Here is a 60,948-nt window from a genome sequence, read left to right as displayed (position 1 = left end):
TGGTAAGCAAAGTTGGAAACTCCTTTCAGATTCGTCTTCTCTACTTACTCGAATTCTCAAAGCTAAATATTTCCCGCGAAGGGATTTCTTGGATGCCCCTCTCGGCCACAATCCAAGCTACACCTGGAGAAGCCTTTGGAGTACACAACATTTACTTACCTTGGGACATAGATGGAAGATCGGTGATGGTTCAAGAATTAAAGTATGGAGCACGCCTTGGCTGCGAGACCTTCCGACCCTTAAACCGTCTACTCCTCCTTTACCAAATTTTGAGGATTTAACTGTTAACCACTTGATGCTACCGGACCTCTCTTCTTGGAATTATAACCTCGTCCAATCATTGTTTAATCCTAGTGATGCTGCTGCAATCTTATCTACTCCACTCTACAATAGACGTAAAGATGATACTTGCATTTGGAAGGCTACAGTTGACGGCTCCTACTCCGTTGAAACGGCATACCGCATCTGCACCGACATTCTTAGTGAAGCATTGCCACAACCGAACTCAACACAATGGCAGCTCCTTTGGCGCTTTCGTGTCCATCCTAGAGTACGAGCCTTCCTTTGGCGCGCAGCTCACCATTGTCTACCTACAAGAGACAATCTATCCAAGTGTGGTATCCCTTGCTCAGAAACTTGTGTATCTTGTGACCTTCTGGCTGAATCCCATATGCACTTATTCTTTATTTGTCATAAAGCAATTGCTTGCTGAGACCTACTTGGCATAGGTAGCATTATTCAAGATTTACTCTACATGGATTCGTTTCAACAAATGCTTTTTGACTTGTTGCATAAACTTCATGATCATCAAAGACCATTAACAGCTATGATCATTTGGAGCTTGTGGAAGAGTAGAAACTTGTTACTCTGGGAAGACAACGACACTACTCCAACTCTCACAGTCATTGTAACACCCCATTTTCCCAACATAAAAATTTCTTAATAAAATCAGAGTAATTCATCGTAAACAGAATGTCACATTTCATAAAAAATCATAAATGGACTAAATAAATATTTATCCTTCAAAATTCAACCAATAAATTACTTAATATCTCGCAGCGGAATTTAACAACTTCTAAAAGCAGTCCTTGGCACCAAGGCCTCATCATAAAAGTCTCATAAATAGTCTAAAACATAATAACTAGTTCAATCCGACAACTTCATTATAATTCTCATGAAACAATACGTAAGGAATAGAAAATAATGTCAAAACTCCCATCTCGTTACGTATCAGAGCACCTAAAGACAATCTTGATTACCTGCAAGTTACTCATACGAAGAGCAACATTTTCAAGCAGAAGGGGTGAGATTTCTCAAACAATAATATCAAGCATATAACTCATCAATTACATTTAACAACATGAACATCATATAATTCAACAATTATATTTAAATACATAGATAACATCATATAACAGTCATAATCATCGTCACATAACATCATACAAATATTTCATCACTAGATACTTCGTTAAAACATCACAACTTAACAACTTGACTCGACAATGCATCTAACTTGACTATGCAACTCTTATCATCTTATATCATCTTGACAATGCAAATGGATGTGGTACCATTTTAGGGCATAAGCTCTCGTCGCTTATGAGCATAAATATACTCCTAGGGCATGAGCCCTCGTCGCTATTGAGCAAAAGCTCCTAGGGCATGAACCCTCGTCTCTGTTGAGCATAAGCTCCTAGGGCATGAGCCCTCATCTTTAAATGAGTATGCATAGACTCAACATCTTATGTCTTAGAAACTTCATGAACATCTTATAACTTCGTGACTTAGACCGACATTTACATCTTAATGAAGATCAACAGTAACATATGCAGCACATATTAATTCATATCATATCAGCATCATAATACAACAACATCAAATGATAATCGACAACATCTTAAACATCGTAATATTCCACATAATGCAAACACGATTATATATCATTAGTAACATCATTCAAGCATCTTCTGACAATTTCACAGATCATTTTCACATTAAACCAAGATCATTGAAAGAATAACATAACTATCAACATATACATTCATATTCATATCTAAGTCCAAAACATTCTTCAAAGCAAATCAAGTTTGATTAAATAAGACATAGGCCAAATACTCATAAAACACCTCAACTAAATCCCTAATACCTAAGTTTGAAGTTTGGAAACCAACCATAAGTTTTTGGACTAACTTGAGATTAGTTATGCTAAGTTTTCTTAAAATTTTCTGAAGACCTACTTGGACTATTTTCATCATAACTCAAAATCTAAAAATCATCTTCAAGTCCAACCAATGCCATTAGAAAGCTAACTCAATTATCTACAACTTTCATGTTTACACCGAAAGCTAATTCAAAACAGGAACGGGTGAAAAATAGTGAACAATCGAGGAAAAAGTTTGCAGAAAACGTGCCACGTTTTTTCGACCAGAAAAACCCAACTTTCGACATTTTAAAATCGTGCCACGGTTGCCAAATCGTGCCACATTTTTGACAGTATCAGGTCAAAAAAACAGCTTTTCAAAAGTGCGATTTGTACCATTTTAAGCCCTTCTGAGGTTCATAATCGACCCTATATTGACTGAAACGATGTACTATGATTACTCTATGATCTGTAAACGTTTTTCTACATCAATTCTATGGTTTCTCATCATCTAATCATCAATTCACCACTTTTAACCTAACTCTCAAATCCTCACAAACTCAACTTAAAACATGTTAGATGCAATCTAATGATTCACAGACTTAATATTAGTGAAAGATAGTCCCACCCTTACCTTAAAGAAGTAGGAATCGCAGCTCTAGGTCTTCTCCTCTTCTCTTGTTCTCCTCTTCTCCAAAAGTCGTTTTAACGTAAATACGTTTTCTAACCTAGACTTCCTTATTTATAACCCCTCTTCTATTCTTTCCTATTTCCTCTTAAACCACTAAACTCTTTAAATTTATAAAACAGCCCCACATCTCAATAACTATTTTATTTTCGAATCTTATTTGATTTAATAATAAAATAAGTCACAACGTCCCATAACATCTCTAAAAAATCACATAATCACGTACATATTATAAATCATATAAAAATCATATAAATCATATAATATATCCTAAAACTCATTAAAATAATTAAATAATTAAAATGGGCGTTACAACTCGCGCCCAAGAAGTTCTTCATGAATGGAGTTGTGTTCAAAAAGAAAAACATCCAGAACACCACGTCGAGTAGCACCCTACCTGGGAAAAGCCTCCTCACGGCACAATCAAGTGCAATGTCGACGTAGCCCTTCTCAATGGTAACTCGGTAATGTGTTATGGTTTATGCTTCCGCGACTCTTCCGGAAACCTTCTCTTCGACAAGGCAGACTTCAAACTTTTGTCGGCCACTGTTTTGAAAGCTAAAACTATAGGTCTCTTGGAATCTCTCAAAATGGCCATCTCCAAAGACCTTCGCCACGTTGCATTCGAAACACATAGTAAACTCTTGGTTGATCTACTAGGAAACACCACTCTCCCCCTTAATGAAATTGGTGATTTAGTTTAAGAATGCAAAACTCTCTTGCTAAGTAATCCCGACTATGTAGTGTTGTTTATTAGAAGGCAAGCAAATAGTGTGGCTCATAATATTGTTAGAGCTTCTCTATCCAATCCTAGCCCCCATGTTTTTTATGATGTTCCTACTACCTTGTATCCTCTGTTTATGAATGAAAAGCAATACTTTTGCCTTTGCTAAAAAAAAAAATTAAAGTTATTGTTATTATTTTTTGGGAAAACAAGAGGGTCAAAGCCCAAAAAAAGAGTCAAACTACTGCTTAACATGACGCAGAGTCGAAATACTCATACAGTCAGCTAAATAAATATAACTAATCTGAGCATGACATTACTCATATACAATCAAAGAAAAACCTTCATCACAAGCCAATTTTGTTAATTCATTTGCACAACAATTTGCTTCTTTGTAAGGATGGCGAATTCCAACTTCCTAATCTCACGCCAATTGCCGCATGATGTTTTGAATTAAACTCCAATCTGCCACAATCCCTCCTTTATTACTCCCTCCGGTCCTATTTATAAGAAAAAGTTGACTTTTTAGATTCATTGAGTAATTTTTGTACTTGGTATAAAATATAGACCAAATACATCATTGGTCATGTTAACCGGTGCCCCCGGGGCACTAGTTAAGAAAACCATAAAGATAAAGTTACTCCCTCTGTCCCGCAGTAGATGACCCATTTGAAAATGTGTAATTTTGACCTAACTTACTTTGACCGTATTTTTCTACTAATATACAAAGATAAATAATACATCATATAAGATGTCGTTAGATTTGTCTCGATAAGTATTTTCAAAATATCAAATTTTCATAATTTTTTATAATATATTATTCAAGATATTTAAGCTCAAAGTTATGCATTGACATGCGTAATAAGGTCAACTGTGTCAAATATTATGGGACGGAGGGAGTAATTTAAAAAAGACACTTTATTGACTTTTAAAGGATTGAAAACACAATTTCCAATGCAATACATTACTATATTTGCTTCTTAACTACTCACTTCGGTCTCAAATATAAGAAACTTTTCACTTTTTAGGTTCATTCAATAATTGATGTATGTTGTCTATAATATGGACCACATACATCAATTATCGAATGAACCTAAAAAGTAAAAAGTTTCTTACATTTGAGACCGAAGGAAGTAGTGCCTTGGGGCACTGGTTAATATTATTCATACATCATTTATGCAATGAATCAAAAAAATTAACATGTTTGTTGTATATAAGACCAAATGAAGTATTTGAAAGTGTAGTAACTACTACTTCCGAATCCACATAAAGCACGATCTTCTAGAATACCATACGAAAAAAAATTGAAAACAAACAACGTGAACTTTATAAAAAAAAGTAGGTTAACTTATGCCCTTAAGACACATGTTAAGAAGCCTAAAAGAAGAAACTTTCTTTAAAATTTTGTGCATTTTGTGCATTTCTATATTTGAATCATTAACCTGTGACTTGAGGGCACAAGTTAACATTTCCCATAAAAAAAAACATTATTAAAATTGCTAACTTGAAATTTAAAGGACCAAAGTTTTTTTTTAAAAAAAAAAAGAGTATATTTAAAGAGAGAAAAAAAACAATCTGTATTTAACCCGCTTATTTTTTATAAGTATCATTCCATTCCATTCCATTCATTACACTCAACGATTTAATCTGTATTGAATTGAATTGTATTGAATTAAATTAAAACACGTTCATAAAACGGTTTCACATTTTGTCTTGCAAACAAGGAAGTTAACTGAGTTCAGTTGTCAACCCAACCATATCAAGAACATGTGTTTGACTGAAACAACACCCTGTCTTTCTTCTTAGTCAATAAAATCACCATCTATTTCCTTGTTCCTTCGTACCTAAATAAAAACAAATATAATAAATTTATATTTCCCTATTTTTTTATTTCCATTTTAATCACTACAAACTTAACTTATTATTGTGCCTCTTTGCAACTACACACTTTTTTTCTTTTCCTCCAAAAACTCACCTTCTTCTTCTCCACCATGAACCCACCGGAATTTCCCTCCGGCAGCGGAACATCAACGCCGTCACCTAGGAGAGAGCTTCAAATACAAGGCACACGTCCACCACCACTCAGAGTCAACAAAGAATCTCACACAATCCGCAAACCACCGCTTCCACCCACCGCCGCCCACCACCACCAACCAGCAGGAGCCTCCCAGCACCGACAACCACTCATCATCTACTCCGTATCTCCTAAAGTCCTCCACATCCCCGTCAGTGACTTCATGGACGTTGTTCAGCGTCTCACCGGACCTTCCGGCGGCGAAGATGCACCTCAACAATCCGGCGCGGTTTCTCCGGCAGCGAGACTTGCTTCCATCGAAAGAACAAGTCCAACAGAGAGAGAAAGGGTTCAACAAACTGTAGACGAAGATTTAACGTGGTTGTTAGAAGGAGTTGAAATGGGTCAGTTTCCGGGGATATTATCTCCGGCACCGGCGACTCTACCACCGATATCACAGGGATTCTTTTCACCTGGTATGAATGAACCACAAACTACGCCGTTTTGGCATGATACGAGTCCGTTATGGTATGGGAATAGCTTTGTGGCGAGTCCGTCGGGTTTACTTTCAGCCACCGTGGTTTCGCCGTTGCCGTCGCCAGATCTGTTCAGTATCTTCGACTAATTATTATTTTAATTTAGAGAAAATGTTTTTTTGACTTTTCATTGATGATGATGATTTTATTAGGAAGGTTGAAAATTCAACATTCACTGACTTTTGTGCCATATCAGCCATAAGTTTTGGTCTCTGTGTAAGTATATTGGTATGATTGGAAAAAAAATATCAACAAGCTTTGGTCCACTATTGTGTGTTAGAATTGGCTCCTTTTATTTGTCACAAACAACCACTTGAGTTTATTTGGATTGGTCTATAGTTTTTTATTTTATTTTATTAAGTGCAGCTTCCAAAAAGTAGTTTTCCTATTCTCTGATTGAATCAAAATTTTACACAGTTTTCTTCTCTCATTCAATCACATTGGTAACGGAAGTGTTGTATTTTTATACCGAGTTGGATATATTGCTAAATAAAATTACTTTAAAATTTTAAAGATAGAATTATAGTTCGATTGAAGCCTGGGAGTTGTTTTCATTTCATGAAAAAACAATTTTCAAACAAATTTTTTCAGTGATATCATAACAGTGGAAATTAACTCAAATTTGGATAGATTGACTGGAAATTCACTTTGGATAGATTGCAAAAGATCTATTTTAGCTTAACTGGAGCTTCTAGGTTTTTTGAGAATACAACATTGTTAACTCTTTTGAAGAAGAAACTACTTGTCATTCGTGGTTCTATAAAACTCTATCGAGAAGTCTATATTGTTGTGTTGTGCAAAGGATATATGATGATTTTGGTTACCAAAAGTAACAATGAAATTTTTGTCACGGTGCTAGCCTTGAAATTGAATACCGACTGTCAATTTCAAGAGCTACAATTCGATTTCAAGAGGCTAAATTGAGAGACGGTATTCAATTTTAAGAGCTAATTTATTATTTCATAAATTTATAAAACCAAGCTATCCAATTCATACAAGTTTATAGATCAAAATAGTGATTTACTAAAAAAAAAATTAGCGTGGGCTTGGAAAAAATATCTTGATGTTTGTCATTTCTCAAAAATATTTACTTTTACTTATTTTTGATGAAAACTAAACAAATAATTACATGAGTTACATCTAGTAAAATTCTAATTTCAAATACCTATGTGCTTTGTTTGTGGGATTGTGGGCACCGTTCGATCAAAGGTCCAAGCAAAAGTATCATGGCTAGCGTCGAAAAAGTCTTCCGAGGCAAAAGAAAAAACTTTTCCGAGAAGGATCCACTCCAACGTGGTTCCCTTGACCAATACTGTATAACAAGAACTTAGAAATATAGAATAGAAATGAAATTAATAAAGCTGGATGAAATGTCATCGGTGTTGACATGTGTGAAATGTTTATTCCTTCACTTCTCCGACTTTTTGCTTTGGATAATCATTTTAAAACTGTTCGGTGTTCTAGACCAAAATGGAAATGACATGATTAACATCACCCTATTCCTAATTTCCTAGGAATTACGATTAAAAATAAAGGGCGTGCTTGTTTACATGATTAACATCACCCTATTCCTAATTTCCTAGGAATTACGATTAAAAACAAAGGGCGTGCTTGTTTTGGGAAAAAGATGTACTCCAGTACAATGAATGAAACACACCATAACATGCATTGAAAAAAAGAACCGGAGTTGAGTGCTAATGTAATGGAGCCACTACCAGGGTTGAGAAGTCAAAAAATCTTTTTCAAAAAATATATAAAACCACACAAGATGGCAAGATAAAATTAGGCCAAACCACGTGGATGGCAAATAAAAAATAATGTAAAAAATAATACACCTAGTTATATTTACAGATTTTGACTTAAAACAGTGTCTTTAAAGTACATCAAAAGCACCAACTGCAAAATAATGCACCTCCATTTTGGCATCCTCAGCTGGAAGATTGCATAACAAAACCACGAGAAAGAATCACTTGTAATTGGTCTTCAAATATTTTCACGTTCTTGATATGGTAGAATTCCACGTTGCCCCAATCAAAGTGCCAACTCTCTCACCTTTAATGGCCTTCTCTATGTTACCTGGTTTGTTTAGATTGAAGACTACAACTGTTCCAAGGCAAGGACAGATACAGTTCATCAGGACAATAAATACAATAGGACCAATCTGAGTTGATTTCAATCAAAATAAATAATAAAAACTTATTTTAATGTTTGTCTGCTTTACTTACCAGGAATATTATTTTCTTGACACAAAGTTATGGCAGTAAGGTCCATCACTGACAGATCTTTTGTTATTACATCCTGATAGGTTAGTGTATCAAGAAGCCGCGCTTGAGGGTTACGCTTTGGATCATCATCAAATACTCCATCAACATTTGTAGCTTTGAGTACAACCTCTGCATTAACTGAAAAGAATAGAAGTAAATAGCAATAAATACCGGTTTGAAGCACATGATTAATTCATAAATTTAGCACAAAACTATAAACTAATGAACAGGATTTGCAATCTAGAAATATACACCCTTTATGAAGATGCGAGAATGAAAGCAATATGAACTAACGATCAACTATAACAGATAAAATTGCAGCAACGAAAAGTTAACTTACTTTCTGCACATCTAAGTGCTGCGGCAGTGTCTGTGGTAAAGAATGGATTTCCAGTGCCAGCAGCAAAAATGACAACCCTTCCTTTCTCCAAATGCCTCACAGCCCTTCTGCGTATATACGGTTCTGCAACCTCAGACATGCGAAATGCAGTTTGTACTCTAGTTGGAATGCCAATACTCTCCATTGTTGCTTGAAGAAATATAGCATTCATGACTGTTGCCAGCATCCTACACGATAAATCAAATACAATTACAAAAAAGCAGGACACAATTTACATTGTATTAAACATTTTTAGGCAACAGAGGATATTTGGATTCCCCAAAGTAAAAATTTAGCATTTTCTACACTTAGACAAAAGTTTACGGTACTTTTGTCTTTACAGCTATAAAGCCACATACACACCCAACGTTTTGTCTCTCGTGACAAACTTTTTACTAAATGCAGGAAATTGCAGGAAACTCAAAAGTAGAGAATCCAAATTTGTATATATACTGCTCTAGATAAAATTAAGACAGACTTCTGCATACATGCAAAAAGTTTTGAATGAAGATTAAAGGTATTCTTGGCTAAAAGAGATTAAGGGAATTATCACCCAATATAATCAGCAGATGAGCGGTCAAGACCACTACTTCCAGCCCACGAGGCTCCACGGAAGATGTTACCCCCACCAACAACTAGTGCAACCTGAAACATCGGCCCAATCATTATAAACCAAACTGTGAAAACCAGTAAAAAGCATTGAATCATTTCAAGTCAAAGGGTCTAACATGCAAAGATAATAAACTCCCCAAATAATACTGGTGACTACAGATTACAAAACAGGTACCGGCAGAGCTTCCCCTAAAGATTATATTGCAAAGTACATTAACAATAATAATTCCCCAAACCTACTTCAAACCATGCATTCAATTAACCAAGGGGTCTCAAACAAGTTGAAAATGCAGCAGACAAACTACAAAAAATAAAACCGAAGGAAACTAGTGAAAAAATAATACACTATAGTGTAGTCACCTCAATGCCATGGCGGGTTACAGCTGCCACTTCCCTTGCAATGGACATAGTTACCTGCATCCAAACCCACAAAAACAAAATCAAAATCTCAGAAACAAAGTCAAGAGCAACATCATATGGCAAGATATTTCATTTGGTTTCATTCATCGATTATGTCTCCCAAAATTGTTTATTACCAGTTTTATCTTTATATTTTCTTCTTTTTGTATGATAAAAAGTGAGATGAAATCTGGGGGATCCCAAAGGTCAATACAGTCTCCAAGTCTCGGAGAGCACTAACCTACGTATTTACAAATCACCCCCCCAACAAGGTCCTCATGCCAACAGCCGGAGTTGAATTTCGCACCCTTGTGGTTTACGTGTCAACTCCTGACCAACTGAACCAACTTCTGTTGGCACTTCTATATCTATCTTATCTATATTAGTTTATAATCAACAACAATTAAACAAATATCAAGTATATTTTTTTATATTTTTAAAACACGGTATCCGACCTAGGGACCGACTAATCCGGGAGGACCAATCCTACAGTCTACTTAGGGCCCTATTTAAAGTTAGAGCAAAGTTCTGTACGAAGTAGCCAACAAAAATTGGCATCAGGAGGATTCAAACTTGAACTTGAGACCTTGAGAGGAGCACAATCCAAGGTCCCAAGGCTACAACACCAGACTAACCCATGTGGGCCGAAAAATTAACTGTGTAATCATGAATACTAGACAATTTTTTATTAATACAGGCCAAAAAACTAATGCTGAAAGTAGTACGTAGTATTGTAATTGAAGAAAACATTGTTTCAGTATTTGACTGACACAGTGACACTCATAATATTTAATGAAAGACAATATTGTAACTGAAAGCTCGGAATATTTGACTGACTGACACACATAATATTAATTTAGTTAAGCAAATTGATACACAAAATAAAGATATAAATTGCAGGTAGACGACCTTAGGGTCAATATTCTGAGCTTGATCTCCAGCAAGTGCTTCTCCGCTAACTTTGAGCAAAACCCTTGTCCATTTTGGCTTACTAGATTCATTCATTGACAGTGCAAACGGAGACATGGATGGAATAATTTCAGAATTCCTGTCAACAATTCAATTAATCAACTAAACCATAGTAAATTAACAGAAACGAAGGCATAAAGGATAAATAAAAAGGTGAAAATTAGATGAAAAACCTGGAATTGAAGGCATCAGGGGAAGAACCATTTCCGGAATAAGAAGAGCGAATAGTGAAGGAAGTTGAATTACGACGAAATAATGAAGTGCGAGAAGGGGAGTGAAGTTTTGAAGATGAAGAAAGAGAAATAGAAGAAGAAGAAGAAGAAGATAAGGTGGAGGAGAATAGAGGAATTGAAACTGCCATTATGCTGCTGCCGCCAAACCCTCTTTCTCTTCTTCCCTTCCTATTACGCTTTCACTTCTACTTGTAGTTGCCGCTAAAGATAATTGTTTGTATTTTCCTCTTTTTTTACTTTCATATTTTGTCATGAAAAAAAAAAAAGGTTTAATTCGACGGTGTAAAATAAAGAAAAAGTTTAATTCAACAGTGTAAAATTATTTTTCATCTACTCTTAATAAATGTATTAACACGTCAATTAATAAATATAATTATTTATAGTTTTCGATCACATTAAATGATGTGGCTATACAACATTAAATACATATAAATACTCCCTCCGGTCCTTATTATAAGAAAAAGTTGACTTTTTAGGTTCATAGAATAATTAATGTATTTTATTGGAAATATAGACTAGATACATCACTTACACAATGAACCAAAAAAGTTAATTGTTTCTTATAATAAGGACCGGAGGGAGTATAATTTTACATAGAGAGTGTATGCTAATTAAATTTTATAAAAACTTGAGTATTTCTTTTAAAAAAAAAAAAAAAAGCTTGAGTGTTTAGAGTATGTAGTTGGTCCTAAAACTAATAATGTGTCATTTGGGTGCTGATGTGGCAAACTCTGTTAGCATTCTTCTTCTTCGGAACTCCTGCCATTCAAATATCTGATATGTTTTGTCAATTAAGTAAAAGGTCGTATTAACATGTGCTCTATAGACACATCATAAGATTTTCACAAATGTTAAATATTTGTTGAAAAAGTAATTATCAAAAGCTAGAGAAATAAATTGGTATAATTTTCAATATATAATTTCCATCTTTAGTATGTTAACATCTATCCTTAGTGTACATGTTAGCATTTCTCTTAAGTAAACCAGTTTCTCAAATTCATCTACCCATACGATGAAATTGTAATCATATTTAGAGAAATGATAATTGTATAACCATTTTTTGACAACTTTCTCTTTCATACTCACATTATGTTTTTACTTTCTCTCTCTATTGTTTTGGTTTTTGTGCTCATACCTCATTTTCTTTGTAAATTGATGGTTGTTCCAAAAGTTGACATTAAAATAGTTGTTCAAATAATACAACTCCTATATTTATGATCCTACAAATGTTTTATAAGCAAATCAAAAACACTTGAAAATACATAAGGAACCCATGAATCTAATAACGATTAACATTGAGGTAAATCCCTAAAATCGAAGAAAGGTGGAAACGAATTTGGAGGAAAGGGAAGGCCAAAATTATGATTAAATTACCTTTGAAAATGGATAAGAGAAGAATTCTTTACAAAAATTAGCATCCGTTTCAGCAACTATTCTTTTTTGAAGAAGCTAAATAGTCCACCGAAGATGATCGAACTTGAGACCTTAAAAAGAGCACACCACCAGACTTGACTGAAGTGAGTGCCCGAGATTTCTCCAGGTGGGGCATCATGAATCCGACTTCAAAGTTTCTTAAGTGGGTTCAGTTTCAGCAACTCTAATCACTACAATCCTTTTACATTGGTATTTCAGAATGTTAGGGTTTCTCCTATGAAAGAAGAGCTTCTAGATTCTTTCATTTTTCTTAAATTTTAATAACCAATTCCACCTATGAAAGGAAGATTTTGTAGGAAATGTGAAGGTGAGGAAGATAACATAAAGTTATATGGTGGGAGGAGAAAGAAGTTACTGTTGCAAAATTCAATCAAAAATAAAAATTCAAAACAAATGCAAATACCTTTTTATGACGTGACATAATCCTTCAGAGTACGTAGCGGTATCAGATGGACAGATAACAGCCACATTATGTTGACAGACCGAGTAACTAACATGACATACACTTAATAATTTGATGATTTTTTTTCTCCCCTTTCTTCAATTTCAAGGTTATTTAAAAGAATTTACAATTTTAGGGGTTTTTAACTATTTACTCTAAAAAAATTATGCGAGTTAGATTTTCACTTTCTGGAGCTCATCAAAAGATCAGACAAAGTCTTGAGAATTACATATTATTTACCAACAAAATCTTTACAATGCGCTTTGGAACTAGAGATTTTTAGTTGAGGTATAGGCGGCTGATAATTTTCAACTATGATTCCTTTTCTTCAAGCCCTCCGTTATAGTTTTTAATCAAGTATTTTAGTAGAGCCCTTCAAATAATAATAATAAAAACTACTGCAGTAGAGCGTTAAAGAATTCTATATAACAGAATGATCCTCGTTCATGGTTACTTTCTTGTTCATGATCGAAAAACGTTCGATTAAAAAAAAAAACACATGAGTAGAGTAGTTGCAATCAGTTTAGGTCTAGAGAGAGAAATATTGAAACCAGCAAAATCACTGATGTGTTGCAAAATCACTGATGTTTTGCAAATGTGCTCAAAGATCATGGAACAATCTCATTAAAACTCCCTACTTTGTGAGTAAAAGAAGCAAGTTGCACATCTCTCGTAGTCTTTTAATTGTTGAAAAATATCCAATATGAAACTTCTCTCATGTGATAGTGGTGACAATGAGAAACCAATGCTCGTCAAATCCCTATTTCCCAACAACGTATCAAGGATCGAATCATATGACAGTAATATCAACTGCATGATGCTAATTGCTAACAACAGGGAGTTAAACTATGAAATTATAATTTCATTCAAACGTATCTACATCACTCTCTTAAATAGACATGTACAAAACCAAACCAAAGTCACCAACATTTAAAAATTTCCAATTATAGGCATGAGAAAACAGTACATAAAAATGGGAATATCTACAGTGTACAGAGACATCTTGTGATTAAATTACTAGTGCAGAAGCAAATCATATCATCATATATAAAAAAACTAAAAGTTGAAAATGGGTTTCAAGTAAACAATGCACATCAAATTTTGTCAAAAAAAAAGTAAACAATGCATAATCAAGGATGCTAAACAAATCAAAACAGAAAATGAGATACAATACAACACAACACAATAAAATCACCTACCTAGTCAGAGGGACTATGACTATGAGAAGGCCCATCCAGTTGTTTAGTATTTTTTTCTTCTAATTTTTACTCTTCATTTGAACTAATATCTCTTGTTACATAACTAAATACTATAATATTAGAAATCAAAAGAAAAATTTAACTAAATAAAATATTATATTTTGAAGAAGCTTCATCATCTCAATAAAAAAAAACTAGGATCTGTGCCATAACAATAATTTAGCTATGCTGCAATCAAATCAAACCTAGAGTAAGTGGTTAATTAATTGGTAAGAAAAGCTCCATACAAATCACATATTTAATCAAAACATCAATTGCACTTTTCATTATGTACCTGGTATATAAATCAACTAACAAAATGTTAGAGGATAAAAAAAAAAAAGGATTCTTTGCATGGCCTGTGGCCTAAATTCACGACATTGAAGGCATACCTAAAGTGTAAATATACAAATCCTGGAATTTGTCAAGAACTTGACATCCATCATGGATTTGACAATGATTTTACCTGTACGCAGATGATATAACCACAAGCTTCAAATCCACCTTCCAAAATTCTAAGCAACTTATTATACTTAGAATCTAAGGCCACCACGTGAAAATTTACACCTTTACCGAGCCAAAACTTTTCATGAAAAATTGAAAACAATCAACATGGCATTGTCCTAAAGCCTAACAGGCAAGCCAAAATTGTGGAATGTCTTGATAGTTCCATCACTGCCAGCTGCTACTATCGTTAGACCCCATGTTTCTGATATATTCCTTCCATAGCTACTATCTTCGTGACATAAATTTTGATGATCACATTCATCTTCTACAAGAGGTAAATCCCATGTTGGAAGTTTCTCCTCAGGCCATGTCATAGAAGTAGAACCTCGACATGTACCATCAATGAAGAACCAATTACCAAGAGAAAATCGTTCTGTATCTCTAACCTCAGAAGTAACCTCTAGCTTGGTTTTTGCTTCCAGAGAATAGTGAGAAAAGTTAATTCTACAGCCACGTCTATCTGTTTTCATGCCACACCAAGGTATTGCAACAGTTACGCCCTTGAAGGAAAAGTACTCACAAGAATAGTCCGATTTCATTTTTTTCGAAGAACCACTTTTGAAGTCATTGAAGTTCCAAATATACACGCGCGAGTCCTCTCCAACTGAAATGATATGTTTCCCACTTGATGTAAATGAACCGGACATCTGACTTCCTGACCATGGAAGGCCTGATAGAACGAGAAAACTGACAGACTTAGAGTTTTTCTTGCAAACCAAACACTATCAATAGAAACATACTAAAATTTATCAATGTGTCAGTGAATACACATTATGTTTAAGATTTGATAATTTATCATACAATGCATATAAAATACCTAAACAAAGTTCTAAACAAGGTTTAAATTTGTGGTCCAGATTGTGACAACCATTAAGTGTTGTACCTTTGTATTTCTGAACAATCTCAGTTCGATCCAATATGCAGATTTTGGAATCTTCAGATGTGATCATAATTCTCTGACAGTTGTTTTGGAAGAACTGCAAACAACATGGATGTGATAAATACAACAATTGAAGTACAAAATAAGGTTTTTTTCTTTCTTTCCGGAATACAAATTAAAATGCTTTGATAGTAAAGAATTTCTAGATTCTAACCTGAATGCCAGTAATCTTGTTGCCTAATGCTTTCTTCTTTCCATGGATATTTATCTGCGCCTCAAGCTGGAAATATTTTCCTAAAATCATTAGAAATCTGATTTAGAAACTATTTTATCTTCGGTAAAGAAAACTCATGAATGTAGCAGCAATTGGTGATCCACATGTACATACCTGAAGCAACATAAAAACGGCATGTGCCTGTAAGAGAACCAACTACAAATCCCTGCACATGTAAAATGTAATAGATTCATCAATCTCATGGCCGCAAGATTTCTTTGTCAAAGTATGCATAAAGACGCAAAAAATCGTGAAAATCATTGGTCATGAGTATTGATAGCATACTTTTCCATCTTGTTGATAACTTATAGCACTTATGACATCCCGTATATCTGCCCAGTCAATAACTCGTTCTTCACGTATTCCCCATATTCGAACTTTACCATCAATGGATCCACTGATAAAGTAATTTTCATTGACAGGGTTGAATTGAATGCATGTCACTGTATCCAATTATAGAAGAGGGCACAATTATGATCATGTTCAATGTCTAAGAGCATGGCAATGTTATGAACAAAGCATATGGTCTAAATTTATTAACTAACTAAACATAGTTGTGGAAAATACAGGTATAAAAAGTGTGATTCTCTCATACTTACCAAAGCCTTTGTGAGGGAAAACACTTAGACATTGATCACAACTGATTTTCCAAGCGCGAACAGTTTTATCCATCGAAGACGAAAGAAGAATCTGCAACATGTATTTTTTTATCAGCTTTAAAATATATCAGATTAGCAAGCAGAATAAACATATAAAACAGATTGCAACATTGGTTCTGCAAGTTAAACTCACATCTGAATTAGACCAGGCCAAATCCAAGATATCACTGGAATGACCAAACAATTCTTGAAGTGGCGATTCCTCAATTTGAAAAATATCATTTGGAAGGGAAACAAAGGGAGGACGGCTTTTGTCACGTGACAAAACGCGCCATATGCGCACAACGCCATCTTCACCTCCACTAGCCAAATACTGACCATTGGGACTGAATTTCATAGTCCATATTAGTCCTTTGTGAGCTCTAATTTCTTGTCCAATGTATACCTCACTGAACTCCATCCACCTCTTTTTATTCTGCTTTACCTTCACTCTACGAGTTTTATTCGTTGCTGCATTCAGTTTTGATCTAAAATTTCCTTTGTCGCCTTTCCTGATGTTCACAAAACGCTTCAACCAGTTTTTCCTATTAGCTTTACCATTATCGAAATCCCAAAATTCTTCTTTTGCCTCACCTTCTCTCTGTCTGTGCTCTTGAAAACTAGCGTCCACTTCATACTCACGCCGCCTTTTAAGATCTTCCAACAAGACTTCAGCTTCAGAAGCTGCATTCCATCCAGAGAGAACCAACTTCCCAGATACTTTACCAGAAGGTGAAATGCTTGCATTTGAGACTGCTCCACTGCTTGCCACGATCCTCTCCGACCCCAATGTGACCGACCAGTCATCAAAACTCGTTGTTTTCTCTTGTGAACAAACCCTGGAAGAAGTGTAAGCTAAATCCATACCCTGCAGAAAACGTTCCCTTCTTTCCTTCACACTAATAGGCTCATTCACCCAAATTTCATCATAAACAAAACAACCTCTCCTTTCAGAACCAAACCCTTCTTCGGCTAAAACAGAATCTTCACCAGACAAAATATCCAATGAGTCATAGAATAGATCAATATCTCCATCATCATCATCATCACAGCTCAGCATATCTTAGACTTAGAGTAGAGACAAACCTTCCACATGAAAATCCCACTTTACCACTTCAATCCACTACTTTTCAACGCCTTGAAATTGTAAATCCAAATCAAAAGACCAAATATCTCTCTCACCAATTATGCAACAAAATCTAGTATAATATTAAAAGCTACATGTTAAAACCATATACTTAACATGAGAAAGGAGTCAACTAACAACCATTGACAATGATTTATTTGCACGTTCAAACCTCACAACACTAATAGAATAATAATTAACTCCACCAACCCCAATAGACTATAGATTATTATAGAATAATAATCATAAAAATCAAATCAAATTCAAACAATAAACTAAGACCATGCTTTTGAATTCAAAAGTGGAGACTATACTACTATTCCAGGAATACATGTCACTGTCAAGTCAAACAAAGTCAAAATTCAAAGCAAAGCTCTTCAACAAGTGTTTGTGAAAGCTCAAGATCTGAATTTTGTGTTGTTTACCTCTGCATATGCTTGGTAACCAAAAAGAAACGGTTTCCTTTTTCTAGAGAGGAATTTTAGTGATTCTGAATCAAGACAAAGTTGAATCATTAGATAGAAATAATTGAAATAAGAGAGAGTATATGGAGTATTAGTATGAGTTAATTAATATTAATATGAGTATAAATCATGGTTATTAGAAAAAGCACTCAAATTTAAGCTAGTTAGTGCTGTTTTGTAGGAATAGAAAAGGCAAGGAATTAAAAGCAGCATTAATTGATGATTACCAGTTACTCTACTACACTATTAGTTAGGCAGAGTAATGTTTGTTTTGATGAGAAGCATTGATGGCTAATGGAACAGTATAGTAGACACAACATAACTAGAGCTATGCATATTCATTCATGGCTTAAGGAAAATGAAAGCGATAACTCTTTACTCTATGGTCTGTTAGGTGGTCATAGGTGCCCACTTTGGACCCTCATAGCCCTTCCCTTATCACACATAACCTACATTACATTAGTACTAGTAGTATCTAAATTGGCGACCGAGATTCTTCGTAGTTCCTATTGTATAACAAGTGTGAGTTAAAAGTTCTACGTTAATTGAAAAAATAGATGTTGAACATCGAGATCCATAAGCTCAATATCTTAAAAAGTTATGTGTTAGGACATGATGTTCAACTCAATTGTGTGATTGTTTTTTATCAAATGTGGTTGATCTCTTGGTCTCCACAAGTACCTCCAACAATTTTTATATATCCTACTATTTTTCAAATTAAGATCCTACATTAATAATCTTAGTAATTGATTTAAGATCAGACTACTCAAATTGTGAGGGTTTGACCATTAATTTAGATCATAAGGTCCATATCATAAATTGTTTTCCTAACTTTCTTTGCATTGCATTAATATATACCTTAATTCATTCATTGGGATTTGTGGTATTCATTCTTGTACTTAACTTAGGTTCCAAAGCTCTAGCATTGCCTTTAGTTTAGCCACTATCTTAAATTTAAGGGCATTTTATAATCAAATTTCACATTCCTATGATATTGGTTACTGTAATGGGGATAACTAACTAAATTAAATAATAAAATAAATATAATAATATGGTTATGGATTATAACATGCATACCTTGTTATGAGATGGAAAGTTTGCTATTTTTAATCACTAGCAGCTATCAATTGAAGAAAAGTCAAAACCAAATTTCACTCTCTATAATATATTGAACGGTTTTTTTTTCAAAAAAAGAAATATAAATTGAAAAAAAGGAAGGTTTGTTTGTTCTTTTTTGGGGTTTAAAATTAAAATGAGAATGTACTTTTTAGTGAGTTATGGAGCAACAAGAAACTCAGATAGAGTTGAAGTGAAACGACACAGTGCAGTGTGGAGAGTGTGGGGGTGGGGTGGGGGGTGTGGTTGGTTGGGGACCGGTGAAAGGTACGGAAAGATAAATGGGGGTGCATGAGACATGTGTTTGTTGCATGAAGAAAAAGTAAAGGAGAGATAATGATCATGATAAGATAGATCATATCATATCATAGTCTGCATTATTATTAGCACTTACTACTATCCACCGTATCTTTCAAAACCTTCCATTGTTATGTTCTTAAATTCCATTAATTTGCACGACCTTAATTCTCATTTTTACGTTACTTATATCAATGCAAATCGGATATTAATTACCACCCTCCTTACGTGATTGCAATTTAAGCAATATGGTTTCATGATTACTTTGTTGACAAATGTTAACAACACTACATTTTATCATTTTCTCTAATACTCAACTTATTAAACGTTGGTTGTACATTTTGGACATAGACTCATATAAATGGTGAGACCTAGATTAATTTTACTTAGTAAGAAAATGAGTATTGAAAAATAATGTTATATTAGGACTTCTTCTTTTTTATTTCATCATATTAATTGCATTTTTGACCTTCTTATTTTCATCTTGTGAAATTGGTTTCATATTTTAAAACTTAAGAGCTTTGATTACTTCATCAAATATTTGGTATATAATATAGTTACAGGATATGTTTTAAACAAATTTTTTAAGATTTTTTGTTTTTACAATTTCATTGCTGTCTATATTACGCTAACATAAGATCATATACCACATCTTTATACTCTTGGATACGTTGTTACTAGGAATAAATTTTGAGTTTGTGAAACAAACGCCCTCATACCTCTTTAAAAACCATTCAACTTGATCTAGTCCATCGCATGATATTTACAAAAGCTAAAACAATTGAGGGGTGAATACAGCAAAAATTGTAGTTAACACTGGACTTTCATTAATCCCCTATCCATATTATTGATTTTCACATTGTGGGATGTAACCATTAAAACCGAACAAATGGGCTTTGAATTTTGCTCTCCACCCAGCACATTTTGCTCGCACCCTGCAGCCATGCCAAAATTGCTCTTGCGCATGTTAACTCACGCTGCGCAAGTTAACTCACGCCGCGCAAGTTAACTCATGCAATGTTCCTGTTTTCGAACAAAACCCATCAGTCCGAACTCCAACCACCATTTTCTTTCCCTCCACCTTCAAAAACCCAAAAAGTGTGATTTTTGGGTCAAAATCATCATCCCAAATCATTGCAAATTGTCAGGAAGCAAGTTTCTACGCTCATCAAGCATCAAATATCAGGTATTGTACCATCTAAACTCATCTCATTTTCCTGGTTTTTGAGCTTGGTTCGTCTGGTTTTCGTAGGCACTAGGGCTAGGTACGCAAGTTAACTTGCTGCGCGACTTAACTGTCGCAAATGTTAAAGCCATGCGTGACTTAAGTCACGCCACTGTGCAGTCATGTTTTTTGAATTTTTAGCGCCACTTTTGTTCTTGGTTAGCTTGTTCCGCAAGTAATTTATTTATTCTTCCTTTGTAAAAATTTTTATTCAATAGATATATATGGAGATGGTTGATAAAGTCGCGGATGATGACGTTGAACCGAAACCGGCCAAAAAAGAAGGTTCCGGTGAAGGTTCTGGCGTAGGTTCTGGCGATGTCAAACCAAACTTTAATTTGAAACCATTTAAAGTCCAAATTTCAATTCAAGCTCGAATTGGTAAAATTGAAGAACCTAAACCGGTACCTACCGGTGTTATTTGTGAAGCTCGTGACACCGCCTCATTTTTTTACAACAAATGCAAGATGGAGAGAGCGAGAAGAGTTACTTACTTGGGTTCGCGGACAAGGGGTAAAGGCTGGATTTGGTGTTTGTATAGATAAATCTGCTATAAAAAGGTCGTACTTGACGATGCAATGTGAAAGGAGTGGGGTATACAAGCCACCTAAGACAAGGAAGAAACCGAACCTTGAAGGCATTGGCTCAAGGAAATGTAATTGTCCGTTTAGGGTGAAAGGTTTCTTTGATAAAGATACAAATGATTGGTGGCTTGCAATGCTTTGTGGAATGCACAACCATGACTTGGAGGTGGGAAAGTTACAAGGACACCTAATTGCGGGTAGACTTCGTGCGGAGGAGAAGAAAAAAGTTATCGAAATGACAAAGAGCTTGACGGTGCCTCGGAATATTCTCACCAATTTGAAGGAAAACAACAACGAAAGTGTGACAACAATCAAGCAAGTGTACAATGTGCGAAGAAGATGGCGCAAGGGGGAAAGAGGTGACATGACGGCGTTGCAATTCTTGATTTCGAAGTTGGTGGAGCATAAGTACGTCTATTACACAAGATGCAATAGTGAGGAAACCACTCTTGAAGACATCTTTTTTGCTCATCCGGAGTCAATTAAATTGCTCAACACCTTTCCGACCGTTTTGGTCATGGACTCTACATACAAAACCAACAACTACCGAATGTCGTTGTTTGAGATAGTTGGTTGCACCTCTACAAAAATGACGTATTCCGTTGGTTTCGCCTTTCTTCACTTTGAACTAGAGAATAACTTTGCTTGAGCACTTACCATGTTGAAAGATCTCTTGTACTCAAAAGACAACATGCCTAAGGTGATTGTCACCGATAGAGGTGGTGATTTGATGAAGGCCATTGGCACAGTTTTCCCTGAAACTTACACCATGCTTTGTTATTTTCATATTGGGAAGAATGTAAGGTCTAAGTGCATCACAGATTGTAAAGTGGTGCCAAAGCCTCCTAAGGGTGCAAAACTTGACAAGAAAGAATTGAAGAAGAACAAGATGAAGAATAACGATGTTGTTGAGAAAGTGGTGAATGCTTGGAGAGAGTTGGTTGAATCTCCTACGGAGGAATCATATGCAAGTAATTTATTGAAATTCAAAGAGGTATGCATGCCATTTCCGAAATTCATTAAATATGTCGAAGAAACAGTTTTGAACCTTAAGGAGAAATTTGTGAGGGAATGGACGGATAAAGTCTTGCATCTAGGGTGTAAAACCACCAACATTGTTGAATCCGCTCATGGAGTTTTGAAAAAATATTTGAGGAGTAGCGTGGGTGATTTGGCATCATGTTGGGATGAAATTCACAAGATGTTGGTGGTGCAATTTGGTGAGATACAAGGTAGTTTCTGGAGGAACAAAACGGTCTTTGAGCACAAATACAAAAAGATCAAGATGATGAAAGAGTTGGAGGGTTATGTTTCTAGAAAAGAATTGAGATTTATCTATGATGAATTGAAACGCTCCAAGACATTCGGATTTGGTGAGGAAGATTATGGTTGTGTTCAAAAGACATCATACGGGTTACCTTGTGCGTGTATTATTGCCATGAAGAGCAAGCAAAAATTGCCTCTTGTCTTGGATGATATATACCCTCATTGGAAAAGGTTGTGTGTACAAGGAGAGAAGATTGATGATGATTTTTCCGTGATGGAGGAGTGGAATGGCATTCAAGAACTTCTCAAGAAAAGCCCTTACAATATGAAGCTCCACATCAAAGAGATGATGCGTCAAATTGCATTTCCGGAAACCACATTTTTGTCTCCGCCTTTGAAAAAGGTGGTAACCAAGGGAGCACCTAAAAGGAAGAGGACTACACTCAAAATGTCATCAACGGGTCGAATCCCCTCTAGGTGGGAGACCATTGATTCTCAAAATCCGGATAGTCAACCTTCACAACCAAAGAGGTCACTTCCAAAGAGGAAAGATGCACGCCTTGGCACTTACTCCGGCTCACAAGCTTCATCCTCTACTTCAAAACCGTTTTGGAATATCCCATACATTTCACAAATTCCAAATATCATGAGGCCTTTTGTTGAAGAAATTGTGAATGTTAAAGGGGATGGTCATTGTGGATTCCGGGTGATAGCTAGGCACTTGGGGATGGATGAGGAAGATCATGTATTGGTTCGTCAAGCACTTATTCAAGAGTTGAGAAATCATAAGAGTGACTACATGCCGATATATGACACGGAGGAGCGTTATAACATAATCTTGAATGGTTTATACCCTCCTAAACGTACAATTGGTGTTGCGCCTCTAGATAAGTGGATGACCACTCCGGATATGGGTCAAATTATTGCTTCTTGCTACAAAAGACCCGTTGTTCTATTGACTTTGCCCGAAACGGGTGGTGTATGTGAGACATATTTCCCAATCCGAAGTGCTCCTCCACTTAATCCACATTCCAACATCATGTGTCTTTGCTTAATTCCCGACCACTATATTCATGTGATTTTGAAGGAAGGTTGTCCGTTACCACCGAGTTGTAAGGAGTGGATGAACAACAGGACTGGTGAGGCAGAGAATTGGCATTTTGCGTTTTTGGATAGACAAAACGCTTTCAATGAACTCATGTCTAAGGAGCCTAAGCCGCCAAAGAAACCAACAAATGAGCACAATCCAATTGTTTGTGATAATACTCCCACCCCGCAAAAAAAGGAACAAGAATTTGAATGGACGGAAGACATGGAAGAGGACGACAATTTAGGAATGTCACTAGACCTATTAGATAGGTTATTATAGGTTAGGACAGTTATAGGTCGGTCGGTGTTCGTCCTATTTTTTGGTGGTATTACACCCCGACATATTTTTTGGTGGCCGGTTATGTAATTTGGATATTTGTGGCCAATATGTAACTAATATTATATATATTAAATGAAATGAATTATTTTTTTGGTGGCCGGTTATGTCACACCAATTATTGCTTGCATTACTTACTTTGTCTCTAATTATTCAACTATTTATTTTATCTCATTTATCTCATATTTGTTTTTCATTATATTTTTGTGAAGTTTGTGAGGTGAAACATGTCTGAAGATGCACAAGATCCGGTTAAACTTGAAGTTTGTTATGTAGATGTGAAAAAGAGGGCTTGGTTCACTGTAAACCCCACCGACAAGTTGGACGAGTTGAAGGCAAAGCTTGACGACTTCTTTATCCATATTGGTTCAAATCATAGAACACGTGATGTGATAGTAAATGTGTCAGGCCTAGACTTGGGGGAGGATAAGGAAGAGGACTTCTGGAAGACTGAGTATTATCCACAACTTCTCAAAGATGATAGCGACGTTGACTTCATGTTTAGGGTAATGGTTGATAATAATACTTTGTATCTTTTTGTCCGATCCGTTGAAGTGTGTTACACCCTAATTTTGGACCTAAAAATACTAGCTCAATTCTTCTTTTCTTGTATGTCAAGTCATTTGAAATTATCTCTGATCAATTGCATCTTTCTCTTCATCTTATTCCAATATTGTTTGCAAAATTCATGAAAAAGGGTATTTTAGTCATTTCCTGTATCCAAACTCATTTTAGTCCTTTAAAAATTGTTTGAGTCTTTTCAAGTGGTTTGAATAAGTCTTTATTTCAATTCTATGTCAAAATCCATTTTAAAAATTGCCTTTGAAGTCATTTTTGAGTCAGTTTAGCCCCTAGGGGCATTTTAGTCTTTTCATGTGTTAAAACTCTGTTTAATTTCAAAGAATTGTCTCTGAGTCTTTTCAATTGGTTTGAATAAACTCTTGCTTTAATTTCATGGTAAAATCCATTTTAAAATTGCATCTGAGTCATTTTGAGTCTTTTTGGTCCCCAGGGGCATTTTGGTCATTTCACACGAAATTTGGGCAGAGAGAGGTTACTTTAAAGTACCTCATTAAAGTAGTTGGTTCGTTTTAGTCCTTTTTGTGTTTTTTATTTCGTTTCACTTTACGTTTAGTCAAAATTACTAATTTTACCCAATTTTATTATTATTTTAATTTTAGTCCCCAAGTTTTTTTCCCTTTTTTGACTTTTTGCATCTTAAGTCCTTTTTGTTTGCAGAATAGTCATTTTAATTTCGTATTTTGCATAATGGCCCTTTTTTTAGTTTTAGAAATTGCAGATTGGTCCCTAAGTCCAGAATTCAGTCCAAGTCATCAGTCCAGAACACGTGGCAAGCCCCTATTGGCTATCATGAACACATGTCAAGCTATAAAAAGCCCAATCATCACAGCCCCAAACAGAATGCAACAACTCAGCAAAAATTCAGTGACACATCACCACAAACAATTCCCACATTCTCTCTCTCCTCTAACAGAATCAAGAAACGAAATCCTTCAAGAACGAAGATGAATCTTCATCTTCTTCATTGAACCCTAACTTCCAGAATCAACAAATTCACGAACAATTGCAACAACATTCAACAAACTCAGCGAGTTCGAAGTGGTTCTCAGTGTTTTCTTGCGAAAATCATCATCATCGAACCCTAAATCCCTGCAATTCAAGCATGAATCCGCCACCGAAGTGACGAATCACACGATCACAGAGAGTTTGGAGAAGAGAAGAAGAAAAATCGAAGAATCGGTGAATACGAAGAGAAATGATTCAGCAAAATCAAATTCAACAAAGATTCGAAGAAAGTTCATCAAGATTGAACTAACTTCGTCCAAACCGAACCAAAACTTTCAGCAAAACCAGCTCAAATTCCAATTTGATCTAATCCAAAACCCTAGGGTTTCGAATCAAGTACCAAATCGAAGAACAACAGTGAAAGGATCTCAAATCTGCGAGAGGATTGAACGGTTAGGGTTCGAACATTTTCCAGAAATCAAAAGACGAAGGGAAAATCAAAGTGTTCCATCGTCTTTTTCCCTTTCTCCAATTTCAACGAGGTAAATTCTCAGTTCCTCCTCCTTCGTCTTCCGTTTTCTTTCATAAATTTGAACATCTAGGTCACACACTTGTTTGCTATTCGTGAATCAGCATAGATCGAAGGTTTTTTTCTAAAAATTGTTGTAAAGAACTCAAATAGTTTCGAAACCGTAAAAACTTCCATCGATCTATGATGATCTACGTGTTTAGATGGATATTCATGCTTAGATTCATGCCGTTAGGGTTTGTAGATCAAGAGCGAGAGAATGAGAGAACGAGAGCATGAGAGTCTGAGAGGAAGAGAGAGAAAGGAGAGTTAAAAATGATGAAGAGACCGGTCCACACGTTTTTATAGGAGGGTGAACCGAACCGGTTCATCTAAACCAGTCTGGTTCACCTCCAAACCGGTCTCTCATCACTTTTCCACCTTCAGATCCACTCTGTGATGACGTGTAAGCCTGTGATGTGTTGATCCTATGCACCTGCTTTACCTTACCATGTGCCTTGCATTCTCAACCACTAGATCTAGGATTTTGAGGGAACTGGATCAATCCAACGCCTCTGAGGCTCTTGGATGATCCAGATCCATCAGCAATCTTGGGCCTGGACCTATTTTTGTTGTTGTTTTCGTTTTTATTGTTTTTTTTGCTATTTTCCACACTGCTTGATGCTTTTTACACCCCTGTCTGTCCAAAATTTTTCATAAAAAATCCTAAAAAAAATTTCTATGTGTTCTTGATCATTTTCTTGACATTTTTGTGATGTTGTTATGTGTTAAATCTTGATTAAAAAAATATGTGGTATTTTCTAGTTAATTGTTTACTATGTTTGTTAAAATTTGTGAAATTTTATATGTTCTTGTGTCTAGAAATTCTCTAAAAATTCTAAAAAATTCATACACATTTCTTGATAGTTTTGTGGTATTTTTGTGATGATTTTTGCATATTAAAACTTGGAAATAATAATGTGATGATTTTCTTGCTATTTTGTGATGTTTTGTATTAAAAAATTTGTGAAAATTTGCTTGATTCTAGTTTCAATTTCTTGATAAATGTTTGTGACCTATACCATATGATTTTGTGAAGTTTTAGCTACTGTTTGTATGTGTTTCTTGCTGCATGTGAACGTGTGTAATTAGTTTCTTGTTTTACAAGTCATGTAAATGTGTGTATGTGAAAATAAAGTGCTAAGTGTACCTAAAAATATGTCATGATCCTTGACTTGAATATGCCCTATAATTCTCACACTCATAATACAATGAAGTCTTTGAAAATTGCTTATGATAGGAGAATTATAGGTCATGTACTTATTGAGAGGTTATGGTGAATTTTTACTACATTTTGACACTTTATTCTTGTCATTTTTACCATTCTTTGTTTAGTATTTCCTTGCCTATCTTTCTATCATTTTATGCCTTATTTTCACTAACCACTCTACTTCATGTTTCATACATCATGAGCATTTCATCCTCCATCTCACATTCTCATCCTTTTATTTCTTGCACTTTAATTTTTACACAAAGGCTTAGAATGTAATGACCTAGGGATTCTTGTACTTTACTTTTATGCAATTTTAATTTCTTGCAAGACCATAGAATGTAAACTAGGGCATGATGTAAAGGACAATGGACTCTAATAATGTACACCGACACAAGCACCGACACATGCACACACATCACATAGATATTTTTAGATGTATGGCTAGGATATGCATGTTTAGATGTATGTTTAGGATTGAATGTTTAGATGAATGCTTAGGATTTACACTTAGAAAAATCATTTTCCAAATAAACATGAACAATATCACCTAAATCATTTTCTAAATAAACCTTGGGATCAAAATCCCATTGTATTCTCTTTTATTTTCTTAATCAAATTTCAATGAAAATTAATCATACTTGACCTTTTTTTCAAAATAACTAATCAAACCTCACTTTTTCTTAAATCTCAATGCTCATGAAGCCTCTCAATCTCCATTCTTCAAAATTCCAATTTTCAAACTTAAAATCAACCAACAAAAACAAAAACCTTTTTGGAAGAGAGCTACGGTGGATTTGATCCCTTAATCGGGTACGTAGGCAAGGAATCAAAATTCCTTCAATTCAAATAAAATAAAAATCCAAACATTCTTCTCCCTCCAATTCTTCACTTAGTAAACTCTTAGGTGTAAATATCATTTTCCAAATAGCATTTAAAATAAAGCGCGCGCGTAGAAAGTAAAGACGGTTCCTATAGGTTACTATAGTCGTTATGGGTGCCTAACACCTTCCCGTAGCGAAAACAACTCCCGGACCTCGATTCTCAAGGGTTTTGCTTATTTTTTCCCTTCCCAAGAAAAAATGAGATATCAAAGGTTAAAAAGGTTCAAACGTAATCAATGTTTGACACCCGAAAACCAAGATAAAACAAAGTGTAATCATTATTTAAGTTTAATAGTGTAATGTTTGACCGTTTATGTGAGATTATGTAATTTTATAAATTTATGGAAAAATTTGTGTAATTTGGATCGTTTACGTGTCATTTAGTGTGTTTAAATGATTACGGGTCATTGCCGGCGAATTTGTGTAATTAGGACCGTTTGGATCGTTATGTGTGATTATGTGATTGTAAAAAAACGATGTTTTAGTGTAATTTTGATCAATTGTGTCGTATTATCCTATAATATTGTTAAACTGGCGTAAGTAGGTTCAATTACGAGCATATTAAGGTTTGGACCCAAACTGCATTCAATGCACATCAGTACAACATTTAATGCTGTACTGATATATCAGTAGTGCGTGAGTTAACTCGCGCAAGTGTAATACATTGCGTGAGTTAACTCACGTAGTGTTTTATACTATACGTGCCTATGCGTTAGTTAACTAACGCATAGTTTTACACTTGTGCATCTTAATTGACGCCGCGTTACTTAACTAACACATAGTATTACACTTGCGTTAGTTAACTTGCGCAAGGGTAAATTTGGAAAGGCTGCAGGGTGCGAGCAAAATGTGCTGGGTGGAGAGCAAAATTCATGGGCTTTTTATTTTTGGTAATGCATTTTACGAAAGTAACTCTCTTCCGTTTTCTTTTAGTTTGTTCAGCGATGAAGAGAATATTACTTTTTTCTATGTGAATCAAGTATCCTCTACATATAATTGTCGAAACGAAGTCTTCAGGCCGTATATGACCATAATAGATGACAAAATTCTCACTGAAGAGATTTAACATCGATGTTTTTTCATAATTGAATATGAATTGATGACCTCTACTCAGGTTCAAAGAGATCATTTGTCATTTCATCTTAATGCTCTTAACTAATGATAAAAGCACTTTTAAATATATTTTTGCTGAATAAAAGGGGAAAATAACTTCCATAACTAAAACCCCCTGTGAAAATTACCAGCAACCTTTGCAAGAGTTTTTGCTACTTTGTTCACTTCTCTAAGAGCAAGCAACAATAGAAATAAAAAAGTGGCTATATTCTGAGATCCCATGCTCCAAGCAATGTTTTGTATCTTCTAAAATGGTTTTGAATTTCATATTAGAACTTAGCTAAAGGGATGAGAGCGGTAAATCATATTCATATGTCCAATAATTCGAAAACCTTAACAATATGGAACTCCAACCAAACTTCAAACAACTTTAATACCCACTATCCCATTTAGCATAAGTCCAGGTCCAAATTTTACATTGCAATCCTCAACCACAACCCTAATATCTGTACGTTACGTTTTTCAACAAAAAAACACTATAAATATATTAGAAAGTGATATTTCATTCTCATGAGTTTAGCTCAGTTGACAGGGATATTGCATATTATATGTAGGGGTCGAGGTTCGAACTTCGAACACCCCACTTCTTAACATTTAAATGTGGGAGTTCTAGCCAACCTACTTGATAAAAAAAATAAAATCAACTCCTTTATTGAAAGTATCCTTGAAAAAACTCGTTTATGGAAAGTAAATACTTCTAAATATATCATAAACTTATGAGTATCATACTTCTAGAATATATATTATATATTATTAGTATAAATATATAATACTTGTTAATATATCAGAAACTTATTCTCCCAAAAAAAAATATATAGAAACTTATTAAGATCATAGTTCCATAATATATTAGTATTTTTTTTATTTTATAAATACACGAAATGACAATTGCGATTGAAAATTCACACACAATTATGACATTTAGTCTGACAATTTTAGAATTTATTAGAAAGAAAAAAGAATACATTGAATTTCTTATTTTATTTTACTATGAAGTAATTTTATTTATTTTCATCAAAAAGTTTTTCTTTATTTTCTGCATTGTATTTTGATATTTTTTTTTATCACACCAAGTGAAATCCTATATTTTATAACCAAGCTACTTCATCATAAGAAAGATTGATTTTCACAATTTATGTAATCAGTTCTCAAATTTCCTATCAACATCAAGCATGGTATAATACTTCTAAATCATCAATAAACCAATACGATGAACATAAGATATTAATTGGATTTAAGTTCTCAATAAACCAATATCTAACAATTTTAAAAATTTAAAACAATAGATATCAATTTTAAATTTCAAGTTTTCCAAAATAAAATTATTATCATTATAATAATTTTCTAAAAAAACATAAGATAATTTCTTACCCTATCTTTTGATTATATTTAAAATCAAAGGGAATATACTTTTATACGGTATTAAATACAATCGTCAATTTTTAGATATTCAAATAACACCACTTATAAGTAGAGAGCATATTGATGATGTATTATGAAAAGTCAATTAGAAAAACTGAAATGTCAAATTTGAAATTTAGTAAAGTTGATAACGATGATATATTGCCCCCACACACAGCCTTTGCCGCAAGGAACCATACATAATAAGATAGGTTTATTCTCCATATAAACCTTATAAAACTATCACGTGATTTGTCCACGCTCACCCAACATGGTACCCCCAAAGAATAATAATCACATTCACACGTCCTTTGCCCTAAATCAATCACTACTTGCACCCCCCACCATTTACACTTTGTGATTGGCGCCATTTCGCATGATCCAATACGTACAATATACATAATTTGATATACAACCCCACTTTACGTTGAAATTACAAAAAAAAAAAAAAAATACATTCAACAAGAGAATGAGTGACGATATAAAAAGTAGCCTAAGAACATGGAAAAGAAAAGAGAAAGATAGTGCTTTGAGGAACTATGCTTTCTTAACTTTTCATTAGGTATTGCTACTACTTGCAACCTCACACGCACAAAAATCCAATAAAGAACAGATTTTGAATAATGTTTTTTTGTTTGTTTGTTTATAACAAATCCCATGTCTACCTCATTGGTTGTAATGAAGCCCGTCCTTTTCTCAAGATTTGTGGATTAGTTAACTAAATGGATTTAATTAATAAATCGGATCAATTTATTTTATGATTGAGGGTTAGCATTGTTTAAGGGCCCCTAAAAAGTTTTTCAAGTTCATGTATGACATGGTCAAACCTATAATGTATCTTCCTCCACTCTTTTTAACTAATTTCCTTTTTCAGTGGGATTCCCATCCTTTTCATTCTTTTCTTTGCAAACAAACAATATTTAATTGAAAGAGAAAGCTCTCATGATTACAGTCAGCAAAGCATAAGCTCATTTCAACATTTTGCGCTGAAATTGTTTGCCAAAACCCAATGCCAAGGCAATTCCATTATTCTCTACCTTAGTGGATTCCTCTGTATAGTTCCTGAATCTCGGTTCTATTCAATTATTAACTCAAAGAAAAAAGCTTCTTTTGAAATATGATACCAAATAAAGCTTCTTCAATCTACTAGTTTCATATGAATAAAATTGATTTTATAGTTAACTTTTATTGAAATTGAGTTGATTGTAAAATAAATCATACAAGTGTGTTGTACAATAAATTTGAGACTAAAAGATATATTTCTCAAACATATCAAAAATAATTTTATAAGTTTGTTAAAATAATAGCTTAATAGTCAAACATTCGTACATGAACATTATACGTATGAAAATATCATAAGGATTGGAAGGTGGAGGTCATGTGGAGTGTACTGACCTTAGTTTAGAGGTTGTTACACTCAGATGTAGAAATTCTAAGTGACTTAGTGCTTGTTTGTTTCTACGATGGTTTGATGTTGAACGCACGTTCAGATTGATGCTCCAATTTAGATCTTTAGTAAACTCACGGTAGAAATGCGTGAAACACGAGATTTAGAGATTGGACGCTATTCTAAACATACACTTATACCAATCTTACGTTGTTAGTGTGTATTGTAAAAGTTGAGCAACCTTAATCTGTTAGTCGCCTCACTGCTGCGAGAGTTCAAGGTAATGATCTTCTTTAACTACTGACCAAGCATTTCTATTCACTTCTGCTATTGTGCTTGAACATGTCAATATTATTGGCTTTCAGTTTTCACCAAAACAAAATGTTAATATTTATTGGTAGAAACAAAAATCGCCTCATGAATTTTTACTAGCTCATACAACACAAAAATTATAACGATTTGTTTAGGTGTAGTGGAAAACTAGCAGAGTAAACTCCATAAAATAAATAAATGTAGGAGAGTAGAAAATTCTTTTTTTTTTTTTTTGAGTAACGATTTGTTACTCCTCTCTAAGGAGTAATGCTAGCATTCCTCTCAGTTTTTTTTTTTTTAATAAAACAGTGGAAAGGGAGCAACCATTCTATTTCTATGTAAGATATTTGTTTCTTCACTTTATCAATAACAAATCAAATCCGGTCTTTCAAAAATATCCTGATTAAGGTTGCTTCAACTGCTAGGGATAATAGAGTGACTCACTTATACAGGAAAGGAAAGCCCACTCTCTTTGCTATTTTTGAAGAGAAAAGACAAGATACCATCACATTTTGAGTTACTTGGTGCTCAAATAATTCCTTCTTCATCAGGGTAGTGGCAAACAACCACCAAATAAATCACAATGCCTTGTTAGTGACAAGTCTTTTTTGGACACTCAAAAATTAACTTACGTTGAAAAGTCAATTACTCTATTGAACACAGCCTCTAATTTTTACTATCTTGTAGTATTATGGAACCAAACATTTACATAACTCTATGGTCCAACAAAATATAATAATCCGTATAGAAACTGCACACTGAAAACTCTCCAATTTCTCATATCATATACCTACCTTCAAGAAACAAAAAGAGAATTCCTAAACATTAATATCAATTTTCTCTATTCACTTCACTAACAAAATTTTCTTTCTTTCAATTTACAAAAGTAATCAAAATCAAAATCAAAATGGCATAATATGAGTAGTTTTGGTATCATACGAAGAAAGACAAGACTTAGAATTAACACGAAAAATCTTAAGCAAATCTACAGACATTTGACGAACTTGTGGCGAGCAATTACTTTGCATCAGAAGCAAAATCTTCGTTAATCCATTCGCTTTCGTAACAGCTTCTTGTGCCTTTTGATCACGAAATAGATAACACACACTCCACAGTATTGTAACCGCGTGCTCCGTCGCTGCGGTGGATACTTTCAAAACCTTGTTAACTATCGCCGCCACCACACACGACGGCGCTTCGCATATCTCCGACCTCCCTTCCTTTGTCGACGACACCGTTTCTATAAGTTTCAACACCTTCTCCGTCACAGAAACACATAAACTCGGTGACGCCGTTAGAAGGTTCGAGAAGACCTTCACTGCTCCGAGATGAACCAGTTTCGCCTTGTTCCGTTTCGACGTTGAGATTGCTACCAAACACGAAAGTGCGTTCTCCATTAGGTTCTGATCTTTCTCCGGCGTGATTTGATTGAGCAATTCTGATAGTAAACCTTCTTTTTCAGCTACTAGAAGCTTCGATTCTGTGTCCACCGCTATGAATTTCAACACCCTAACCGATGCAATTTTTGATTCGCAACTTCCTTGTTGAAGAACAAGAATCAAAGAATCTAGTATACTCTTACTTTCGTTCTCCTTCTTGCTCTTCAAAATCGATTCGCGATTCTCAATTTTACATAGAACCAAATCCAACGCAATAACAACCTGTTCAAGCAATTCCACACTCTGTTCAACTCCTCCATCAACATTATCAAGAAAACTTACCAGAACGCACACGAATCCCTCCGTTTTGGCCAGAAAAACACAATTCTCTTCAGAATCTTTCGCGAACCGTACAATTTTCACAAGCGACTCGAACCGGTTCTCACTACCTGACTCAAAATCAGTGATAGCAACAAGTAATTGATCACGTCTATCAACAGACTCGGTGTATAACGGAGATTCCGGCGAGTCGACTCGGTGGCGAACCGAATCGGACCAGATCTGGATGAGCCTCTGTAACGTCCGGTTCGGAACGAAATCCTTGGTTTGAAGAATCTGCATAGTGGCGGGACAAGTGTTGTTACCGTTATCGAGCCAGCGTTGGATACTTGAACGGTCGTAGGTAACTCCGGTGCAGAGACTCACCGGAGATTTCATGACGTCGAGGGAAATAGGACACCGGAATAAACTCGGAACGGTGATGCATAAATCGTCTCTTACCATCGTAACCACCGTAACAGAAAGAAATTTAAATATAAAAAAAAAAATTATGAAAATTCGGTTTGTAAAGTGTGTGAAGAAATTAAGAAACAGAGAGAGTGAGAAGACAAGAGAAAGAAGGGTATAAAGGGGAAAGAAAGAGAGAGGGTCAAAGGTACGGTGACGTAAGATTCTTACTTTTTAGTTTTTATTTTCGCACTGAATATATATAATTATTTTTATTTTAATAATAATATTCGTTTGCTTGCGTTTTTGGTCTTTGGTCAAAGAGAGAGTGGTTTGTTTGTTATGTTACTTTATTTGGTAGTGGTGGGGGCATGTATCGTGTGTTGCTGGGGAATTAGGGGAAGAAATGATAACCGTGGGATTCAAGTGGTAGATGGTGGTGGGGGAAATGAAGGGATGGGATCACAGTAGAAGAGAGCGTGTGGTGGTGGAGGGGGGGACCAGAGTGAGTGAGGAAGAAAGGTTTTTAATTGAATTTAGGTTTGGTGGTGCGGGTGTGGGGTCCATTTAGGGTGCTACGAGTACATCATTTATACTAAGTTGGAGGGAGTCCAACCGTGGACAGACACAGGAGGTGCGACCTGCAAACTTCAGAGTGCAAGTGGGTGTAGAGATCTGGATTAGGCATGACAACAAAACTCATACTTGTGGTTATCCAGCCAAATCAAACCTAATTTGACGGATTTTTTTCTTTTTGACTGAGTTTGGGTATGTGTATGAGTTTTCTCCGATTTCAAAACACGGTATGGGACGGGTAACGGGTATATAGGTATCCACCCCGAACTCATACTCAAACATGTCCCAAATGTAAAAAAATACTTTATGATGATATGTCATGATATTTTGTTTGATAATTGTCATGTTAATAAAAACTACCATTGATATTTAAAGGATCAACTAAATCAATCCGTCTAACAAATGTTAAAGTGAGCGTATTGTTGGATAATGTATTACAACGTTGCACTTGGGGATGAAAAAAAACTTCTATTTTTTATTAAAAAATTATTCAATGCGAGGACGGGGATGGGGCGGGGATACCCGAACCTATCGGGGGACGGGGATGAGATTTAATTTCTCATCCCCGTTGGGTATGGGTAGGGTAATGGGTAAGTATATTCAAATCGGGTATGGGGACGGGAAAAGTAAAACTCGTCCCCACCCCCCCTCATTGCCATGCATAATCTGGATTCTCTCAGTTTAGAAAATCATACGGTTCAAAAGTGTTTGACGTGCAGTTTATTTTGGATTTGAGGTTAAAACTTACTGGGTCATGTTAACCTGTGCCCCCGGGGCCTTGGTTAAGGAAGACAAAAGAAGAAATTTTTAGTCAAAAAGGACACTTCTTTTTAAGCTTTTAATGCATTGATTACACAGCTTTCAATGCAAAAGTTACTATATTTGTTTCCTTAACCAGTCCCCCTGGAGCACTGGTTAACATTTCCAAAACTTATTTGGTGGAACATAACAAAATAGAGCGGAGTGAAATATGATAGAATGGATTAAGAGACCGAGCCAGCAGGACATGAGAGGGTCATAACCTCTTCAAAATCTCAAAAATTTCATTTTCAATATGTATATGCCAACATTTTTAGCTAAATGTTATGTTATATATAATATCGATTGCATTGTAAATCAATTGTTAACAGTCTAACATAGTGGTTAAGTACCTCACCTTCAAAAATTTGGTCCGTTAAGTTCATTTTAACATTTTACTTGGATTTTTTTAAACAAAAAATGCCATAAAAAATATTGCAAAACTCAAGTATCAACCTTGGCAAGGGAAGCGAGATAAAAGCAAATGAATCACCTAATCTATAACTTTAGTTATGAATTATTACAACACATAATATCTATATCCAAAAAATATGCCCCCTTGAAAGCATAAATGGCTCAGCCATTGAATGGAGTGGAGCAGACCTGAATGGAATAGAGAGTTCATTCCACTGTTTTGGTATACTCTCATGGAGCTGAAATGATTTATCATTCCATTATTTAAGAGAGTTCATTCCACTGTTTTGTGAATTATGAATATTAATAAAGATTATTTACTTGATTAACATCAAATGTTTCGAATAACATTAAGTGCGACAAAGTTACAATAACCTTTGAATTGAATGGAAAGAAGAAGTAACAATGCACAAATTGTCAAAAAATAAAAATAAAAAAATTAACAATGCTCAAAAAGAATTACAAGTACAAATAGAAATTATGAAGCAATCTACCAAAAAAAAAAAATTATGGAGCATGGGTACCAGGTATTGGGCTTTAAGTCCATGTGAGCATAAAAGGTGGGCTTTTAAATATTGTAAAAAAAAATATCTGGCCCTTGGTGAAAGAAAAAGGTATTGGTTAGTAATAGGGAGTATACTAAGAGAGAGATTATAACTCTCACCGGTTCGATTTCATGTCCGATTTTTAAAACATTGATTTAAATGTAATTTTTGTAAAAGTCATTGTAACACACAATGATTCTACCAAATTCAAAATCAATTTGTACATGGACTATGGATAAGAATATTCAAACCAATTTAAAAAAAAAACGTGAACAGATCCAAAAAAATCGCACAAAATCAAAATAATTTTTTATATGTGTACATTTAAATCCTTATTTATTGATTTTATTAGGTCTGCAGCAAATTAATCTAATATTTTCCCTCCAATTTGCTATCTTAGGTTAGCAGTAATTTAACCTAACAAATTTCATCTAAAAAAAATGCATCGCACCAATTTCATTCCTATCCTCTTGCCTTTTTTTTTTGCCAATATTTTGTACACTTATTTAATACTAAAAAAATGCATCGCACAATTTCATGTCTTTTTTTTTACAATATTTTATACTCTTATTTAATACTAAAAATTCATCGCATCAATTTCATTCTTTTTTTTTTTTAGTATTTTGTACACTTATTTAATACTAAAAAAATGCATCGCACCAATTTCATTCCTATCTTGTTGCCTTTTTTTTATAATATTTTGTACACTTATTTAATACTTTTACAAACCAAATACCCTAATTTCCATGCAAACTCGGCTACCCTAATTTCCATGCAAACTCGGCTATATATAGCAAACCCTAAACCATGTTTCTCTAAAAAAAAAAACTAAACCGTGGTAAATTTCACAGACAGCGGAAGAATCATAATCTTATTAGGTTTGCAACAACTAAACCTAGAAAATTCCCTCCAAATGATCCGCATTAATTGCTAAGTGCTAACCCTAATTATGTCTTTTCTTCCAACACTTCTTCAATTTGAAATTCAAAAATTTTTGTCAGGAACCATGAACTGCATTAAATTACATCTATTGTTATACCCCTTGAAAAATACACAGCTCTTCAACCAAGCACGCATCTTCAAAATAATTAATACATTGTATAAGATCTCTTCTATTATTAAATTCTATGATATATGCAAATATTTTTTATTTTTATTTTTTGCAAAAAGGTGGCAGCAAAGAGCCCACCAACCCAAAAAGATATATATATATATATATATATATATATATATAAAAGAGGAAATAATTACAAGGAGGGGACTAAGCCAATACTCCTAGCGGAAATACACAAATCTGAAGTTAGGATATCCTATCCTATCATTCACAAAATGAACTCTAACACTTCAGGAGCCACATTTCAAACTTTTAGAGCATCCAAAGTGAGACCTAAGTTAGCAAGGGAGTCAGCTACTTGTTCCCTTCTCTATATATATGAGAGACTATAAAATTCATCTGCCTGAGGAGTAAACAAACATTGTTCCAACGATTTCCAAGAGGCCAAGGCACTTGGTTTGACATTTTAAAATCCAAAACCGCTGAATCAATTTCTATCCAAAGATTGGACCAATTTCTCTGGTGAGCTATCTCTATAGACCTCATTGCACCACAAAGCTCAACATGATAAGCAGAGGTAACACCTAGGGGTTCTAAGAAACAACACAACAAATCAGCTTCATGATTTCTAAAAATGCCACCACAAGCAGAGATTCCAGGGTTGCCATTAGAGGCCCCACCCGTATTGCACTTTTTCCAATTAGGCAGTGGAGGATGCGAGAGAATTTCTTTGATAATGGGAGCTCTAGGTTGATGAGTAGAAACCTTAAAGTGTTTCAGAATTGTGAAATCCCTAATATAGTTGTTGATATATGCAGATATGATATGTATTTGGTTGGAAAAATATATTATTATTTTTAGTAAATATCAAAGTGTAATCATTCTTTTTAGGGTTGTATGTGTAGTTTAGAAATTCTATTAATTGAAGTGACTTTGTTTTTCATGTTAGTAGAAATTTAAAACAATTATTACATGTCAATTTTTTGTTTAATTATAAAAGTAATAAATAAAATTGACCCCTTGCAACAATATAATATTGTATTCTTTTTTTTTTTTTTATAATTTAAAAAAATGAGAAGATAATGCCCCAATAATATATAGTGATAAAATAAAATAACAGTCTTTAATTGATTAGTTTTTCAAAACTAAAATGTAAAATTTGATAAGGTTCAAATGTCATTGAAGGATATAGTAAGACAAATTTGATCGTAATATTATATTTCTAATAATCTAATTTGCGTTTATTGATCGATCCATGATCGTACGGGTTAAAAATTATTCATTGGTCTCTATGATAGTCGACAAAACTCGTGCGTCGCACGGGTCAAAAGTCTAGTAGATTCGAAATTCTGAAAGTAAAAACAACAACCTTCAATGAAGTCATCTTATTTCAAATAAACTCGCGATAGGAAGAGATTTCAATATCATCCTTATACGACAATAACTTTTACGCAATTTTGATTGAAGATTGAATATTCTAGCTTGTTATCACACCTCCACCTCCACTTGTCCAACACACTATCCAGCAAAAACACATTACCCAACAAATAATAACAATCCTTAATCAAACTCTCTTCACAAGCAAACAACATCCTCCTCCACAATCAACTACCCCAATCAGCATCTACCCTAAAAGCCATCTCAGAAACAAACACATCGTAAACATAAACAAGCTCAAACACATTGGATTCAATTTGCATATTTTTAACACATTAACACATTTATTCTTATTCAATGGTTGGATTTGTATATGTGTTATTAAATTTTAAGTATATTTTAAAAAGGGATTCAATTTGTATATTTTGAACACATTGACACATTCGTTTTTCAGAGTTCAATGGTTGGATTTGTACACATTCGTTCTTCATTTGGAGTACATTCCTAAATCTAAATTGTTTAAAATTTTGTAGATATGGTAACTAGCAACATAACATGATTCGACATGCAAATTGCAAAAACAAATCATATTCTACAAAATTGCCTACAAGAAAGGGAGCTAGCTTGTGTGTCTATATTTATGTCCCTCATAGGCATAGCTCGTCTTTAGTTTTAAAATGTACTACCTCCGTCCCAATTTAATTGACCTACTTTGGTTTTTCACACAGATTAAGAAAAGTGTATAAATAAAAGGGAAAGTGGAATATATTGTATTGGGAATGATAAAAGTAGTATTATTTAGTGTTATATTGTATTGGGAATGATGAAAGTTGTATTGAAAATTGAAATGGGTCAGTTATTTTGGGACACTTTTTTTTAGAAAATGGGTCAGTTATTCCGGGACGGAGGGAGTATCATATATAGTTTTTCACACTTTTCACTGTCATCATCCTTTTCTCCACAAAATTTCAGCACAGTTCCTTCCTTCACACATCCCAAATGTTTGGTCATAAATAGGATGAAATTTTGACCCTAGTGAGAGTAACAAGATCAGTTAAAGTTGTCAAGCAGTCAGCATAGACATATGCCACAAATAAAATAATCAAAACTGATTATCCCTTGAGAAAAACAATTATTAAAAAATAAAAAATAAAAAATAAAAGAAAAAGAGGGGAAAATATCATGACATATTTTCTTTAGTTATTGTTATATTTTCTCACTTTCTTGATAAACATTATTCATTGGTCTGTATGAAACTGGAGTATGAAGGAAGGGCAAAACATGTGATGCAACAGGTTGTAATTTTCTTTGCTAGCGTTGCGAAACCAATAGTGGGGTCCAATCTAGACATGCCATATCAAATCAGTAGGACTACATTTATTTTTTTCATTATGTTTTTAATTTTAAGATAAATGAAAATGAAAGACAACAATAAAATAATTACATAAAAAAAGGAGAGGGAGATACGGCTCCAAAGCTCATCAAGAAGAATAATTTAAAGATGACTATGACCGTACTATAGCAAATAATTCAACGTATCTATTTTCTTCTAACTTCTTTATGACTGATGCATCACAATTTGCATTTGCAAGCTCAATATAAATCCATAGACTGTGGTGGTGCATACTACCTCTGCTTTGTCCATATTCACTTTGAATGAGCTCTTTCAGTCAAGGAGAACCACAAAACTTAGTCTTGTTTCACTTTATTGTTCCATGCATATACTATATGGTTGCTGGCTTGGATCCAATGGTTAATTCAGTGCATCATTGATTCTTTAATGTATGCATACCCAATTGCGATTTCTTCTCTTTTTCTTATGGTATGCCTTATATTTGGTCATCAACGGCAATTAAATTTCCACTCCCTTGACGTCATATGAAGAAAGTTGGCGTAATTGAACAAATAATGCACATTGCACATTGCACAATAAGTAGCCTAGGGTGATGTGTTTTATTTTAAATAGTGACGTACGGCTGGAAAGTTTATTTGATTCTATGGACGAAACATTAATTTTGATTGAATTAACTTTGTGTAATCAACTTTTATCAATTGTAAATTTAAGATCTCTCAATTTTCTTTTGTAAATTAAGACAATAGTTTATTACATTACATGCAATTACATGCAAAAGCTCCAATGAAATCACAGATTAAAAGTTAAAAACTACAAATTAGAATCGCTGATGTTAGTGGTAAGAAAAAAATAGTTTGTTCAGTTCGTTCTTGTAACTTTCTTATGATGTTCGATTCAATTTGATTGAAATTTGTAAAAATAAAAAATGACGGCAGATTTGAATTGACTTCTGCATATATTTTGTATTATCCCTTACCAAGTGAACTAAGTTCACGGGAGCATTAAGAATTTTGTTTGTTTTTTTTTTTTTGACCAAAACAAAGTTAACTATTATCATTAATCAACCAATGTTCAATACAAGAAGGATAAGAATTAAAAATACGGTGACTAGCCCAAGAACAGGCCGCCCTGGCTAAAGTATGAGCAACCATGTTCGCTTGTCTCCTAACAAACTTCACCTCGAAGTTGGAATGTAAAGATAACTGATAAACAATACTAGAAACAATAGCATAGAATTCTGAATCACCATGGTCCGGAGACGACAGAGCTTGCACAAGACTAGCGGAGTCAGACTCGAAGACAACCCGGTCCCATCAGTTCACATCAGCAAAGTGAATAGCATTGAGTAATGCTACTGCCTCCCCCTCCAAGACTGTCATATTTGCCCGTTGCCATTTTGTTTGAGCCAGAATAAATTGCCCCCGAGAGTCTCTAACACAACACGCAAAAGATGCAAGATGGTTACGGTCATGAAACGCGGCATCCACATTGCACTTCAACCATGACTCGCTCGGTTTCTCCCAAACTGAGTTGCTCCCTTGCACTCTATTCTGGCTGTGTTGCACAATCGGTAGTGAGGGATGTTTATGAACATCTTGCCATTGCTTCCATGCATCTAGTGTTGTCCTTCCAATGCTTGTTGAAGTATGATGAGCGTCATTTCAAATGACATCGTTACATGTAGCCCAAATTTGCCAAAGAAGTAATGCCACCCGACCGGCAATGTCTCGGCTTTCTGAACAACAAATGTCAAAAACAAAGTTTGCCAAACTGCTCGCAGTTCCAACTCGCGTTTGCATCACAGTCGAAAGTTTTGCCCAATACCAACTTTCACGCCCCACCGTACAACCCACAAAAGCATGCCAATCATCCTCAACAGTTGAATCACACCAGGGGCAGATCACCTCACATTGTACATGTCGTGATCGAAGTCGGAGACGAGTAGGAACACACCCCCTGCAAATCCTCCATAACAAATTACGTGCTTTATGAGGGGAATTCACCTTCCAGATTCTATGCCACTCTCCCTTAACGTGGAATCGATCAGTGTGTAACAACTCCATCATAGCAGTTTATAACCAGTCTTAACAGTATATCTCCCGTTACGTTCCATCATCCACGCTATTCTATCATTCTGAACTTCTGCAAACAGTGGTGTGTCGAGAATGATATAATTTTTTATGCTAAATTAAGTAACATAAAAAGATTAAAAGATATATGAGTATAATATATATATATATATATATATATATATATATATATATATATTCTTAAGATAACACCACTATTGTAGTGTGAAATAAAAGAAATAAGAATAATTACGATGATCGTGACTCGATTTTTAGGTGATCGATTTTAAATCACGTGAAATTTATACTCGAACCAATTGAGGTTCATTTTGATTGATTTGGACTCGATTTCAAACATGAAAAAAAAACAATTTAATTTGTTTGAATTGAATATTTGATTTCAATGAGTCATTTATTTAGTTCATACACCCTAATTTCGGCCTCTTTGGTAAGCGGCGCAAATATAAAATTTTAGAATGTGCAAAATGCAGAAAGTATAGCGTTATTATATGTGTAATTTTAAAATTCTAGAGTGTACACGTGCACACTTTGACCTAACATCACTACTACAAAAATGAGCTTATATAGCGCTTTTTTTTTGCTTTAGCTAGCGCTTTGTAAGCGCTGCTGTAAATGACGCTGGTAAAGGTAATATAGCGCTTTTTTTTGTATAAAGCGCTATCTAAAGCAGGGTTTATATAGCGCTTTTTGTCAAAAAGTGCTAGCAAAGATTCTCCTTAGATAGCGCTTTCAATAATAAACGCCATTTAAAAGGGGTTTAAAATAACACATGCACTAGTAAATAAACAGCGTTTTTGTTTTAAAACACTATGTAACACTAGGTTTAGATAGCGCTTTATACAGGAAAAAAGCGCTAGGAAAAGCATTTTTTTTTTGTCAGTTTTTTATTTTAATTTTACAGATATCGTTTTTTATTAATTTAAAGTAATATATATATATATATATATATATATATATATATAACTTTTCTAAGGGAAATATATATATTTTTGGCACATTAAAATTGAGACTATTATTTATCAAATAAAACTTAAACATATCATAAAAAAAATGTATGTATATACAGCATAAAAGTCATAAATGTATAGCCACTAATATGGTAACATGGATATCTCTAAGTTACAACTAATTAGTTAACATAAATATCAAAATCTTCTATGGTAGCATGCAGTAGTCTTCATCTATCTTCTTGGTCGTCTCAACATTTTTATCCAAAACAAGCAGGCAAATCATTATTCATTTCCAAATTTCGTTCACTCTCCACCACCTACATATATAGCAGAAAACACCATCAAGCAAGAAGCAACTATATTATATTAGAGACAAATTCAAAGTACTATTGATCATAGTACAAACTAAAGCAAGATTATAAATTAAAAACACTACCACTTCTAGCAAATATATTTAGAAACATGAAACTCACATTATCATAAAAATATCATATAACTTTTAGGCTGATCATGAACTGACACCATTCTTCTTGGATTTCTATTAGTTTATCTTTTGAGTATGTCACACACTTGAAACCATCAATGTACTGCATATATTATAACAAAAAATAACCATCACTAGTGCAGAAAACACTTTTTAAATCAGGTGAAAAAGACTTTTTAAATCGGTTTTGTATCCGATTTATAGGTGGACGATTTAATAAGTGTTTCATTTTTAAGTCTTTCCTTTGACCCGATTTAAAATGTATAAATTAGATCGGTTAGCCACATTTAAAAAGTTCATCTGTTTTCCAGTTCAAATTTACCCGATTTAAAATCTTCCATTTTATATCTGGTCACCCGATTTAAAATCTAGTTTTTTTCTCTCTCCCATATTGTGATGAAACAGAACCTTATACACGATCATTTAATATAAAATATTATCATAAAACCTTAATTTCATAGCAACTTATAAATAAAATCATCCACAAAATCTAAACATTGTCATTACTTCACACTTAACACAACAATCGATTTACACCTAGTCCAAGGACTTCAAATGAATCCAAGAATCAATGCTATTACATAATTTTGGCACAACTTAATAATTTAAAAGAAATTCTACAATGATATACCAAGATTAACTAGCAGCAAATTTTCCATAACTCCTTTGCCACCAGAAAAACGTACAACCAAGAGGACTATATCAAGCTCTCATCGTTTCAACCCCTAGTACAACAATTGCTTTACACCAAGTCCAGTTACTTCAAATGAACCCAAGAATCAATCCTATTACATAATTTTGGCACAACTTCTTCATAAATCCAAGAATTAAATTATTTCTCATTCAAAGAAGTGATGATCAGTTAATATAAATCACAAGTAAAAATATTACTTAAAAAAACTAAGGGCAAAAACAGTGTTCTCAAACAATTTAACAAGCAGTAGCTTCATCTTTTTCACTAAACCTTGAAAAAATTTCAAATAAGAAAGGATGAAGAACTTACAAATTTTGAACAATGCAGAAAGTGATGAAACAATGGAGCAATTGAAAATCAAATGAAAACGGTAGACGAAAAAGATCAAGATTTGTCACAACCAGACTTATGATCCCCAATTCACCTACAAACAATTCATAAAATAAATTCAATATAAACCAATTCCAAAAACATTGATATATCTAAGCAAAAATCAGTAACCACAAATCAATTTAGTACTAGAAACACTAACCAATCAAATATCTAACATTTTTTTTCCTTCAAAAAAAAAAATATCTAACATTTTTCAAAAGTGTACAAGTTTCACACTAATGAAGTTACTATTTGATGACACTAGCTTCAAATGTCATAATATAAATAAGATAATCAAAATCCAAGTCAATAAAAAAACTTCAAACGAAATAGAACACCTCATAATAGGCATACGTTCCAAGACCTTCGACATCTATAAGATCCAAAACCCAAAACAAAAACATGTTACAAAAGTAGAAAATAGCATTTACCTTTCATATTTCTTTCCTCTTCTCCCCTGCCCTCACTTGTAGACTCCAAAGATACAAAAGTTTCACCATTGAAAGAGTCATTGGTTTTCTACGTGATTGAGGTGCCTAGCAAGTATCAAAAGTCACAAATTATAACAGACTCGGACTTGATAAAATTGTTTGTGATGTCTAAATTGTCCATAGCATCAATATATCATCAAAACTATAGTAACAACCAACTCACAAGTTCCAACATTGTTTTGTGTCATCTGCAACGATGTCATTTTTAGTGAGCTACATCAATTTCACGTGAACACTTATAAATTAATTGCAAAAACAGTTCCAACAAAATGCATTACCGATTTGACAGCATCATAAACAGTGTCATCTGTGGTGCACCAAAGCCAGGAACCATCAACACCTTTACCTTTTCCTTGCAAAATGTCTGAAATTGTGGTGCTCTCAAAACCATGCTCCTCAATACGAGCAGGTTTAGCAAACTCAAACCGTGAAAAGGAAACTGGTTGCAACAGGGGATTCACCGTGCGGACTTGACAAAAATGATCGCAAACGTCCTTGCATTTTGGCTGTCTAATAATCAAATAGTGCCTCTTAGAATTTCAATGTAGTAATTTACAATGCACATATTCATGTAAGAAAAGTTGGCGAGTTTTGAGGATAACTAATACATACATATAAGCCAACCCTCTAGAATATGAAATTTATAAGTGATTCTGGAATCAAGAAATCTATTACTAAAATTCGAGACAGATACAGTAAATTCACCCTTCATGCCAACAATATTGAACTAATGAAAACATCAAACAGACATTGATAGCTCTAAACTTTTCAAACAAAACTCAGAGATTGCACCAAATCCAATACATAAGATCATATCTGTATAATAACATTTTTCGTGACTTCTGACACTATCTGTAGATATTGTAATGGTTATCGTCTAATGCTCCACAGCTCCTGTCCTCCCAAGTAACATGTCTTGAAATTAGTCGTCATTTTTAATTTAGAAACGTTTGAATTGTCTTGGATATTGTATATCCAAAAGCTAGACTATTTCAAAACTTGGGTACACCAACAATGTTACGATGCACCCATTTTTGTGCTAATGTGAGACGTATGAGATGATAAATAGACAACAGAGTGTAACAGAATAGTATGTGGGAAGGAGGCCTATCAAGTACAATATAACATACTTTCAATTTGAGATCATATACCTTAAACTTGTGTTAGCAAATTAAAAATAAATTTATAATTTATTTAATGAAGAGATCAAATGACTTAGAATACATGCACACATTGGCACTTGTCTACAACCAATGTCTATTGTAGAGCTCTTCATCAGCATTTTTTTTTTTTAAAAAAACACTCATGTTTTAAAATATTTTACTCATGTTTTAAAATATTTTACAAAATAAATATAACAATTGAAAATCAAAATTAAATTCCATAGCAATCAAACACAACAACTACTAAACGTCCACCTGAAATTGATCAAAAGCAACGAATACTTCCATTGACTATCATATGCCAAAACAAAACCAGAGAATCAGCGGACCAAATTTCTAGACTATAAAAAGAACAAAAATATGCTACCAAAACAAATAGAAAGGAAGTTCATATAGACATATTCATGAACATATTACATCACTGTACCTGTCAAATGCAAGCACGGTGGAACTTGGATTGCAAAGGATTCCTATCCTGCATTGCATCTCTTAGTGGGGTACTTAGCATGATTATCACCAAACTAATTCATCAATTCTGCAAACAATACACTACAACTTGTAAAAAGATGCAGCAAAATGTGACACTTTATTCAACCCCCCTCCACATAAAGTAAAATAAACAGAATCTCAACAGCACCAATTACTGTAGGGAAACAAAAACTGAGACCAATACAAACTTGGGAAAAAAACAAACCAGCACAGAGATCCTTAATTTTTAGTTATGAAAAACAAACTAACAAACATATAAGATCATCCGGCAGCCACAACAAGGAATAAACATCACCACATACAAATGGTAGAGTAACAACTAAATATGATTCGTTGGAACAGCTGTGAAAGTGATCAAATTTGGGTACAACATAAGACTAGTCTCTACAAGGGGTCTCCAAAGGATGTCTCATCAACTTAATCATCATTTCTCAGGGAACATAACGAGGGACTGACTTCAAAGGTAATCTCTACAACATGAAACCAACAAGAGACTATCTTTGAAAGATTACATATATGAACTTGTGGGTCACATGAATAACATATGTGATATTAAAGATTAGTCTTTTCACCTATTATAAATGTAAACCTGAGCCATGAATTACATGTTACCAAAATCTCAAAATCCACAACATATATTACAGAACGCTAGAATCGCTATAAGGAAAACCTAATCAAAATCACGAAATCAAATAAGAAGAGGAAGAGGAAATTTACTTACAAATGGTGACAACTTCGTGTAGATCTGCGAGGTAGCGATTCTTCTACTTTCAAATCGCAAACCCTAGATTTGACATCTACAAATTGCGTGGAAATGAGAATGGAAAAAACCGAGAAGGTTGAAGTAGGGAGGTTGTAGGTGGTGGTCGCGGCAAGGCTAGGCATGGCGGCGGCGGCAGAGAAGGTTTCCGAACAGTGAAGAGAAGAGATCTCGCGTTAATGCGTTAAGACTTTATGAGATGGAAGATAGAGTTTAGAGTTTTTTTTTGGACAAACTAGTGCATTTTGTTTTAATAATTTTTAATTTATTAAAAACCTTTTATAAGTCAGGTGGACCAATTTAAAAAATTTCCTTGTTAAAACCTTATCACCGGTTGGATCTTTTAAATCATGTGGATATCAACCTATTTAATATCCCTGTGTTAAAAAGTGATTTTTGTACTAGTGCATGTTACTTAATAAACTTAATTATATACAAATATTATACTTTAATATAAAAATAACATACCAACTTTGGAATCTCGTTTGGTTTTGAAATGAGAATCTCTTTCACAAACCTCATCACAAAGTACCTGCAATCTATACCATTTTCTTGACGAGGACACTACAAAAAATAAAATAAGTTTGTATCAATCAAATTATTTATATTATTCATACACTAATTTTTTAAGGTTGTTATGTTATATTATTAAACCTGTACTTGGACCCATGATATGTTGTTAAATTTATTGTTTGGTACTTGAGCGTCCCTTGCAGAGCGCAATACCTATAGAACTCTACAAATAGTGGCTGACGTGGCCGCTATTTGATTCCGCTCCGCTACGATGATTAGCATAGTGATTCGTCGCCATTACGCTATGCGTGGCTGCTATTGACACTATGGATGGAGCAACACAAAAATCATATATAAACATATTGATGAGTCATTAATTAGTCTATTTTATCGCATTATTTAGTTTAGTTTTATTAAAGATTTGATTTTATTTTATTGCATTTTATTTCCTTTTTGAATGTTTTACTTTAAATTGCTTTTTATTATATTTTAGGAACGAATATATGGTGGAAGGTGTCTTGGAGCAAAAGAAAGAGGACTGGAGCAAATACAGTGCGAAAATACGAAGATACGGGACAAAAATATATTCCCACCAAGGCAGAAGCTTGGCACGGCCCGTGCCAACATGTGGCACGGCCGTGCTCGATCTAGAACCCTCTTTTGCTGCTTTTTCTTCGGGCCCAAGTTACCCTGTTGCAGCTTTACTGTTTTACCCTTTTAGTTGCTTAGTTTCTAAGTCAATTGTAAAGCTATAAATAGAGTAGCACTCCATCATAAACATTCATCTTTTGTTCTTGGAATAAAAGTTCACTTTTATATTATTGTTCTTTTACTTTATTGCTTTCTCTCTTCTTCCCCCATGTCTACAATGAACGTTAGTGAGTAGACTCTTCTTTGTCTTGGGATTGTTGGAAAAGTCTAATGACATAATCCTAACGAACCAAGCTTTAACCCTAATTTTATGTAACCATAATTTCTAATTTTGATTCACCGTTTTAACATGGATTAACCATTATCAAACTGTAGAAGCGAAAGTGGAGGGTTTGATAATTGTTAATCCATCATCCCAAACATCAATTCATAAAGCGAGAGCAGAGCTTTGATGTTGGAACAAGTGAATCTAGACAATAATTGCAAAGGCAGCGAAATAGTCTTTGCAATTATTGAGACACAAGTAGATTCAATCCTTATACGCATCTTCTAGTAATCAAGTCAGCGAAATAGGCTTGGTTACTAGAAGTAAACTCTCACCGGACTTTCATCGGAAAGGTGAAGGGCTAAAGGGAAACCGGTCTTTAGAAATTAAGGTGTAAACCATGGAATTAGAAGTTAAAGTCTTGTCTAGTGAAAGATTTGTTATTATGATGAACCGATAATCCCAAGGCTATTTTATATTATTGTTATTTACTTTCAGCAATTAAACCCCCTTTTTATAAACTTTTCTCTCTTTTAATCATTCTCTAAAAGTTAATTGAATTCACAACTCCCTAGCGGAACGATGCTCTTCTTACTACTATTACTTCGATAGGCCGTGCACTTGCGGTTTGGCCCTATCAAGTTTTTGGCGCCGTTGCCGGGGAGTTGTTGTAATTTGATTAACTTTTTAATAGTGGTTAGATCAAAAAAAAAAATCTTTGTTTTATTCTATTTTATTTTATTTTCGTTTTATATTTGTTTCAATATATATATATATATATTTATTAAAAATAAAAAATATCTTTCTCTCTCTCTCTCTCTCTCTCTTAATTAATTTATTTATTTATTCATCTTCTATCTTTTAACTGTTTTGATTTCAGGCATGGCTCAAAACTACTATCAATGGACTTCTACCCCTGTTTTGCCTCCTTCAAGAGTTTATGGAATATTTGGTCATACCGGTGTTGAATGTCAACTAGGTAGTGTTGTTAGAAATCCTGAGCAAGTTGCTCAATTTAACCAAGGGTTTAGGAATAGTCAAAAAATTTTTCAAAACCCTCAAAATTTTTTTGGACAACAAACAACACCACCTGTTTTTATCAACCAAGGAGTCCCTCAAAAATCCGACTTGGAACTTTTGATAGAAAATTTTGAATTAGATAACATCAGGCATAACCAAGAGTTTAAAGTCAAAGCTGGAATTTTGAATGACTCTCTCAATAGAGTGGATTCTCTTTTTACTCACAACAAAATGCTTGAGGCTCAAATCCCTCCAGTAGCCCAACAAGTAACCTCTTCCCCACAACCCTCCGGAGTCTTCCCGAGTCAAACTGAAACCAACCACAAAGGCCCGATAAATTCTATTACACTTAGGGATGATAAGAAATTAGAGGACCCTGTTGTAGAAACCAAGACAATTGAGGTTGAGGTAGAGAGTGAAAAACCAAATAGTGAGAAAGTTGTAGTAGAGAGTGAAAAGCTTAACATTCCACCACCATATAATCCAAACACTCCTTTACCACAAGGGTTTGATGAGTCTAAGTTAGATGAGCAGTTTAGGAAACTAATTGAAATAATTCAAAATAAGTTGCCATCTAAACTTAAGGATCCAGAGCGTTATTCCATACCATGTGTCATAGGATCAGAGAAAATAGAAAGAGCCATGTGTGACTTGGGAGATAGTGTCAGTTTGCTGCCATTGTCCCTTCGTGAAAGATTGGGTATAGGATAGAGAAACCTATTGACCGTCAAGCTAATGACAATAAAAGAGCGCTTCGTGGGAGGCAACCCACACATGTAATTGCTTTGTTTTGTTTGTTTTTCTTTGTTTTAAGTGTTTTTGTAGGTAATTGTCCGAGTGTAATTCGAAGAAATTGAAAATTTTTGAAGTCCCCTTGACCAGAGAGATGGCACGGCCCGTGCTAAGGCTGGCACGGCCGTGCCAGGTTTTCAAGCAAAAATTTGGTGATGAAGTCAGAATGTTGGCACGGCCTGTGCCAAGGTTGGCACGGCTGTGCCCGATCTCTAGTGTAGTATAACCCCATTTTTTCTCTTCTTCTCCATTCATTCTCAAACACAAACCTCTCTCTACCTTCAAACTTCTCTCTAAAACCTCCATAACCATCCATCTTCAAACCTTCATATCTTCATCAAAACTCCATCAAACCAATTCAATTCTTCCACAAATCAATCACAAACTTCACCCAAACCACAAACCACCAATCAAAAACAACTTTCATCCACCCAAACTCATAATTCACCAAAACCTTAATCTTTCAAAACCTAACCCAAACACCACAATTTCTCAACAAATCTCCATAACTAAACTCATAAACTTTACTTACACATCAACCCTAAACCAATCCTTTCCACCAAATCTTCCCAAACCCTAAACCTTCAAACCAATTCAAACAAGGGTCAAATGGCTTCAAGAAGAAGTGGTAAGGAACCAGCAAGCTCTTCCGGTCCTCCCTCAAAGAAGCAAGCACAAGTCAAGAATCATGGAATCCAGTTCAAGGACAACAAGCAAAGGGACAGGTACAAAATTCTTACTTCTAAAACATTACATCCCTCTAGATATCCTGATTCATATGATTTAAATGTGCTAGGGCTTAGAGATGATGTTTTTAGGTTAATAGGAAGGCTAGGTTGGACTGATATGCTAACACCTATGAAGGGTTATGAGAATTTCACTTATGAATTTTTAAACTCAATTGTTTTTACCAAAGATAAGCTGAATTTTGATAACCCCAATCATAGAGTTGTTTTTCGGTTAATGAATGTTGATTATAATATGTCTCTTCAGCACTTTTGTGATGCATTAGGTTTTGCTAATGAGGGATATACCCATGATCATTAGGATGATAGTTTAAAATAGGATAACTATGACCCAGCTGCCTTTTGGGAGCGTATCACCGGCCTTACATCTTTTGTCTCTGGGTCCAACAAAGCTGGCAACATTCACAACCCGGTCCTTAGGTACCTTCAACGGGTAATGGCTTGCACTATTTGGGGTCGAACCGAGCTAGGAAACACTGGAACCGATGAGTTGTTCATGTTATGGGCAATGCTCTACAACCACCCCGTCAACACTTGCTTCTATTTGATTGATTACCTAGACTTTGTAGGTACTAGACCAGCCGGCAAGGGCGACATAGTGGTGGGTGGCATCATTACATACATAGCTAGGTGTTTTGGGGTGAGTGAGGATAAGGGGATCAAACCAATTGAGGGAAACAATAGGCTCAATAGGGAAACCCTCATTGCTATGAATTTCATTAAACGTCGTCCACCTCTCCATTACCAACTCAAGCTAAATGTGCCTATTATGTTTTTACTTCCTAACCCATCTCGGACTACCACCGAGGTGGAAGAGAATTGGTTGTATGTTGATGATGTACAGGTTCTTGGTGAGCAAGCTCATGATGCGGGAGAAGGTGCTACCTTGCACCAACAGGAAGGAGAAGGTGCTAACTTGCACCATGAGAGAAAGTACCATGACCATGAAGCCGGTGAGCTCAATGAAGATCAAAGATGTGCATGGATTCACAATGAAGTTGAAAGAGTGAGCATCGAGCAACAAAGGCAAGGTGTTGAAATCGCCGGACTAAGGAACGATGTTCAAAGGGGCAACCGCTTAACTCAAGAAAATAATGAGATGCGGATGATGCAACACCTACAACTCCAAGGTCCTCCTTATGAACCTCTATAAACTGTGAGCTTTCCTCTTCCTCTCTTCCCTTCTCTCTTCTCTCTTTCTTCTATTCTTCTTCATCTCTTTTAATTTATTTTTCTTTGAATCATTGAGGACAATGCTTCCCCTAAGTGTGTGTGTGTGTGTGTGTGTGTGGGGGGGGGGGGGGGGGCTAATAAAGTATCTAGAGTCGTAGTGTCCAAACTCCCTTGAACTTTTTTCTTTTGTTTTGTTTTAAAAGTGAAAGGCATAATTAGTAGCTTGTTTTTAATGTAAAATATGGCATAAATTTTTTTGTTTTGTCTCTTCTTTAAAGGTTGTTTCTTGTACATGAAAGTAGTTTCTTGTGTTTCTTTTGTTCTTGCTATACCCACATCTTGTTTTATTGTGAAAAATCTCCAATGAGAAAAGCACCCAGTTGCAATCTTTGAGCAAATGTATGAGTAGGTATTTTAAGGCGCACATTCTATCTTTAGTGTTAACTTAGACCCTTTAAAGTCTTCAGAGTAAAAGTAATATAAGTTTGTGTGGGAAAATAATCAAATGTTCTTAATTGTTATATTCTTAATTGTTAAAATTAAATGGGGTGGGAGAATGGCACCAACATGTGGGGGAAAGGACAATCCCTAACTTCCTAATTGTGGTGGTGACTCCCTAATTTGAACTTAAAGAAAAACAAATTCATCAATGCTAGGGGGAAAGGACAACTACATCCAAAAAGACTTCCTACGCGGAGATGAAATAAAAGAAAATTTTGCAGCACTGCTTAGGGTGATTTTGAATCTAGGGGGAAAGGACAATTACATCCAAAAAGACTTCCTATGAGGATAGATAGCCCCTAAGCATCTGCAGCCCTTGTGCTTAATTGTTAATTTAATTTAATTTTAACTTAAATTCCCATCACTCTTATATGAAATGAAGAAAGGACTTTTCTCGGTTACTTTAGCATTAAGGATAGAACCTGTTCCTCATAATATCTGTCTTATACAGGAGCAAGAAAAAGGTTGGACTGCACACACACACACTCACTTGAGACTTGATGTTGGGTTGAATAGGTTCATGAGGAATGTTTGAAATTGTAATTAGTGTACTTGAAACAAAACCTTTCTTTTGAGACATGTGTTATTAATAAGTATTGCCATGATTAATCTTTTGTTGCTGCTATGTCTATTGCATTTTGCTTGAGGACAAGCAAAGATTCAAGTGTGGGGGGGGGGGGGGGGGGGGGGGGGTTTGATGAGTCATTAATTAGTCTATTTTATCGCATTATTTAGTTTAGTTTTATTAAAGATTTGATTTTATTTTATTGCATTTTATTTCCTTTTTGAATGTTTTACTTTAAATTGCTTTTTATTATATTTTAGGAACGAATATATAGTGGAAGGTGTCTTGGAGCAAAAGAAAGAGGACTGGAGCAAATACAGTGCGAAAATACGAAGATACGGGACAAAAATATATTCCCGCCAAGGCAGAAGCTTGGCACGGCCCGTGCCAACATGTGGCACGGCCGTGCTCGATCTAGAACCCTCTTTTGCTGCTTTTTCTTCGGGCCCAAGTTACCCTGTTGCAGCTTTACTGTTTTACCCTTTTAGTTGCTTAGTTTCTAAGTCAATTGTAAAGCTATAAATAGAGTAGCACTCCATCATAAACATTCATCTTTTGTTCTTGGAATAAAAGTTCACTTTTATATTATTGTTCTTTTACTTTATTGCTTTCTCTCTTCTTCCCCCATGTCTACAATGAACGTTAGTGAGTAGACTCTTCTTTGTCTTGGGATTGTTGGAAAAGTCTAATGACATAATCCTAACGAACCAAGCTTTAACCCTAATTTTATGTAACCATAATTTCTAATTTTGATTCACCGTTTTAATATGGATTAACCATTATCAAACTGTAGAAGCGAAAGTGGAGGGTTTGATAATTGTTAATCCATCATCCCAAACATCAATTCATAAAGCGAGAGCGGAGCTTTGATGTTGGAACAAGTGAATCTAGACAATAATTGCAAAGGCAGCGAAATAGTCTTTGCAATTATTGAGACACAAGTAGTTTCAATCCTTATACGCATCTTCTAGTAATCAAGTCAGCGAAATAGGCTTGGTTACTAGAAGTAAACTCTCACCGGACTTTCATCGGAAAGGTGAGGGGCTAAAGGGAAACCGGTCTTTAGAAATTAAGGTGTAAACCATGGAATTAGAAGTTAAAGTCTTGTCTAGTGAAAGATTTGTTATTATGATGAACCGATAATCCCAAGGCTCTTTTGTATTATTGTTATTTACTTTCAGCAATTAAACCCCCTTTTTATAAACTTTTCTCTCTTCTAATCATTCTCTAAAAGTTAATTGAATTCACAACTCTCTAGCGGAACGATACTCTTCTTACTACTATTACTTCGATAGGCCGTGCACTTGCGGTTTGGCCCTATCACATATCAAACACCTATACAGTACAAAACAAAGGTCATATTAGTAATATAATAAGCTACGTCAATAACATCACATATCATGCATTTTTTTTAGGTATCACCATATATCATGTATAATAATGAGGACAACTAATCAACAAAATTAGAATAATTCAATCTTCTAATCTCACCAAAGTTTTCATGCCAGGACAAACACATATTTTGTTTTCCAATTCACAAGTGCTATGAAGCACAGACATTCCTCGGGTTAGGCGTGTTCTGGTGTCCGACACGACACCGATATTTGTAATTACACTAAATTATGTAATTTTTTTAAATTATTAACTATGTCCGTGTATCAATGTCCATGTCGTGTCCGATATCCGTGTCCATATCCGTGCTTCATAGAAAGTGGTCCTCCATTTAGTACCTTCACATAGTATAAGTATGCAAATTCATATAGTCATAACAAGCAACCTTTCTTTTTATGATCCCTGACACTAAGATTATAGATTATAAATTAACCATTTAGTCATAACTTCTATCCTTTATAGCATAAACAAAATTGCTCCCAAAGAGGTGGCCTACACAATCAAACAAAGGGAAAGAAAAAAAACTCGAGCAACTAATTAACACATCATGGTGAGTAATTTACTAAACTTAATAATAATAATAATAATAATAATAATAATAATAATAATAATAATAATAATAATAATAATAATAATAATAATAATAATAATAATAATAATATTATTATTATTATTATTATTATTATTATTATTATTATTATTATTATTATTATTATTATTATTATTATTATTATTATTATTATAATTGTTGAATAAATGGATTAACAAGTATGGTTTTGCTAGGTCACTAGGTGTGGGAATCTTTTAATCCTCTTGGGCACTAATCTGTGGTGCCGTTTAAAATGGGAAAGGAGAGTTTTTTCCCATGATGGGAAAGTTGATTTTCAGCCATAGATATATTATTTTTATAATTCAATGGTTCAGATTTTAGATAGGATACCTGCTTGTGACTTTTTGGCAATTCACATGGAGAAAAAAAATGAGACCCCACCACATTCAATTGTTTATTATCAATTGGTTAATTATAATTTTAAGATTAAATTAATTGCATTAATTAAAATACTATTGAATCTCCGTAAATTCAAATTTCAAAAGTCAGATAGGTCAGATTCTAATTGCTTTAACTAATTATTAATTACTCTCTAAATTATTTATATTAAATGTTGCTTTTACAGTTTTACCCCTTCATCATACACTAACTCTCCCTCATCTTCTTCTCCACCTCTCCTTCATCAAACAAATAATACGTATTTCTCTTCTGTTGAAAATCAAACAAACATCAAACAAATAATAGGCATTTCTCTTTTGCTGAAAATCAAACAAAGAATGTTGAAATATTATGAACACTGCAGAATCATCATCAACATCCTTAAAACAAAACCCCAAAATCCAAATCTAAAAAATAAAACAATCTGCAAAAAAAAAAAAAAAAACCAAGAAAGGATCCAACTTTGAATGACTCGAATCTAGTAAACCCCAACTCTAAATCCTGATTCAACAACACTTGAACCAAATTCCAAAACTATCATTGTCAAAATTATCAAGTAATCGAACGAGAAAAGAAGAAGAATTGATGTTTTGTGTTATGTAATCAAATGACAGTATACTATGTTAAGCTTTTTTATGGGTTTTCTTATGTTCTGTGTATTATAGTGTTTAAGAAGAAGAAGGAAATTTAACGTTTTAATGCTTCAATGGAGGGTGAGGTGTGCTTCGCGTTGTTGTTAGAAAATAAGGAGGTGCAGTAGAATGTTACAAACAACAATAAAAATATATACTGAGTGTTTTTTATTTTTTTGTTCTGCCAGTTTTCAACTGACAGCTGTCCTGTGTAAAGGGACTTTCCCATGGTGGGAAAGAACTCTCCTTAATCTGTTACATATAAGTAACCAATATCAGGTTAGATACTTGGACTCTAGGTAAGTGTCGGGTTGGGGTCCACAAGAAATTTAATATTCATGGAGGCTTTTCCTTGATTATTTTTCCTCTCCTAGCATTAGTCTCTCATGATCCCATCTTACATTTTCATAATGCTAGATGGTAAATTGGAACTTTAATTTCTCTAGGAACATAAATGATAGAGAATGTTTTCAATGAGATTTCTCTAGGAACTTATTCGTAAGTCATTCATTGACTTTCTTAATCAATTTCTGAGTCCAAACTGATAAAAATTTCTGCCAAAGAAGGCCACTGATAACTTCAAAAGTTACTAGTAGATTCACAGGCTTGGGCAGAGTAGTACTTACTGGTTAGTATGGTTAATACTAAAGGGAATTTTACATATACATAAGGCCAATAACACTTTGTTTACAATTGCGTATGTCACATGTACCTCTGAATTAGAAAATAGTCAAATAAAGCACATTTGTTTTACATTGCCAAGCAGCTAATTACATGTCGAGTAGGCAGGCCATCTAGTATACCTGGTGACTCCAATAGTTAAAGCGTTTTTCTTTCACAACTTCAAACTTATTGGTAGAGTATCAGAAATAATAATAATACTAATAATAATGATGATGCAGCAAGATACTATGTTCTATGAGACTAACTAAAATCATAATGTTCTAAGGAACTACACTTCGTTGAGGCATTTTACCAAACACCTTATGGTCAAGACACAAGTAACATGATTTTGCATAAAAAGCGATAACTGCAGCAATCAAAACAACACAAAAGCCTGAGAAAGATCACAGGTGAAAAAGGTTAAAGCTTAGAGGTACCTTACATGTGTTAAAACAACAACTTTAGCATCAGTATCAGGTTCTTCAGTCTTCACAATACGCAATATTCTTTCTCTCTTCTCGAATCGTGATTCTAACTTTGCAACACGGTCACTCAAGCTTTGTAAACTGAGATGATGTTGCTTTCACAGCCCACGTGTGATGCATCTGCGTGGAATGGGTTTCTGGGGGAAGAAGACATAGATATAGATCGAGATCAAACGGTAAAGATTGTTCGAGGAAGGAAGGGAATATCAATTGAAAAATCAAAAGATATATGAATCGATGAATGGTTTATTGGTTTCTGGAGATGATTCATTGAACGAATGAATTAGCAGGAAAGGGTTTTAATGAATGAATCGTTAAAAGGTTTTATCGATTTTTCCATGAATGAAAGATTGAATTGGATGAAAGGGTTTTTTGGGTTCCCATGAGCGATTGATTCGTGTAAAGGGTTTTCTAGGATTTTATGTTATATTTCTTTGTTTCGAATAAAAAAAGAGAAAGTTAGCAATTACAAGTATCGAACCTATGACCCTTAAATCATATCTATTTTTAATAAAATATTTTTTTTAAAAAAATATAGATAGATAGCGTTTGATGGAAGTTTTGGGCGCTATTTAAAGCAATCCTTTGATAGCATTTTTTTATATTTACAAGCGCTATCTAATGGTGTATCATAAAATAGCGTTTTTTCTTTCCAGTGCTATCAGAAGTAATAGAAGAATTTTTAGTTTTTTCTTATTTTTAATTGAAGCTTATGCAAGTGCTTTTATCATGGAAGTGCTATATGAAAGTAGACATTTAGATGGCGCTTTTTATTATAAGCGCTATCTAAGGGTTCCGTGTAATTTACAATAGCGCTTTTGTAAAAAAGCGCTGTCTAAAGAGCGCTATATAAGCCCTCTTTTGGGGTAGATCTGCCATCGAGTATATGATTTAATTCACGGTGAGATTGTTGGAATTACATTGAGTCGCTATGATTTTGACAAAAACTGTACACTTTAGAACTTCGACATAATCACGATGTCATTGTAATTTTGACAAATTCATCGTCAATCCAAACAAACATTTAGAGATGGCAACTCATAAACCTCATTTTGTTAAAATAATTTTATAATTATAACACCTTTTAGGGCTAACCGTGGGATCAAACATGAAACACGTCTGAAGTTTTTCTAGGGTTTTACTGTTGGAGTAATAATTCATTAAAGATTCTTAACTTATATTGATATACTGTAAGTAAGTAATTAGTAAAAAATTGAAATAAAAAAATAGTGAAAAGTTGAAAATGAATCTTAACATTAGAGATGCTTGCTCATATACGCTTTAAAGTTTTAAACAGAAATTTGAATTGCCATGCATAATGAAAAATTGCAATATACATTTACCATATATTAAAAGCTTTCACAAGACACAGAGTGTAAATAAAGTGTAAAGTGGAGAGACATATAAAAAAGAAGAGATAGGAAATGCATTGCATGCATGATGCATTGCTGGGACAGTCAGGAAGCACTGAGCTTGCAAGCCATGCCCCATCCTATATGGAAGGGCATTGAAAGAGGATCAAGCATTGCCTGTACGTGTCACGAAGGAAGGGTTTAATGAAAGTGCTAAGCTTTTGATACGAAGAAGAATGGGTCCACACAAAAAGCCCTGACATGTTGCATTTAATTCTCTTTTCTGTTTGAAGCTGGAGTGTACACTTTTCTGTCTTTAACTTAGTACTCACTGGTTGGAAGGAAGCTAGTAGCATTCAATTCATGTAACACAGAATGTTATAATTTCAAGAAATTTTGACCAAGTAAATACAACCACGAATTAGATAAATTTTTTGATATAAGAATATGCACAGCTACTAGGTACTGTTTGGTTGCCACCAAATAAGTTTGATTTTAATTGGAGTATATGAGATTGATTTAATTTAAAAATGGGTTTAATTTAAAATTATTTATCTTTGAACACGTTTATCTATAGAATTATCATAACTTGTAGTCATTCCTCGTCCTTTAAACTCCAACATCCCGTTCTCGTGAGCTTAACTCAGTTGGTAAAGACAATGCATAATATACAGTAGAAACTCTTTGAATTAATACTCGGTAAATTAATAAACTCTCTAAAATAATAAATTTGTCCGGTTCCGACTTGGGCCAATGTAAAAAATTGAAAAACTCGATAAAATAATAAGATAATAATTTTTCGGGAGATCCCTTTATAATTTTCGGTCCCAAGAAAATCATAAATTAATAATTCATAGAAACTGAAAAAAATATATTAAGAATACATTAAACACATTTGTTCCTCTTGTTTACATTTACTGTACTTCTAAAGTCATTATTGATTTCCAATGCATATGAACACAGTAGTTACTAATTTACGTTGAGTCTCAAGGTTCGCTGCAACGTAATTCTAAGAGGCATAGACCAATTTGCCTTTTTGTTTGGTATGTACAATATAATTACTTAAAAACTCTTTAAATTAATAATTATTAATTTATCAATAAATTAATAACTCTCTAAATTAATAAATTTCTCCGGTCCTGACATTATTAATTTATAGAGTTTTAACTGTATGCAAAGTCTGGGGTTCAAACCCCGACCACCACAAAAAAAAA

The 60,948-nt window shown here is 34.3% G+C and overlaps 6 protein-coding genes and 2 long non-coding RNA genes across 14 annotated transcripts; 3 read left to right on the top strand and 5 right to left on the bottom strand.

Annotated features, from left to right (window-relative positions):
* The first annotated feature begins 5,168 nt into the window (after positions 1-5,168).
* MKS1 (MAP kinase substrate 1) lies at positions 5,169-6,371 on the top strand. The gene has a single exon (XM_085705669.1). It carries the CDS (start codon positions 5,547-5,549, stop codon positions 6,192-6,194), a length of 648 nt encoding a protein of 215 aa, XP_085561795.1. The 5' UTR covers positions 5,169-5,546; the 3' UTR covers positions 6,195-6,371.
* Positions 6,372-7,825: 1,454 nt separating this feature from the next.
* Positions 7,826-11,123, bottom strand: LOC146933879 (Amino acid kinase family protein). The gene is made up of 7 exons (XM_085705668.1): positions 10,902-11,123; positions 10,669-10,807; positions 9,721-9,774; positions 9,302-9,393; positions 8,710-8,936; positions 8,331-8,507; positions 7,826-8,208 (listed from the first exon to the last, which is right to left on the bottom strand). Exons 1-7 carry the CDS (start codon positions 11,087-11,089, stop codon positions 8,099-8,101), a joined length of 987 nt encoding a protein of 328 aa, XP_085561794.1. The 5' UTR covers positions 11,090-11,123; the 3' UTR covers positions 7,826-8,098.
* A 3,210-nt stretch (positions 11,124-14,333) lies between these two features.
* On the bottom strand, positions 14,334-19,415 carry LOC146933878 (uncharacterized). 7 transcript variants are annotated; one of them, XM_085705664.1, is made up of 9 exons: positions 19,042-19,415; positions 17,926-17,990; positions 16,529-17,573; positions 16,336-16,426; positions 16,022-16,179; positions 15,851-15,902; positions 15,677-15,756; positions 15,466-15,559; positions 14,334-15,252 (listed from the first exon to the last, which is right to left on the bottom strand). In XM_085705664.1, exons 3-9 carry the CDS (start codon positions 17,432-17,434, stop codon positions 14,699-14,701), a joined length of 1,935 nt encoding a protein of 644 aa, XP_085561790.1. In that variant the 5' UTR covers positions 17,435-17,573; positions 17,926-17,990; positions 19,042-19,415; the 3' UTR covers positions 14,334-14,698. The 7 variants fall into 7 exon arrangements, with proteins under 7 accessions (XP_085561790.1, XP_085561789.1, XP_085561792.1 ...); XM_085705663.1 differs by lacking the exon at positions 19,042-19,415 and adding an exon at positions 18,192-18,333; XM_085705666.1 differs by lacking the exon at positions 17,926-17,990 and having other exon boundaries at positions 19,042-19,332.
* Positions 19,416-20,528: 1,113 nt separating this feature from the next.
* Positions 20,529-21,859, top strand: LOC146933877 (uncharacterized). Its single transcript, XM_085708415.1, has 2 exons — positions 20,529-21,121; positions 21,297-21,859. Exons 1-2 carry the CDS (start codon positions 20,827-20,829, stop codon positions 21,833-21,835), a joined length of 834 nt encoding a protein of 277 aa, XP_085564541.1. The 5' UTR covers positions 20,529-20,826; the 3' UTR covers positions 21,836-21,859.
* Positions 21,845-23,821, top strand: LOC146933876 (uncharacterized). The gene has a single exon (XM_085707865.1). The coding sequence runs from the start codon at positions 21,845-21,847 to the stop codon at positions 23,819-23,821; it is 1,977 nt and encodes a 658-aa protein (XP_085563991.1).
* A 9,211-nt stretch (positions 23,822-33,032) lies between these two features.
* On the bottom strand, positions 33,033-34,539 carry PUB29 (plant U-box 29). The gene has a single exon (XM_085705657.1). It carries the CDS (start codon positions 34,440-34,442, stop codon positions 33,183-33,185), a length of 1,260 nt encoding a protein of 419 aa, XP_085561783.1. The 5' UTR covers positions 34,443-34,539; the 3' UTR covers positions 33,033-33,182.
* A 9,040-nt stretch (positions 34,540-43,579) lies between these two features.
* LOC146933874 (uncharacterized) lies at positions 43,580-44,131 on the bottom strand. The gene is made up of 2 exons (XR_015007597.1): positions 44,017-44,131; positions 43,580-43,860 (listed from the first exon to the last, which is right to left on the bottom strand). It is a non-coding gene; the product is annotated as an uncharacterized LOC146933874 (long non-coding RNA).
* Positions 44,132-44,504: 373 nt separating this feature from the next.
* LOC146933873 (uncharacterized) lies at positions 44,505-48,202 on the bottom strand. Its single transcript, XR_015007596.1, has 5 exons — positions 47,958-48,202; positions 47,175-47,282; positions 45,863-46,094; positions 45,525-45,772; positions 44,505-45,145 (listed from the first exon to the last, which is right to left on the bottom strand). It is a non-coding gene; the product is annotated as an uncharacterized LOC146933873 (long non-coding RNA).
* Between the last annotated feature and the right edge of the window lie 12,746 nt (positions 48,203-60,948).

This window comes from Medicago sativa, chromosome 4 (genome assembly GCF_051527215.1).
Source record: "Medicago sativa cultivar Bolivia chromosome 4, Bolivia_mono, whole genome shotgun sequence".
In the NCBI taxonomy this organism is placed as follows: Eukaryota; Viridiplantae; Streptophyta; class Magnoliopsida; order Fabales; family Fabaceae; genus Medicago; species Medicago sativa.
The sequence above is the reverse complement of the archived record's forward strand: the minus strand, read 5'-3'. Positions and strand labels throughout refer to the sequence as shown.

What these genes read in the sequence shown, in the direction of transcription:
- MKS1 (XM_085705669.1), top strand. Translation starts at nt 5,547, where the DNA reads ATGAACCCACCGGAATTTCCCTCCGGCAGCGGAACATCAACGCCGTCA.
- LOC146933879 (XM_085705668.1), bottom strand. Translation starts at nt 11,089, where the DNA reads ATGGCAGTTTCAATTCCTCTATTCTCCTCCACCTTATCTTCTTCTTCT. An exon ending in CCTGATGCCTTCAATTCCAG is followed by an intron (nt 10,808 to 10,901) that starts GTTTTTCATCTA and finishes AATTGTTGACAG; the next exon opens with GAATTCTGAAATTATTCCAT. An exon ending in TAACCCGCCATGGCATTGAG is followed by an intron (nt 9,394 to 9,720) that starts GTGACTACACTA and finishes CCGATGTTTCAG; the next exon opens with GTTGCACTAGTTGTTGGTGG.
- LOC146933878 (XM_085705664.1), bottom strand. Translation starts at nt 17,434, where the DNA reads ATGCTGAGCTGTGATGATGATGATGATGGAGATATTGATCTATTCTAT. An exon ending in GTTATCAACAAGATGGAAAA is followed by an intron (nt 15,903 to 16,021) that starts GTATGCTATCAA and finishes TTACATGTGCAG; the next exon opens with GGATTTGTAGTTGGTTCTCT. An exon ending in ACAAGATTACTGGCATTCAG is followed by an intron (nt 15,560 to 15,676) that starts GTTAGAATCTAG and finishes TGTTGTTTGCAG; the next exon opens with TTCTTCCAAAACAACTGTCA.
- LOC146933877 (XM_085708415.1), top strand. Translation starts at nt 20,827, where the DNA reads ATGGAGATGGTTGATAAAGTCGCGGATGATGACGTTGAACCGAAACCG. An exon ending in TTCGCGGACAAGGGGTAAAG is followed by an intron (nt 21,122 to 21,296) that starts GCTGGATTTGGT and finishes TCTTTGATAAAG; the next exon opens with ATACAAATGATTGGTGGCTT.
- LOC146933876 (XM_085707865.1), top strand. Translation starts at nt 21,845, where the DNA reads ATGTTGAAAGATCTCTTGTACTCAAAAGACAACATGCCTAAGGTGATT.
- PUB29 (XM_085705657.1), bottom strand. Translation starts at nt 34,442, where the DNA reads ATGGTAAGAGACGATTTATGCATCACCGTTCCGAGTTTATTCCGGTGT.